The 72089-nt window shown below is 35.4% G+C and overlaps 3 protein-coding genes and 2 pseudogenes across 3 annotated transcripts; 1 reads left to right on the top strand and 4 right to left on the bottom strand.

Annotated features, from left to right (window-relative positions):
* Positions 1-772: 772 nt before the first annotated feature.
* On the bottom strand, positions 773-1684 carry LOC134375030 (olfactory receptor 4A5-like). Its single transcript, XM_063093156.1, has one exon. It carries the CDS (start codon positions 1682-1684, stop codon positions 773-775), a length of 912 nt encoding a protein of 303 aa, XP_062949226.1.
* Positions 1685-29486: 27802 nt separating this feature from the next.
* On the bottom strand, positions 29487-30473 carry LOC134376459 (olfactory receptor 4A5-like). Its single transcript, XM_063095000.1, has one exon. It carries the CDS (start codon positions 30471-30473, stop codon positions 29487-29489), a length of 987 nt encoding a protein of 328 aa, XP_062951070.1.
* A 12121-nt stretch (positions 30474-42594) lies between these two features.
* LOC134374897 (olfactory receptor 4A5-like) lies at positions 42595-44378 on the bottom strand (annotated as a pseudogene).
* A 2355-nt stretch (positions 44379-46733) lies between these two features.
* LOC134377388 (U4 spliceosomal RNA) lies at positions 46734-46865 on the top strand (annotated as a pseudogene).
* A 24030-nt stretch (positions 46866-70895) lies between these two features.
* Positions 70896-71882, bottom strand: LOC134376457 (olfactory receptor 4A16-like). Its single transcript, XM_063094999.1, has one exon. The coding sequence runs from the start codon at positions 71880-71882 to the stop codon at positions 70896-70898; it is 987 nt and encodes a 328-aa protein (XP_062951069.1).
* Between the last annotated feature and the right edge of the window lie 207 nt (positions 71883-72089).

Below are 72089 nucleotides of genomic sequence, written 5' to 3'. Positions count from 1 at the left end.
TGAAAATGCACATGATAACTAGTGAGGAAAAGCATTAAAATATGCTTATTTCTTGAATTAGTATAGTATGGTTTTAAAAACCAAAGTAAACTATCTTTCCTGTAATCAAGAACTAAAATCTGTTTTTATTATCAACTACACCCCCTCTAACAAAATGTTCACTGATGGTAGATTTAACTAAACACCTTATCATGTGTCATCAAAATATCCTGAAATGAATATGCATAGACAGTAGCCTGAGGATTGGAAGGAATGTTAACATAAAATGCATAATGCAGCTGTAGAATGCTGCCATGCTTCTACAATAAAAACCATTACAATTTTAAAAGCCACACTTTCAGACACAGAAATGATTCCAAGTATTTCTCAAATTGCTTTCCCATGAATTGGGGTGACAATAAATTTTCAAAAGTAGCTTGTTTTTCCTCTTTTGAAAAGAATAAACCACTTTCTTCTAAGTTCCATTGAAATATAAACCAAGAAAATTAAGTTACAAGTTGAGGTTAGTTTTACTTTTACTTGTAATAGAACAAATACCTTTACCTTTTATTCATTCTCCAGAATTTCTCTACTAGACTTATTATAAACTAAGTGATAATTTATTCCCCGTTTTTGATGTTTTGATTGCTTTGTATAAATAAAAAGAAGCATCCCTAGAGAATCCATTGAATTGACTAAATCACTCATTCTTAGAATTTACCACCTTTTTTTTTGTTTTAGAACTAGTAACAAACCTGCTCAATGTGGGAAACATTCGTATTCTTCTTAGAATTCACTGTTTCCAGCAGAGTTTTTCCATAGCATTTCTCATCTCTGAATTTCTCAGGGTGTATATTAAAGGATTCAACATGGGAGTGATAACCGTATAAAACACAGTCATGGATTTATCAATGGGAAAGTTGGAAACGGGTCTGACATACATGAAAATACAAGGAACAAAAAAGAGGACAACAACTGTGAGGTGAGAGCTGCAGGTGGACAGGGCTTTGCGCCTCCCTTCCTGACTATAAGTTTGAAGGGAGTTTAGGATGACCCCATAGGAGATTAGTAGAAGGATAAAGACGACCACACAGATTGCTCCACCATTGGCAACCACAGTGAGGCCAATAACAGAGGTGTCAGTGCATGCAAGTTCCAATAATGGGTATATGTCACAGGCAAAGTGGTCAATGACATTGGGGCCACAGAAGGAAAGATTGTACACAGAGGCAAGTTGAGCCACAGAGTGCACAAAACCTCCAAACCAGGCCACCACCAACAGCAGGATGCACACCTGTCGACTCATGATGGTCAAGTAGTGCAGTGGCTTACAGATGGCCACATAGCGATCATAGGCCATCACTACCAGAAGGAATACCTCAGAACCCCCAAATAAGTGCCCTGTGAAGATCTGGCCCATGCAAGCTGGGAAGGAAATAGTCTTTTTAACACAGAGGAAGTCTATAATCAATTTAGGTGAAATGGCAGTGGAATAAACAGCATCCATGAGTGACAGACAAGCAAGGAAGAAGTACATTGGGGAGTCCAAGGAGGGACTGGCAATAACAGTCACCACGATGAGCAGGTTGCCCAACATCGTTACAATGTATATGAGTAAAAACAGGACAAATAATGCTTTTTGTACCTCAGGATTCTGAGTGAGACCCAGGAGGACAAATTCTGTGACATTGTTACTCTGTCCCATTTATTCCTCTGGAAGGCTTGTATCAGAGATGAGAGGTCAGAATAGAAAAACCTGTAATGAAATTGACAATAGAACTGTGAGTACATCCATTATATCACGGAGCACACCTTCATGGCTATTTCTTCCACACTGACTTACACACAAGCATTCTATTAAGCTACTCTTCCAAAGAGCCCAATACATCTTCCCTAGACAACTGTATCTCTCCTCATATAATTTTGTTGGGTACATGATTAAAGGCTTCTGTCTTCAAGTCTTAGATGATATTCTAAACAAAAGAGTAATCGAAGGCCCAACAGTAATTCTCATATTGAATAACTTCTTATTTGAAACGTTACTTCTCGGCACAGAATTCAGCAACGATGAACAGAGAAAAGCTTCCTGCTTTCAAAAAAACTTGGTCTCTGGTTGTGCTATAAACTCTAAATAAGTAAATTAGCAGAGATTCGATCCTTTAAGTTTCTAGTATTTGTGCTGAGTAACTAAAATATGATCTGTGTAGAAACAGAAATAACAGTTCTTCTGAAATTTTCACTCAATATTATGGCATTCCACTATTAAACATTCAGTTCTTCATGTTTCAAAGGATTCTTAGTCTTCATGAATCTCTCAATAAAGTTCAAGAGACTAGAATTTTTACTGTGTGAAATAACTGCAAAATTAGTTAGCACATTTTTCCTGTAGCAATTACTTAGTCTGATTTTCTGACTAAACACCCTTTTTATCAGCAATAATGCTTTAATTCAATTAGCATCATATTGTAATCCTTTGTTACTTGCCACAAAATAAGGAAGCATACAAAACAACAATTTTAAAAATTGCTTTAATTTCAATGCTATGGAATTGGGAAGAACTACTTTCCATTTAATATAATGATTATTTTATAAGAAATGGTGAGTGGAATGGTGGTTTTAAAACATGTCTACAAATTCTTTGACATTTCTCCCATGAAATTCCCTGACCTGAATATGAGCTCAGTATGACCTTAGTAACTGGTTTCTAGCAAATAAAACATGGTGTAGCTGCTCTGTGACTTACAACACAAGGTTAGAAAAAGTGATACAGCTTCCACATGACATTGTCTAGGGAAACTTGTCCTTAGAATTCAGCCACCAGATTGTATGGAAGACCAAGTCACATGTTAAGTCCTTTGTGTAGGTGTTCCAGCTAACGGCCCCAACTAAAGTCTCAGCCAAAAGCCAGCTTTAAATGCTGGACATATGAATGAACAAGCATTTGAAATATTCTAGTTTCCAGCTTCAAGTCACTCCAGCTGATGCCAAGTGGGAAAAAAATGAGCTGACCCCACTGAGCTAGCATAAACTGCAGATTTGTAAATGATGTAAATGCTTGTGGCTAAAGCTTTTTAAGAATTAAAAAGTTTTTAAATGTCTCCATTTTATCCTTGACTACACCATAATTCTTAACTTACATACATTATCCTGATTTTCAGCAAATAAATTTGAACTGAACTGAACTCATGACTATTGCCAAAGACTGCATTATCATCTAGTATTTTTTTCAAAACTCTTGGGGTAAGCTAGGTAACGAGGGAGGAGAAAATAAACACTGAAAAGAAAGGTAGAGGACAATGGGACATCCTTTTATTTCTAATTCTACTTAGCTTGTGAGAGTGCTCAAAAATAGAACTTCAATGCCCAGATTCCAAAAGGAAGCATAATCAAAGAAAAATTCCAAGCTCAATATAAAAAGGCATGGGTTTTCATCATTTTCTAAATGTAATTACAATTCTGTCTCAGTTTAATCATTGGAAAATAAAGGGATTGAAGGGGACAATCTCAGAATCCTTTCCTGTTGAACTATCTGTGAAACTACTAGCACAGAATTACCTTTCTCTATTCTGCTGACATTTTTTCTTCATTGTTCATACATTCATAATTAAGTAACAATTTCCAAGCTTACCATTGTCAATGAAAAATTCTAGCTGATGGTAAATGAAATTTGATTAATACAATGAGCGATAATGACTATAAGTATCTCATTCAGTGTGTAGCAATTTGAATTCCAAGACATCCTCAGAGAAAGAGAACAGCACAGTGGTGAATAACCTGGCCTTGGAGCCACACTGCCTCTATTGCAATCCCAGTTTCACCACTTACTATGTCACTTTAGGCAACTTAATGAACCTATCTGTGTCTTGATTTCATGATTTTTGAATGGGGATACCAATAGTACATACCTCTCAGGGTTGCTGTTTTATTACAACAAAGTAAAGTGCATAGAACACTGCCTGGCCCCTGGTAGAAGTTAAATATTTAAATGATAATGATAGCTATTATTAATGTTCTTTAATGCTTCACTACAAAGATTGTATCAGAACAAATCATCTGGATTTTGTCAACCTGAAAATAGTTATAAACATCATCCATGATAAAAATAAATAGTATACCTATAATATACAAACCCCTTTTGGGGCATAGGATAAAAATGTGTGTCTTAGGAATTATCTGTTTTATTATATAAGAGCAGTAATATTTACCTGTGATGAAATATATTTTGAAGAGAATCAAGCAGAATAATAGGAAAAAAGTTGAATCCATATCATAGAGGGAGCTAAATAGAAGAAAATGAGAGAAAAGAAGAATCAAATCAGTAAAAAGGAAAATTATAGTTAATAAAGAATTATCCACAAGTAAGAAGAATATTAATGTAATAATTCAGTGAAGGAGTATTCTTTACAAAATACTTTCCTGAAAGATTTCCTTTAGTGAGAAAGTACTGGAAGCCCAAACTTCTGAGAGTCTATGGGGTAGACTCTCAGGAGGCCTCTTGTGGATCCATAACAAATAAGTACAGAGCACATCCTAGTAAATAATTTTTAAAAAATTTTTTAAAAAGTAATTTCTCTAAGTCTAAAGATCTGATGGTTACAGACAAACTCAAACAACAGAGAAGAATGGGACAAGTACAAATATAAACCCAACTCCCTGATTATTCATTGCTGAGGAAAATTAGTAAACCTCAATTGCAGAGGAGATGATTTCATTCACTTCGATTTGGCAGCAGGGGAGGATAAGTGCAGCAGAGTTGGAGCTTTCTTTAGAAGCCAGCTGTGATGAACATTGTATACGACTCATTCACATTGCTACTTCCAGCTGAATCAAGAGTTCTGTCATAGTGGAAGCTATAAACTGTAAAGACATACCTGTTGAAGACATGAGGATAAAATAGTCAATATCTAACTCTCTATTCTTCACATCTTAATTTCTGCAAGGTTTTGTGTCCTTACTATCTTTAATTAAATAAAATCCCATAATAACAAAAATACCTTCTAGAGTAAGCAATGACAGTAAATGACAGTAGGCAATGTAACTGAACATGGATTTCTTCATGTATATATACTAGCATGTTTGCTGGGATAACATTAAGATTCCTACATAAAAGCCTGTATCAAGCTTCTAGAACATAATAGTCATTTGTTCCTTTATGCTGTAACATACTTGGCATGATAAATAATTTTAAATTCTCTAATTCAAATACATCTAAATGCAGTTACACATCTTTATTAATGTATCATGAAAAACATAATATCCATAAACTAAGAATATAAATCCATTGGTTTATCTGTTATACATGTAACATGCCACGTGTTCCTCCTGTCATTTGGAAAAATGGAAAATGAACACCTATCACAGTGTACAATAAAACCACATATATTTGTGTACTCTAATTTCTGTGTTGTGCTACCTTAGCTTTTCTGATTCAGATTCCTCCAGTGAAAACAAATGATGTTTAAAACAGCTATATTTCTTGTCAGTTGTTTCAAGAACTCACATCTTAGGTCTTTTCCTTAGCCTGGAAAATTAATGCTTCTTTTACCAAGGGTAACTGTAGATACCTCAGGTATCTATGTGTGATCATACAACACATGATAATGTCTGACCGATCAGTGGATCTAGAAATAGTTTCAAACAGCTACAGTTTCCATATTTCCACATGGGCTGCCCATTATCTCAGTCTTTCATAGTAGTATAGAAGTATCCAAAGGTAGTTGTAAGGTAAGTTGCAAGGTAGTCAAATATTCTCACCTGCTGAGAAAATTTCTTCAGAGAAAAACAAAGATGCTATGTTTGCACGACTATTAAAAATTGATCTAATTACTGAAAAATTGATCTAGCCAAGCCCATTAACTGGTGGCAAAAACAAACAGAAAATCTAAGAGCACTAAAATTAATTACTTGAACTTTTCTCTCCTCACTTGAATTTTTCTCTTCTCAGTCAATTATGGTAAAGCAACCTAAAGGTACTTAACTTTGATTAAGAATTTATGATAACCCTCATGTTCCTTGCTCTGTACCTAATGAAGCAAAAAACAAAACAAACAAACAAACCAAAAAACCAAAAAAAAAAAACAAAAAAAACCCTCTATACCCAACAAAGCAAATGCCGGAATCTAACTTCATGGAAAAGTCAATGACGGAGATTTCTCACAAGTAGAAGCAAAACTCTTCAGTCTTTTTCAGTCATTCAAATAGCATATCCCTAAGAACACTATTTCCTCATTAAAAGCATCTTTGTATTTCACTCCAATCTCAACCCAGGAATTGAGACCTTCCCCAATTTTTTGTAAGCAATGATGGATATAACAAGAAAACATCACACCGAAAGGACGAGATACCAGCTAATGACATACACCAGCCTGGGCAGAAATCTAAGTTTTCAGAAATCTCCTGGGCCATTCTATCTGGAACAAGATTCTTCCATTTATAGGTGCAGACACATCTATGACTTTTTACATCATACTATTTTAAATGAAGAGACGGTAAGGTCATTATTGATTAGTTTATTAGAATATTTGGAAGAAATTCAAATGAACTAATCTCTCCTGAACAATTTTCTGCCTTAGCACAATCCTTAGAGGACAAAGATTTGCATCTTGCCAAGAAAGAGTAGATAAATGCCAAGTAATGTGAAAAGCCTGTAACGTGAAAAGAAAAATTCTAAAGTAAATTGAATTATAATTTATGAGTTTCACATTATAATTATATTTACTTAAGGCACATAATATTTAAACTAGAATGAAGGGGGGAGCAGCCCTAGGTTTCCTTACCCAACCACACCCCTAACAAAGAAGGGCCTTACTCTGGATGTTAGAGAGTCTCTGCCCAAAAAGCCCTAAGGATCAGAGGAAGAGAGCCTTGGAACGTGGGATACGTTCTAATTCTTGGAGAGATAGGTAATCACAGTTCTTCAGTTTTGGTTTGAGTGGAGGCTTTTGATCAAGGCCTGATTCTGGGTCATATGTAACCATAACGATATTTTGTACATTAATTCAATCCCTTAATTTTAGTCCAATATCAGTTGAATAACATTTTCTACAAGAAAGAAATTGTTATTTTCTATCAAGGGAACAGTGTCTCAGGTTTTCCACTGTTATTTTCTTACATTGGTTTGCCGTCAGCTCCATTGATCATCATGATTTCATCAGCATATGTTTAGTTAATACTGAATCTTCTGGGTCACACAGGCCTTGGATAAAGAGTCACATAAACACCTATCTGAAACAGCTAAAGACCTTTATTGTGTAATGAACTCCACCAAAATTTGGCCCTTTTCTTTTCTTTTCCCTTTTTTTCCCCCTGGTGGCTGGCCAGTACACAAATCCAAACCCTGGATCCTGGAATAATAACACTGCACTTGAACCAACTGAGCTAACTGACCAGCCCAGCAGTTTTCAATTTATGTAATAAATAGATTAAACCCAGCAACCCCAAATGTAATGTATATTACCTTTAAGATTTAAGACTATGTTTAAGCACTGTGCCTATCTTATTGATAAGTTGTAAAAGATGCTCATACATCTTTAATTCAGAAGAATTATCTGATATGCTCAAGTCTACTGTGGATTGAATTATGAATCCAGTATGGAGAACTAATATATGCACAAGGCATAATTCTCTATGTCCCTTCCGGCTGAGCTTAGAGAACCACTAATGCTTTCTGTTTATCTGAATGAGGCAAAAGCATTTTCAAAATCATGTAATGCCTACACAACAGCCCAAAATCTGAATTCAGTTTCTCTCATATGAAAAATACATTGAAAATACTAACTGATGTTGATGTTACCTGGCAATATGTTATACTCCATGTTAATTCTCCATAACCCATACCTATTGCCAAACTAGAAAGTTAGAGATATAATATGTATTTATCTTCTATAAAAGCAAAAGTTGCTTGTTTTGCACCAATTTTCAGTATAAGAACAACAAAAGGACCTAGGAAAATATAAAATTCATGTGCTGAAAGCATTAAAAAACTGACAAAGAATGACCAACTGTGGGGTCAATATTTTGAAAGAAAGACTAAGAGCTAAACCCTGCATTTGCAGTCTCTTTTCCCCAAAGATATGGAATAATTTTAAAAGCCATAAATGAAAACTTGAAAAACTGGGTGGAATTTCATATACTTGCTTTACTCTGAGAGACAAAAAATGAAATTGAAGGTCTTTTGAAGAGAAGAGTCCTGTGTAAACATCTAGGCTTTTATTTGAGATCACAAAGGGTTTTACTCTTGGAGTAGGGGTAAATAGACAGTAGAGTGGTCCCCAATGAAACTCAAGCCCAGTTTGAATCACCTAATTTCTTGATTAGCCTACGGTTAGGTTATATAAATTTTTACTTCTTCAATCAAAGCTGCCAGCTAGAAACACAGGAAAACCTCTCTTAAAGAAGAAAACATCATAAAAAGTCTTGAATTGTTTGTGTAACTTTCTGTATACAAAAGCAGTTGGACAGGAGCCTTCACAGAAGATCTGTCTAGAGGCCATACCCACCACACAAAAGAAACTGGATGGATCCCTCACTGTTGGCCTGCCTAGTCTCCCTGTCCACCACCCAAGAAGCAGCTCAGCAGCTCCACCCTTGGCACTGAGGGAAGCACAACTTCACATCACACACCAAGAAGTGGCACATGGAAGGGCCACCAGCAGACCCACCCACACTCAGATAGCTGAGCTAAAGTGCACCCATGCCCCTGGCTCAGAGAAACAGCTCAGCTGTCATGCCCCTGGAAGACCCACCCCTGAGTCTTTGAGCCATCGCACACACACATATCCAAATAAGAAGCAGCTTGTCTGACATGCCCCTGGCAGAGCCATCCTATTCAGACAAGCACCACAGTGACTCTGCCACTGGCAAACCATTCCTGTAGACTCTGACACACCATATGCCCATACCTCCAGACTGAGAATATCCAGCAACCACATCACCAGTAATCCAGATCCTTATATGACTGAAATATATAGTGTATGTGCACAATCCAGCCTATAAAACAACCCAGTGATACCTCACCCAGCAAACTGTACCACTACAAACCTCCCAAGCATATATCACTGAGTCATACACAGACATAGCAAAAGTTGATTATACCTGAAGAAACTACACAGAGTTCACACTACTGGATCCATCCTGAACAAAGCCATTGCACTGAACTCAATTGACACCCTAGAATGCATTTAAAGGTGAAAGTCTTACCACATGCAAGACACTCTATGAAACTCAAGGAGGCAACTGTTACTCCAGATGCACAGATATCAACATAGAAAACTTAGAAATACAGAAAAATGAGCTTATATTACACCATCAAAAAAATACATAATAATAATACTCTAGAAACTGATACCAAAGAATTGGAAATTGCCAGCTTGCCAGAATAGGAATTCAAATTAATTATCTTAAGGAAACTCACTAAGATACAAGCGAATACAGACAAAGTGTTCAACAAAGTCAGAAAAACAATTCACAACTTGAAAGAGAAATCAACAAAAAATATCATTAAGAAAAATCAAACAGAAATCTTGGAATTGAAGAATTCATTGAACGAAATAAAACTACATATCACAGTGTCAACAACAGACTAAATCAAACAGAAGAAAGAATTTCTAATCTTAAAGATAGCAGTTTGAAATAATATAGAAAAACAAAATGAAAGTAAAAAGAATAAGAATAAGAAAAGCTTCCAAGATCTATGGGATACTGTTATGTGAATAAATACTCAAATTATGAGCATTCCAGAAGGAGAAGAAAACAAAAAAGATATTGAAAACTTACATAATGAAATAATAGCTGAAAACCTCCATAGTCTTGGCAAAAATACAAACGTCCAAATCAATTAAGCTCAAAGGCCCCAAAATAGACTCAACCCAAATAGGTCATCTCCAAGACACATTGTAGTAAACTATTCAAAGTTAAAGACAAAGAGAGAATTCTAAAAACAGCAGGAAAAAAACATCAAGTCATTTATAAAGGAATTCTCTTTACACTAATAGCATACATCTCAGCAGAAACCCTATAGGCCAGGAGAGAATGGGAAGATATATTTGATGGACTGAAAGAAACAATAAATTGCCAGCAAGAATACCATCCCCATCAAAGCTATGCTTCAGAAAGGAAAGACCAGCTTTGCAAGAAATACTTAGAGGACTCCTACATTTAGAAGAGAAAGAATAACAACAACCATCACAAAAACACTTTAAAATATAAAACTGACTATTCGAGCAGATACACAAATTAGAAAGAAAAAAGCACAAAACATTATCAATACAGAACCACCAAACTTAAAGGATATGTAATAAGAGAGGAAGAAAGGAACAAAGGGTAGAAAAAACAATCAGAAATCAACCAACAAAATGACAAAAAGACAACAAAAAGCCCTCACATATCAATATCAACCTTGAATGTAAACTGATTAAAGGCCCCAATTAAAAGATATAGACTGACTGAATAGATTTTTTTTTAAATTATCCATATGCTGTCTATAAGAAGCACACCTTACCTACAAAGACATGCATAGACTGAAAGTGAAGAGAAAGAAAAAGATATTCCATGAAAATGGAAAACAAAAGTGAGCAGGAGTAGCTACACCTGTATCAGATAAAACAGACTTTAAATCAAAATCTGTACTAGGATAAAGAAGGACACTATATAATGATAAAATGATCAATATAGCAAGAGGATATAATAGTTATAAATATATATGCACCCAATACTGGAGCACACAGATATATAAAGTACATCTTATTAGATCTAAAGGGAGAGAGAGACATTAACACAATAATAGTTGGGGACTTTAACACCTCACTCTCAGCATTGGACAGATCATCAAGACAGAAAATCAATGAGAAAACATCAGATTTAAATGGCATCATAGACCAGATGGACCTAACAGACATATACATAGTATTTCATCCAACATCTGTGGAATACAAATTCCTTTCAACAGCACATGAAGCATTCTCCACAGCTAACAATACATTAGACCACAAAATAAGTCTCAACAAGTTTTAAAAAATCAAAATCATATCAAGTGTTTTTTTCTTCTAACTAAAATGTAATAAAACTAGAAATCAATATTGAGGAACATGAGAAACTACACAAACACAGAGAAATTAAACAACATGCTTTTGAATGAGCAATCAGTCAAAGAAGAGATTAAGAAGGATATCAAAAAATTTATGGAAACTAATGAAGACAGAAGCACAATATAACAGAAAATATGGGATACAATCAAGGCAATATTAAGAAGAAAGTTTATAGCTATAAATGCCTACATCAAAAAAGCAGAAAGATTTCAAATTAACAGCCTAACAAGTCACCTCAAGGAACTAGAAAAGTAAGAACAAACTAACCTAAAATAAGGATAAGGAAATAAATAATAAAAATCAGATGAGAAATAAGTGAAATTAAGCCTAAAAACACAATACAAAAGAGCAGTCCAACAAAAAGTTGGTTCTTTGAAAAGATAAACAAAATTGACAAACCATCAGCCAGACTAACCATGAAAAAAAAGAGAATGGAGCCAAATAAATAAAATCAGAAATGTAAATGGAGACATTACAGCAGATAGCATCAAAATAGAAAGAATTATCAGAGACTATTATGAACAAGAGCAAGGAAGCAACAACAACAAAAACTACAGGCCAATATCCCTAATGAATACTGATGCAAAAATTCTCAGTAAAATGCTAGCAAACCAAATCCGACAGCACATGAAAAATATTATACACCATGATTGAGTGGTATTTATCCCAGGGATGCAATGATAGTTCAACATATGCAAGTCAATAAATGTAACACATCACATCAATAGAATAAAAGAAACAAACTATATGATCATCTCAATAGATCTCACAAAAGCATTTGATAAATTTCAACATCTCTTCATGATAAAGACTCTCAACAAATTAGGTATGAAAGTAAAGTATCTTAATACACTAAAGAGTATATATGACAAACCCACAACTAACACCATACTGAGAAATGGAACACGACAAAGATGTACCCCCACAAGCATGTGCCATGAAAAAAATGAATTAAAATAAAAAATTTCAAAAATCAAATAAATTAAAACTTCATTATTATGCTTAGTGACCAAATTAATTGAACAAACACTTTATAACATTGTAGTGGACTGACTTATGTACCCCCCAAACTCACTGAAGCTTGAATTGTGTCCCCCAAGTTTATGTATTAGAATCTTAGCCCACACCGTGCCTGTTAAGAGTGTGGGGAATCCTAAGATGGAGGCTTAAAGAGGTGATTGGATTGTAGGACCCTGCAGTAGTAAATGAATTAAAAATTGTGGTCAAGAGTGTGGTTCTGAGGGCTTTAAAAGAAGAGGAGAGTCTGTCTTTCTCTCTCTCTCTGCTCTCTCTGCTTCTACCATATTGCAATGTGAGACCCCTGGTCACTATAACCACCACCAGATGGACTTAGGACTTTCCAGCCTCAGGAACTGTAAGCAATAAATGTTGTTTCTCTTTATAAATCACCCAGATCCAGGTATTTTGTTATAGCAACAAAAAAGGACTAATACAAGCATTTTTAGTCAATGGTACACAAAGCTGGATAATCCAAGAAATTGGCATTGTTTTGCATGTCTTTTTGTTTGTTTGTTTTTGTACCATAATTAATTGTACATATCTGTGTGGTACAGAGTTGAATGTCAATATCTGTGTGCAATATGTGATACTCAAATGAGGGTAATTAATATATTCAACATTATGTTTAGTATATTATTAGAACATTCATCTGACTGCTTTAATATCATTCATGTCTAGGAAGGTAATGGCTTTTACTTTACATCTGACAGCAACATAAACACCCAAGTAGAAATCTCCCAGATAAGGTAAAATATAACTAATCACTTAATCAAAAATGAACAACAAAATACTTTGCTGAGCTGTTCAAGTTATTTGTCCCTAGGGCTACTTGTTCCAAATTAAATTCACTCTAGGAATCAAGCCACAGAGAACTGAGATCTTCTGCATGATCCTACCAGTGCATTCTATACTTTCAGATGATTCTCCTGGACAATCACTTTAAGATAACTAAGTAAAAAATTAGCAGTCTAACAGCAAAGAGCAAGTCACTTGTTAAGAACAAAGACATAAGTTTGCATAAATAAGAATAACTTGTTTTCAGTTAATCAGCATATATTTTAAATTCTCAAATCCAAGAAGACACAGAAGTGAAGAGAAAAGCTTAAGGTTTTGTGTATGTTGCAAAAATTTTTAATGTCTGGTGGACATTTATGTGACACATTTAATGAAAATGGTACAAGATCATTACTAATCTACTTACTAAAATTTCAGTCCAACTCAGATGGAGTAATACCCAAATATCAAATCCAACTCAGAAGTTTCATCCAGAAGAAAAGAATCATTCTTAAAAATTAACACAGAAGGCCAGTGTCCCCCACCCAATTATCCCCAACCTCCCTACCCCTCCACCTCCCCCCCACTTCACTTTGTAGCCCTAGGTATGCTCTCTCCCTCTGGAAGTCCAACACACCACTGTGGTCTTTCTTTCCTTCCTTCTTTCTGTCTTAGCTCCCACTTATGAGTGAGTACATATGGTATTTATCCCTCTGTGCTTTGCTTATTTCACTCAACCTAAGTTTCTCCAGACTTATCCATGTTGCTGCAAATGGGAGAATTTCCTCCTTTTTTATGGCAGAATAATATTCCATGGTGTATATATATCACAGTTTCCTTATCCAATCATCCATCAATGGACATTTAGGTTGGTTCCATGTCTTGGCTACTGTAAACAGAGCTGCAATGACATGGAAGTGCAGGTATCCCTTTGATATGATGATTTCCATTCCTCTGGGTATATACCCAGAAGTGGGACTGCTGGCTTCACATCTTGGGCACAAAGGGTGACAATCATCTTTGTATCTCATGACTCTTCATAACCAATGTAAATAAATAAATAAATGAAGGAATTATGCCATCCTTACCTACTAAGGCTAGGTTCCTGAAGGTTTCTACCAGCATCACATTTCTGTAGAGTTTCCTCTGAGCAGGACTCAGCAAGGCCCACTCCTCCAGGGTGAAGTCCACAACCACATCCTCAAAGACCACTGAGTCCTGAAACAAAACACATACGTGGGCAGGAGGATGGGTGAAACATCACTGGGAACTGGACTCAACTCATGCAAAGTTCACACAGATCCTATGGCCTCCCTGCATTTATTTATGACTCGGTTATCAGACCTCTGCCTCTCTGTCCATACTCTCCTCCTGTCTCATAGGGCTTGTTTGTGGGGTTTTTTTGAAACATAAAAGTTGCATATAAAAAAAGAAACAAAGAAACAAGTAACTAAGACCAAAAATTTAAAAGAGATTATTATAAAGTAGTAAAAGAAAAAGTAACAATAAAATCCAGAAATATTTGACACTGTATATTCAAATGTCTTTTATACAGCGATGGCAGCTCCTTAAATCTAAATCTCTCTGTACAACCTCTAAAAAACCATGCCACACATCAAGTACATAATATCACACATAACTAATACACTCAACACAACTAAGACATTGAGAAAATACTATATACTTCATATTTCCTCTAAGTAGACAAATAAACATCAAGTTCCAGCAGAGATATCTCTGCAGCGTATGGCTCAAACCTGAGAAGGGAGTGAAGGAGCCTGAAGAGACCACAGAGAAGAAGACAGAGCATCAGAAAGCCCAAGGAGATGGAGCAGAGTCCGAATCACCCTCAAAAGAGTATGTCACTCTAATTCAATAATCTTCAAAGGAAAAGGTTCGAGATCTGGTTAATCAGAGCACTGAATACAAAGAAATAATGAGAGTATGTAGAAACTAAGATGGCGTTCTCAAAAGGCATCACTTCTGGGGGAGATGAGGATTAGTAGACGTGGAAGGTACTCTTGGATGATTTGGTGGTAAAGAAATAGAAGGAAGTAAGAAGAGGAAATTTAGGGTCTTGAGGAAACAAAGAAGAATGACAAAATCTAAATATATTCTAATCGTTCATTCCCTGTTGAAAATATTAGTACTGTACTAAAAAAAAAAAAACAGTTAAAGAGAACACTTATAAACTGGAAATCCTGTAAGACACCCAAGACTCAAGTCCTCTTCTATCCATATAGAGGAATTACCTTGGGACTTCAAAAAGAACGAAGACAAAAAGCAGTGTAACTCCATACAAAGCTGTGGTAAGAAGAAATTAGAAAATGAGAACCACAACAATTCAACTCATGTTCTCCTCCAAAACAACCAAGAAGCAAAGAAAACTTCTACCAAATTTGGGGGTTGGGTTTTCAAAGAAATAGTTTCTGATAAAGATTAATATGCAGGTGATTTATTGGCATGTGCCCTAGGGAATAACACCTGTAAAAAAAAAATGATGAAAATTGGATTGGACAGAGAGAGAAACTGACACAAACGCAGTTTCATCAAAGGCCAATACCATATGGAATTCTGATATAGGGATGGCATCAAAGATGTCCACGTCAAGGTAAATAGGTTGGCACATTGTACCCTTAATTCATCCAGTAATTGGGAAAAGGCAAAGATGAGCTATGATGTAGCATGCCTGCCAAATGCATATAAATTTAATCACATAGTATGGAAATTATCAGATTCTGATTGAGAGATATTCTACAAAGCAAATGGGAGATACTCCTCAAAATGGTAATATAATAAAAAAAAAAGCCAGAAAAGTACTGAAGAACTGTCGCAGATTAAAATAAACAAAAAAGAGATAGCAACTAGATTCAACAGATGATCCTGGATTTGACACTGGACCCCCCCCAAAAATCCTACAGAGAACACTATTTTAAGAGTTGGTGTTATTTGGTTATGGACATATGCTGAGTAGTAATGCTTTATATATGTTACTTAATTTAATAATTCTCTGTGACTATGCAGAAAAAAAGTCTTTTTTCATATATGATATACATGTAGATATAGCTAGGAGTAAAGGGACGTCTCTGATGCCTAAAATATCCAAAATGATCCTGCATAAGAACTAGTTTCTTTACTACTACAAATCACAGAAATCAAGACAGTGTGATACAGACCTGAGGTTAGAAAAATGGGTCATTGGAACAGAATTGATTCTGGAAACACATCCGTACATTTATTGTCAATTCATTTTTTATAAGGGTGCCAAGACAAGTAAAAGGGAGAAACAACAGCCTTTTCAAGAAGTGGTGATTGAACAACTGGATATCCACATGTGAAGGAATGAAGCTGGACCCTTACCTCACACTATATACAGAATTAACTTCAAATGGATCAAAAACCTAAATATAAGAGATAAAAACATCAAATGTCTGGATAAAATAGAGTAAATCCTGGTGACTTTGGATTAGGCAATGGTTTCTCAGATATGACACCAAAAGTACAAACAATAAAAGAATAAGTATATAAATAGAACTAAAATTTTCCCCCAAATTAAAAACTGCTGTATTTCAAAGGATTCCATTAAGAAAATGAATACAATCCACAGAATGAGAGAAAATATTTGCTATATATATATATATATATATATATGATAAGGGAGGTCTTACAATTCAAAGATTTACGGGAAAAAAATAGCCCAAATAAAAGGTGATCAAAGGGTTTAAATAGACATTTCCCCATGAAATATATACAAATGACCAACAAGCACATGAAAAGATGCCTAACATCATTATACTTCAGGGAATTTCAAACCAAAAAGTCATAATGAATATCACTTGAGACCCCCTAGGATGTTTAAAATAAAACAGACAGACACTAACAAGTATTTCTGAGGATGTGGAGAAATTGAAATACTCACTGAAGGCAAAATTGTACAATGGTGTAGTCACTTTGAAAAGCAGTTTGGCAGTTTCTCAAAAACTTAAACATAGACACAAAATTTTAGTTGGGAGGCATAAGTTCAAGAGGTTTATTGTGCAACATGTTGACCATAGTTAATAACAACATATTGCATACTTTAAAATGCTGAGAGAGTAGATTTTGTTTTCTCACCACTGAAAAAAGTTACAAGTATGTGAGATAAATGCATATTTAATTAGATTTAGTTAGCCATTTTACAGTATATATATACATACACAAACATCGTGTTGTTAACCATAAATATATTTGTGAAATTAAGAAGTAAACAGAAAGTTAATGTATTATCCAGAAATTCCACTCCCAGGTATATATCCAAGAGAATAGAAAATATATGTTCACACACAAAAAAAACTATAAACAAAAATTTTATTACAACATTATTCACAATTGCCAAAACATGAAAACAACCCAAATGCCCATCAACTGATGAATGGGTAAGTAAAATGTGGCTATCCATACAATAGAATGTTATTCAGCCATAAAAAGGAATGGTGTGTTGATTCATGAAAAAACGTTGATGAACCTTGAAAACACTATGCTAACTGGAAAAAAAAGAAAAAGAACCAGACATAAAGAACATATGTTGTATGATTCTATTTACATGACATATCTAGAATAGGTAAATCCATGTAGAGAAAAAATAGATTAGTGGTTGCCAAGGTCTAGTGAGAGGGGAAAACATAAAGGAACTGCTAATTGCTACCAAGTTTCTTTCTCAGATGAAGAAATGTTCTAGAATTAGACAGTAGGGAAAGCTGCAGAATTTTGCAAACATACTAAAAACCACTGCATTACATACTTTAAAATGTTTAATTTTATGGTGTGCAAATTATATCCTGTAGGGAAAATAGAAACAGTTTAGTCAGGCTTCCTTGCCTCTTATCAGACAGGACATGATTCATCACATTTTAGCACATACGCTGTGAACTTGTTATATAAGAGTACTGCGACAGCACGTGTGCTCTTATGTAATCCTTTGCTTGTTGTCACTGTCATGTACTTGTGATATAAAAAGAAACAACTGCTTGAACTGTGGGGGTCAGCAGAGCAGGGAAAGCCTGCAGAGCTCATGTCTGAGAGATAAAAGATGTCTGTTGTGCCTAAGGCTGCCAGAATCTTCTTTTAACTACATAAATCGTGACCAGCACAAGAAGAGGCAAAGGGATCTGTAATTCCAGCCTGACATATTTCAAATAAGACTTTTGCTTTTATATAGTTTTATTCTCTTCTTTCCTCCTTTGTGCTGTTGTCATACAAATTACACCTTTATGCATTATAAGAGGATTAAAAGAGATTTCTACATGCTGTTTATGCACTTGCCTTTTAAATCAGAGAAGAGTAGAAAAGGGTTAAAAATTAAAAAATAGATTAGACTGTCCTTTATGCTTGCCTGTGTAGTTACCCTACCAGTGCCCTTTATTTCTTCATATGGATTCATGATACTATCTAGTGCCCTTTTATTTCAATGCAGATGACTTCCTTTAGCATCTCTTATAGAGCAAGTTTACTAGCAATCATTTCTCCCAATTTTTGTTTATCTGAGCATATTTTGTTTCCTTCATGTGTGAAGAATGATTTTGCATGACATATAATTTTTAATGACAGTATTTTTTTTCTTTCAGTACTTTGAATAAGATACTTCATTGCTTTCTGACATTCATGGTTTCTGATGAGATATTAAGTGTTAATTTTATTAATACTTCTTTATAGGGAATGAGTTGCTTCTTTTTTTCTGCATTCAAGATTCTCTCTGTGTCTTTGGCCTTCACAGTTTGATTATGATGTATCTAGATGTGTGTCTCTTTTGTTTTGTCCTACTTGGAGTTTGCTTCACTGCTTGCATGTGTAGATCAATGTTTTTCATCAAATTTTGACAGTTTAGTAATTATGCTATTTAAATATTCTTTTCTTCCAGGACCTCTGTCTCCTCTTATTTTTGGACTCTCATTATGTGCACGTTGGTATGTTTGGGGTTGTCTCACAGGTCCCTGTGACTCTTAATTTTTCTGCATTCTTTTTTCTTTCTGTCCTTCAGACTGAATGAACTCAGTGACCTATTTTCAAATTCATGGATTCTTTCTTATAGTTACTGAAACCTGCTGTTCAGCCCTTCAGTGAATTTGTTACTTCAGATATTATACTTTCAACTCTACATTTTCTTTTTGCTCTCATTTTATAATTTGTATCCTTTTATTAGTATAAATCATGTAATTGTTGAGCCATTTTTCTATAGTTCTTTCCTTTAGCTCTTCCACATGGTTGACTTTAGTTCTTTGAATGTTTAAAATAACTAATTTAAAGTCTTTTTCTAATAAGTTCAATGTCTGGAGCAGTTTGTATTGACTTACTTTTTTTTCCAGAATGGGCCATACTGTCTTGCTTTGTGACAATTCTCTTATCTTTCGGATGAAAAAGAGAAATTAAATAACATAATGTGGCAACCCTAGAAATCATATTTAACTCACCACCACCCAAGTTTGTTTAAGTCCCTGTTTGTTATTGTTGCTACTTGTTCTTTTACTGACTCTCCTGAACTAACTTTGTAAAGTCTTCATCCTTGCTCACCTTTTGTGCGCTCCTGAAGTCTTTGCTCAGTTAGCTTAGTCTTCAGCAAATTTGGGGGAAGGGATTTCCTCAATTGCCTTAAACCAGTAAGTTTTCCGGCCTTTTCAAGGGTTTGTGTAGTGTGTTGAGCATGCCTTCAATGTGCCAGCATGCAGTTTGCAACTGTAAAGCTAGGGCTAGGTCTCCCAGATCCCTCGAGTTCATTGTCCAGACTGGATCACAAACCCTCCACATGCAGTTCTACAAGCTAGGTAATAGGAAAAGGTCCTGGGAACTGTGGGTGAAGAATTAATAGGCTTTATTCAGAGCTAGGAGCAACCGCCCTAGTAGCTTCCTGGAGAGTCTTAAGAAGCTTCGTGTGTCAGAGCCGTTAGTCCTTATACTCAAGTTCACAATTAAAAACACCTTCAGGGAACCAGAATCCAACCTCAGGATGCAAGGAGCGGCATTGGAATTGCCCCACTGTCACTGTGTGTTTTCCACACAGTAGATGGACTGGGTGGAGCTGCACATGTGCAATCACATTAGACAACAACAAGGAACACCTGTGCACATGTGCATATTTACCTCACTGTACTAGGCAAGATTCTGAACCTCTGAGGGGCCCTGACCATTTTTCCTATATTTTCTCAACAACATCTCTGCCTTGGCCTTCATTTTCTCATTGTGCAGAGCTTCAAAATTAGAAGTGAAAAATTAGAGCCTTTTAGGTAATTCCCAGGTATTCACCTAGGCCTAGGAATGTACATGGACTTCCAGATTCCCAAAGACACGTTGGAGCTTTTCAAATCCTCTTATGGATGTTTCATTCCACAGTCTTTCCTTTTAAGATTTGTGTTTGGTGTCATGATTGTTTCATTTGTTATCATTACCTCAGGCAGCTGTGATATCAAACAATTGCCTCTATTTTCTTTTTGACAAATGCCTCAGGGAAAAGTCACATTAAAGAAAGCAAGCCCTGAAGGTAGAGTTTATGGGCTGAAAGACACGTCAAGTAATGATCATTCTGTGGGATGGAGCTTTTATGGAAGCTCCAACCCTGTTCTGCACTCTCCAGGGGATGTTAGACTCTGGTATTTATGGCTCCTGTATTTGCAAGGCTACTGTGGCCCAGGTGTGGGGATTATAAAATTTGGCAAGTTAAAATGTCACACAACTCACTGTTGTGAATAATACTCAGCTGTTTTTTCATGAATAAATCATCCCTGGATTGTTGAAAGCCTTTGGTTAATTTACAGACATCTGAAAAAGTTGGTTTTGACAATGTCTGCCAGTATTCTTGTTGTTTCTATGAAAGAATGGATCTTCAGAGGCCCCTGCTCTGTAATTCTGGAAGTGCTTCTCTTGACCATTCAGATTTTGGAAGCAACTTATAACATCTTTGGATATGTGCTACAGTTTATTGGGATACCTGTAAAGGGGCCAATTTTGAGTGAAGTGAGAGTAAGAGAAGACTTTCCAAAAGGTCCTGGTTGTACTATAACCTATCCTAACAAATAGGGCTTATGACCAAACATATCCAGTTGTGCCAAGACTTCTTTACCGCAGAAAATTATATAATATGGGCAACTGACAAGCCCCAGTAGAAGACTCGCAGTGCAGATCCCTAAAACTTATAATGACTCCATACTTTTAAAAAGTATTCTCCCTTTGAAAAAGCAATTGAAAACTTGCTAAGAGGACTTGATGGACACGAAATTCAACCACTGGATTCCAAGAGACTATGAGAACCAAAATGTCCATTGTAAACTAGATATTATTTTATCCAGCAAATTACAAAAATGCATATATAGAACTGCATTCAATGTTTTAAATGGAGATGGTTTACACAGGTACAAAAGGCAAAAGTAATTGGAGGATGGGATTCAAATTCCCATATTAACTGCTCCTTTTGCTTCAACCCCTTTCTCTCTTATATATGCTTAAGACCTCATGAGGAGTCATTTAAGAGAGTTGACAGATTTCTGTAAAGGTAAAAACACAACTTCTGAGGATGAGTTTACATGGTATGCTGACTTCAGGCAGAACATTACTGGATGACAGTCCCATGATGTAGTCTTAAAAGAGAGCAGTGAAGAAAATAGCCCCAGTGGATATTATTTCAGGAGTTACAGCTGGATGTGAGTTTTTCAAAAAGAGATGATGTAAGGTATAGCTCTATCTCATTTATGGCTTGGCCAGATGGTCAGGCACTTGAAAAAAGAACATTTAAAGTTTCATGACAAGAAAGTATGGAAGATAAGTCAGTGGATGCACTTCTCACAGTTTGCACTATCCATGAAGATATTGATGTTCCACATAAATGCCCACCATACATTAATGAAAAGACTTTTGACAGTCATGATGACAAGATGACCCATCTCTGTATGCCAGTCAAGTTTCATCCAAGTCCTCAGTGCTTATTAAGTGGATCCATGTACAAATTGACTCTATTGACAGCTGAATACTGGGCTCGGTAACATGGATTTGTCCTTACCAAGGCTGCTCTGGAAACCTGTGCAGCACAATTCTAAGCTTAATATCAGTAAAGGCATTTGCAGACATCCCAGTGAAGCACTAGTCACCAGGGGACCAGGCAGATATCTGTTGTGAGACTTATTATATTAAACCCAGTCAAACACAAAAAAAGCAATGATTTATTTTCAAAGGAACAAACATATCCTCTTTATAGCATTACTATGCTCATAAAACCTCTTTTGTTCGTTGCTGTGAAAACCCACCCAACATTTCCTATATCCAAGAAATGAATGTTGCAGTAAAGCAATGGGCTCATGATCAAAAGCTTTACTGATCTGACAATTTTTCTCATTAAACAGAACCTTCTGATGTGATAAAATGATGGCTGCTAAAGGGTCACAGTGCTGTCCAGGAGACAAGAGACAACACAGAACAACTCTGGTTTGCCATCCTACATGATATAGTATAGTCTTAAGCCATGAACTACGCTTAAACCAAGACCATCTGTCCTGTAGTCAGAGATGACAAGTCTGTGAACCAAACACAGGAGTCAGAGTGGAGTCACGTCACTATTACACGGCACACACAAAATAACCCACTTGAAGTATTTTTATTCATATCTTTGGAGGTTTGAGCTTGGTGTGTTTGCAATCCCTACTGCCCAGAAAAGAAGTATTAATACCAATGAACTCAGTCAATGTTCCTTTACATTTTAAATAGGTTTGGCTCGCTATGCTGATGAAACAGGAAGAAAGAAGAGATCATTGTGCTTAGCTGAGTACTTGATCCTCATGAATAGAGGGGAATGGGCTGCATGCATACAAAGGAAAGCACGGAAAACTATGTCTGAACCCTCCTAAATAAAACAGGACTATTATAGATATAGATTCTACGGTAATGAAAGTTTAGATAGCCCAACTGGGTAAAATACTTTGACCAGCTGAGGAACTGGCAGAAAGTAAAAAGAATACAAAACAGACAGTTGAAGAGGAAGTTGTGATTACCAGCTTAGGTCACATGACAAACTTTAAAAGCTTCGGCTGAAGCAGAAGTTTATATATATATAAGTATATATACATACACATGTATATGTATATTTGTATATAGGTATATATATGTATGTGTGTATATATATCTGTGTGTGTGTGTGTGTGTGTGTGTGTATAAAGTTTTTTTAGCCCTTTTCCTTTTTCCCCTCCGATACTTCAAATAAGAGCATTGGTGGTTTAAAATTCAATTTGGATATGAGGTGTGAGTATGTATAAGTTGAAATCAATTGATGATATGGAAGCTGAAGGGACTCTGTGTGTTCCTTGTTTGGGAAAAGAGTTTTACTTCATGGCCAAAAGCTAAAAGTGAATAATAGGAGCTAAAATGATAAATTGTTATATTTATACTACATTTGCTCCTATGGATTCAATGCTAAGTTAGGGTTTAGTCTATCCAGTTATTTTCACATGTTTCCTTTTTTTTTTTTTTTTGACCAGTAAGGGGATCACAACCCTCAGCACAGTGTTATCTGCACCACCCTCAGCCAGTGAGCGCACCGGCCATCCATATATAGAATCCGAACCCACAACCTTGGCGCTACCAGCACCACACTCTCCCAACAGCCACGGGGCCAGCCCTTCACATGTTTTCTTATGTCAGGTAACACAATGATATAATGAGGAGAAACATGAAATAAAATATTGGAAACAGAAATCCTCATTTAAGATGATATAATTTTTTATCTAGCAAATCCAAGAAAGTTAACTGATAATACATTATATTAAGAAAGAGAGTTCAGTGAACTGCCTGAATTTTAGATTAAATTTCTTGAATACTAGCCATAATTATTTAGCAAATATAATATGGAGAGAATAACTTTCATTAATAGAACCCAAATTACAAATATAAATGCAAACAAAAAACGTGAAAGACTAATATAATGAAAACAATAAAAGAATTACCAAAAACAATAAAAGAATTACTGAACAATCCTAAAGACTTAAATACATAGATAGATTATGTTTCCAGATTGAATAATTCAATGTGATCAAGTTGTTGATCCTTTTCCAAATTACTTACAATTTAAACACATTGCCATCAAAATTCCAGTAAGTTTCTGAAACCTTCTAAAATTTTTCTAATACTAATGTTATACAATGTTGTTTTAATAAGAGTACTGAGTGGTAGAACTCATATCAGATATCAAAGTCTACTTACATGAATTAAAACAATAGGGTATTTTTAATCATTTAATCAAAGAAGACAGTTTAGAAATAGATACATAAATATTTTCACATTCAATGTAATAAACATGGCCTGTCAGATTAGGAAAGAAGGTTGGATATTTCGTAAATATCTTGAAAACATTCATTTTAGGGCAACAGGAAGCCATTTGAAAAGTAGATATAATTATTTATACATATATACACACAGAAACATACACAAACATACATTATCTCCTTCTCTAAAATTTCCCACATATGTACACGTATATTTTTATACTCCGAACTTTAAATATCAACAAATGTAAGTTAACTTTGAAGAAAATATTTATACATTGTTATATAATCTTGAAATAGAAAAGGCAGAAAACTCTAATGGAACGTGATTGACAAGCATCATTGAAATAAAAGGTATAATCTTTTGACACTGCAAAAACAACATTTAGGAGAAAGTCAAGTTTGGTATTATACTTTTCAAAATCTCTTTTAAGTCAATAAAAAGATTTGGGACATGCCATTGAAATCAGGTAAAATATATGGAAAACTCAATTCATAAAAGAAATACCAATGGCAAAATATATCACTATTAACAAAATGAATGCAAATTATTGATTTACAGTGAGATATAATTTTGCTTACATAATGCAAAGATTACAAATATTGAGAAAAATCTATGCTCAATAAGGCTATGGAAAATAGCAACAAAAATATCTGGGAGAAATTTACTGAAAGATATTTTAAAAAATTATGAAATTTTTCAAAAGTTTAAGAGCATTAGTGAAGACCTAAATGAATGCAAACATGTTATATCATAAGTAGGAAGATTCAATATGACAAAGGTGTCAACTTTTCCCAAATTTACCAGTAGCATAAATGCAATTCCAATAAAAATCAAAACAGGCATTTTTTAATATGACAAGCTGAGTTAATATGTATTTGGAGAAACAAAGGCCCACGGTAGCTGAATCACTTAAAAATAAATGAATAAATAAAAAATCATACAGAGAATAATTTCCTAAGTGAGATACAGAAGAGCTAACTGTCCATATTACAGATGGAGAAATTTGGCTACATTATGAAATTCTTATTCATAAAATTTATTATAAAGCTATCGTAATCAAAATAGCATGGTATTGACACAAAAACAGAAATGTAAACTAAGGCAACAGAATAAAAAGCCCCAAAGCAATCCAGTCACATAGTCAATGGGTTCTCGACAATGGTGCCAAAGGTGCACACAGCAGGGGAGAAAGTGCATCTTCAATAAATGGTGCTGTGACGAGAGGATGTCCACAAGCAGAAGAATGAAATTAAACCCCTATCCCATACCATTTACAAAAACTAACTCAAAATTGATTAAGGACTTAAACGTAACCCCTGAAACTGTAAAACATTTGAAGAAAACACAAGGGAAAAGCTTCATGATATTAGTGTAGGAAATAATTTCTTGGATGTGAATACAAAAGCACAGTTAATAAAAATAAAAAATAGACAATTAGGACTCCATAAAAATGAAAATCTTCTGCACTTCCTAGGAAAAAATCAACAGAGTGAAGACACAACCAGAGAATGGAGAAAATATTTGCAAACCATCCATTTGATAAGGGGCTAATATCCAAAATAAATAAGGAATTCAAATAACTTGATAGTAAGAAAACAAGTAACCAGATCCAAAAATAGGCAAAAGATCTGAATAGACATTTTTCTGAAGAAAACATACGTATGGTCAGCAGGTACATGAAAAGTGCTCAAAATCACTAATTATCAGAGAAATGCAAATTAAAGCCAAAATAAAGTATCACCTCATACCTGTTAGAATGGCTATTATCAAGAAACTGAAAGATAAAATCACTAATTATCAGACACATGCAAATTAAAACCGCATTAAGATATCATCTCATACCTGTTAAAATGGCTGGCTCTTATCAAAAAGGTGTTGGTGTAGACGTGGAGAAAAGGAAACCCTTATACACTGTTGGTAGAAGGTAAATTAGTACAGCCATTATAGAAAACTGTATAGAGGTTCCTCAAAAATCTAAAAATACAACTACTATATGATCCTGCATTCCCACTGCTGGATATGCACTTAAAGATAATGAAATCAGTATGTCAAAGAGAAATCTAAACTCTTATGTTCACTACAGCATTATTTACAATGACCAAGATGCGGGATCAACCAAAGAGTCCATCAATGGATAAATGGATAAAGAAAATGTGGTATATATACACAACTAAATACCGTTCAGTGAAAATAAAGAAATAAATAATTTTAAAAAATGAAAAAGTTAATCTCACAGCACCAGGGGCTGGGGGTGGTAGGCTTGGGAGATGCTGGTCAAAAGATCAAACATTTCAGTTAGGCAGGAGGAATTTGTTCAAGAGATCAATTGTATATATGGTGACTATAGTTAATAACAATGTATTCTATTCTTGAAAGTTCCAAAAAGAGTACATTTTAAGTATTCTTACTAAAAAAAAAGTGTGAGAGAATGCATATGTTAATTAACTCAATTTAGCCAATTCACAATGTATACAAATTCAAAAGAATATGTTGTGCATGATGAACAAATACAATTTTTGTCAATCAATGGATAAATAAATAACATTTTAAAAATAGAATTTAAGAATGGTGATTTTTATTAAATGAAATAATAACATTGTAATAAAGAAGAACCACAAACTGAGAAAAGACTTTGTAATACATATGAACAGTAAAATTTAGTAAACAGGATTCTTAAAGAACTCCAGCAAATTGATAATGGAAAAACAAACAGTAGAAAAACTGTCAAAAGACATAGCTTCACATTTCATAGGATGTTGGAAAAACTGGATGTATACGTGTATTGATATTCAATTCTTTATGCCACAAATATCTTTAATCAATTATTTTTCAATAAAAATTAAACAAGTTTAGCACTGGGGTTACTGCTGTGGAGAGACAGGGGAATGACATAAGGTAGGTACACAGAGATAGTTTCAGTGACATTCATAATATTCTAGTAAAAAGCCCAAAAATTTATGAATAAATTGCACATATTATTGGATACTCATGAAAAATTACAAAACAAAGTTTTTAAATAATAACATTACTAAAATATTTTTCAGTTTGAAAAGTAAATTCATACAAAGCATAGGTGATATTCCATATTAAATTGAAAGCAACTCTTTATCTTCTTCCTGCTCTGTGATGCTACAAGATGGCTGAACTGAGAAAACTAAATTTTGTTTATAACATAGCAAATCATTTTTAAGTCTGTGAGAAAAGAATTTAAGTTGAACACGACTTTTAGGGAAACCCACACTTATGCAAAATTCCACATTTTTTTACTCATATTTTCAGCACCATGAAGACAAAATAAGAAGCTTTACCTATTCTTTGATGAAAAGGTGAAAATGCACATGACAACTAGTGAAGAAAATCAAAGATATGCTTACAGCTTGTATTAGTATGGTGTTCAAAACCAAAGTAAACAATCTTTTCCATAATCAAGAACTAAAATCTGTTTGTATCATCAACCACACCCCATCTAACAAAATTGTTCACTGATAGTGTCTTTAACTAAACAAATTATCATTTGCCATCCAAATATCCTGACCTGAAATGCATAGACATTAACTGGAGAAATGGAAAAAATCATAAGACAAAATGGACAATGCAGCTATAGAAAGCTGCTCTGCTGATGGAATAATAAACATTACAATTTAAAAACCACGCTTTTGAACGTAGAAAAGGATTCTAAGTATAAGACAGATTGCTTTTCCCTGAATTTGTAATTTCTCAAACATAGTTTGTTTTTTCAAACGCAGCTTGTTTTATTTTTGTTTTTAAATTTTCAAATGCAGCTTGTTTTTTCTCTGTTGAAAAGAACAAACCACTTTCTTCTAAGTCCCATTTAAATATAAACTGAGAAAAATAAAGTTACAAGTTGAGCTTAGTTTTACTTTTTACTTATAATAGGACAAATACTTGTGCCTGTTACTCATCCTCAGAATTTCTCTATTAGATTGATTCTAATCTCAAATGATGACTTAATCTACTTTTATGTTATTATTATTAACATATTCATTATTAGAAATCATGATTTTTCATTATGCCTTTTACCAAACCTATCCCTACCCAAACCCCCTCTTTCCCTCCCCTCACCCCCCCATCTCTAGTAAACTTAGGTTTATAATCTCCTTCTGAAAAGTTCAACAAATTGTGGGCCTTTCTTTCTTTCTTTCGTTCTCTTTCTTTCTTTCTTTCTTTCTTTCTTTCTTTCTTTCTTTCTTTCTTTCTTTCTTTCTTTCTTTCTTTCTTTCTTTCTTTCTTTCTTTCTCTTTCTTTCTCTCTCTTTCTTCCTTAGTACCCAGTTATAACAGAGAACATGTAGTGTTTCTCTTTTCTTGTATGGCTTATTTCACTTAACATAATTTTCTCCAGACTCATCCATGTTGCTGGAAATGGCAGAATTTCGTTCTTTTTTATGGCTGAGTAGTATTCCATTGGGTATATGTACCACATTTTCTTTATCCAGTCTCTGTTGAAGGGCACTTAAGTTGGACCCATATTTTGGCTATTATAAAGAAAGCTGTGATAAACATGGGAGTGCAGGTGCCACTTTGACATGATGACTTTTGTTCCTTTGGATATATACCGAGTAGTGGGATGGCTGGATCATATGGTAGTTCTATCTGTAGTTGTCTGACGAACCTCCATACTATTTTTCATAGTGGCTGTTCTAATTTACAGTCTCACCAACAGCATAGAAGAGTGGCCCTCTCCCCACATTCTCACCAGCATTTGTTATTCATGGTCTTTTTAATAATGGCCAATCTAACTGGGATGAGATGATATCTCAATGTGGTTTTCATTTACATTTCTCTGATGACAAATGATGCTGAGTATTTTTTAATGTACCTGTTGGCCACATGTATTTCTTCCTTTGAAAAATGTCTATTCTTTTTTGCCTATTTTTAATTGGATTCTTTGGTTTTTTACCATATAGTTGTCTGAGTTCTTGTATATTCTAGATATTAAACCATTGTCAGATGTATAGCTTGCACATATTTTCTCCCATCCCATAGGTTGTCTTTCTGCTCTGTTGATTGTTTCCTGTAAGTGCAGAAGATATTTAGTTATATATAATTCCATTTGTTTATTTTTTCTTTTGTCGCTTGTGCTTTTGGGGTCTTATTCATGAAATCTTTGCCCAGTCCTACTTCCTGGAGTGTTACTCATATGTTTTTCTTTAGTAATTTTATTTTTTCTGGTCTTATATTCGATATTTAATACATTTTCACTTGATTTGAGTAAATGGTAAGAGGTACAGATCCAGTTTTATTTTTCTGCATATGGATGTTGGTTTTGTATAAATACAGAAAAGCTCCCCTAGAGAATATATTGAATTGACTAAATTATTCATTATTAGAATTACCACCTCCTTGCTGCTTTAGAACTGGTAACAAACATGTTCAGTGCGGGAAACATTCTTATTCTGTTTATAGCCAAATTTCTATACCAGAGTTTTTTAATGGCATTTTTCATCTCTGAATTTCTCAGGGTGTATATTAAAGGATTCAACATGGGAGGGATTACCGTATAAATAATAGCAATGGATTTGTCAATGGGAAAGGTGGAGACAGGTCTCACATACATGAAAATACAAGGAACAAAAAAGAGGACAACCACTGTGAGGTGAGAGCTGCAGGTGGACAGGGCTTTGCGCCTCCCTTCCTGGCTGTAAGTTTGAAGGGAGCTTAAGATGACACCATAGGAGATTATTAGAAGGACAAAGATGACCAGACAGATTGCTCCACCATTGGCCACCACAGTGAGGCCAATAACAGAGGTGTCAGTGCACGCAAGTTCCAATAATGGATACATGTCACAGCCGGAGTTGTCAATGACATTGGGGCCACAGAAAGGAAGATTGCACACAAAGACAAGTTGAACTGTAGAGTGAACTAACCCTCCAACCCAGGCCACCACCAACAGCAGGATGCACACCTGTCGACTCATGATGGTCAAGTAGTGCAGTGGCTTACAGATGGCCACGTAGCGATCATAGGCCATCACCACCAGAAGGAAGACCTCAGCACCTCCAAATAGGTGTTCTATGAAGAGCTGCCCCATGCAAGCTCGGAAGGAAATAGTCTTTTTATCACTGAGTAAATCTGTAATCAATTTGGGTGAAACGGCAGTGGAATAAACAGCATCCATGAGTGACAGACAGGCAAGGAAGAAGTACATTGGGGAGCCCAAGGAGGGGCTGGCAATAACAGTCACCACAATGAGCAGGTTGCCCACCATCGTCACAACATATATGAGTAAGAACAGGACAAATAATGCTTTTTGCACCTCAGGATCCTGAGAGAGGCCCAGGAGGACAAATTCTGTGACATTATTATGCTGTCCCATTTATTCTTCTCTAAGGCATATATTAGAGATGAGAGCTCAGGAGGACAGGACCTATAATGAAATTGACAACAGAGCTATGAATACGTCCATTATATCATGAAGTACATCTTCATTGTTATATCTTCCACAGTGCTTCACACACAATAAACATTTATTAAATATCTATCAAGCTCCTCTTCCAAAGAGCCCAATATATCTTCCTTGACAAATCTATTTCTCTTCAGAAAATTCTTGTTGGGCCTGCAGGTAAAAGGTTCTATCTGTAAGTCTTAGAGAATATTCTAAAGGGAAGAGTAGCCAAAGGCCACACATTGAATAACTACCGATTTAAACTATGTGACTTCTTGGCACAGAAGTGAGCAATGACAAATAGGGCAAGGGTTTGTGCTTTCACAAAAACTTACTCTCTGGGCTTAGAGATAAACTCTCAAAAAATAAATTGGCATAAAGTCAGTCCTTTCAGTTTTTAGCATGTGCTGAGTAACTGTTATGATCTCTGTAGACTCAGAAATAACAGCTCTTCTGAAATTTCTCATTCAATATGATGAAACTCCACTATTAGACATTCAATTCTTTATGTTTCAAAGGATGTTCCATCTTCATTAATCTCTCATTAAATTTGAAGCAACAGAAATTTGAACTGTGTCAAATAACTTCAGAATTATTCAGCACATTTTTCCCTGCAACAATTACTGGGTCTGATTTTCTGTCAACTTTTTAAGGGACTATAATTCTCTCCATTTTATCCTTGCCTATGCCTAAAACACAATACTGAACACACAAACATACACTATCCTGATTTTCAGCAAATAATTTTGAACTGAAATGAACTAACTCATCACTACCACCAGTCACTGCATTATCATTTAGTATTTTTTTCAAAACTCTTAAGATGACTTAGGTAATAAAAGGAGAGAAAATAGACACTGAAAAGAGAAGAAGACAGTGTGACATGTTTTATTTATGATGCTATTTCAGCAATGACAGTAATTCAAAATAGAACTTCAGTTCTTAGTTTCCAAAAAGCAACATACTCACATAGGAATTCCAAGCTCAATGTAAAAAGGCATGGGTTTGAGGCATTTTCTAAATATAATTACAAGTCTGTCTCAGTTCGATCATTGGAAAACAAAGGGACTGATGTGGACAATCTCAGAATCCTTTCCTGTTGAACTATCTATGATACTATTAGTGCAGAACTACCTTATTCTATTCTGCTGACATTTTTTTTCATTTTCACACTTTTAAAATTAAATAATTTCCAAGATTATCACGTTACTTGAAAAATGCTAGCCAGTGGTAAGTGAAATTTGATCATTACAAAGAGCAATAATGACTAAATTTTCACGTTTGATGTGAAGTGACTTAATCCAAGATGTCCTTTGGGAAAGAGCACAGCACAGTGATGAATACTGTGGCCTCTGGAGCCACAGTGCCGCTGTTCCAGTCCCAGCTTCATCACTTGCTGTGTGACCTTGGACAGCTTAATAAAACTATATGTGCCTCCATTTCATCATTTTTAGAATGGAGTTACCAATATTGCTTACCTCTTAGGGTTGTTATTTTATTACAACAAGGTAAAGTGCCTAAAACACTGCCAGACACCTGGCCAAAGGGTGAATATCTGAATGCTAATGACGCTATTATCAGTGTTCAGTAATACTACACTGTGAACACTGGATCAGAACAAATCATCTGGATGTTTATCAACCTCATGAGAATCATAGACATAGTCCAGGATAAAAATGAACAGTGTACCTATAATTCACAGACCCCTTTCTGTGCTTAGTCTAAAATTATGTGTCTTAGGAATTATCTATTTTATTATATGTAAGTAGTAATATTTACTTACGATGAAATTTATTTTTATGAGAAGCAAGCAGAATAACAGAAAAGAAGTTGAATCCATATCAGAGAGGAAGCTAAATAGTAGGAAATGAGAAAAAGAAAAATCAAATCAGGAAACAGAGAATGTATAGTTAATAAATGAATATACACAAGTGAGAAGAATATTAATGCAATAATTCAGTGAAGCTAGTATTCTTTATAAAATCTTCTCCAAAAAGATTTCTTTTAGTTAGAAGTTACTGTAAGCCCAACTTCCTGAAGGTCTATGAAGTGTACCCTCAGGATGCTTCTGAGGGAGCAGTAACAAATAATTACAGAGAACATCTTAATAATGAAAATTTTTTTAAAAAAATTTTTTTAATGCTTTCTTAAAGTCTGTAGATCTGGTGGTTAAACATAAACTCAAACAACAGAGAAGAATGAGACAAGTACAGACAAAAAAACGATTTTCTGATTACTCTCTACTGATGAAAATTGCAAAATTACTAAACCTCAAATGTACACGAGATGATTTCATTCACTTAGATTTGGCAGCAGGAGAGCACACTTGTAGAAGAGTTGGAGTTTTCTTTAGAAGCCAGCTGTGAGGAACCAGCTGCGTGGCTCTTTCGGATTACTACTTGTGGCTTATTCAAGAGATCTGTCATATAGAAGCTATAGACTGGAAAAGACATACCTATTGAAGAGCATAAGAGGAGAAAGTAGTCAATATCTAATTCTCATTTCTCTTTTCCACACCTTACATTCTGCAGGGTTTACTGCCCTTACTACCTTTAATCATCAATGATACATTTTACCAGGATAAAATGTATCTTCTATTAGAAAGTTTAATTATTTACTTATAAAGAAATAAAGTTTGTAAACTATCCTCAATAGTTTACATCTTCAAAGATGTGTGATACCTTTAAAAACTAAAAGATACTATCACTAAGCTTTCAACTTAAACCACTAAGTTAACACTTTTCTAGAAAAAAAAATTCCTAAGAACATGACGTTTTAAAAGATAAAATTCTATAGTAACAAAAATACCCTCTACAGTACTTTACAATTATAGTTTTAAAAAACTCTCTACATCATAGTAGACAAGGTACATCCCTAAGAATGGGTTTCTTTATGTGTATATACTAGAATGTTTATTAGGATAATTTTAAGATTCATACACAAAAGCTCATATCAAGCTTCTAGAACAAAGTAGGCATTTCTTCCTTTACACTGTAACATGCTTGGTATAATATGCAATCTCAAATTCTCTAAATGAAATACATCTAAAAGTAATTACACTTCTTTATCAATATACCATGTAAAATATAATATGCCCTAAACTAAGTTTATAAATCCATTGGTTTATTTGTTATACAGGTAACATGCCACATATTCCTCCTCTTATTTGGCAAAATGAAAAATAAACACCTATCAGATTCTTTACTAAAACCAAATATACTTCATATATTCTGATTAATTTCTTTGTTATGCTAGCTTAATTTTCCCAATTCAGATTCTTCCAATTAAATCAAAAGATATTTAAGGCAGCTATATTTCAATATATTTATGGAACTTTCAATGTGTATTTCTTGTCAGTTGTTTCAAGAACTCACATCTTGTGTCTTGTCCTTGGTCCAGAAAATCCATGCTTCTTCACTCAAGGTAACTGTAGATACCTCCTGTATCCATGTGTGATCACTGAACACATGATAATATATGACCGATCAGTAGCTCTAGAAATAGTTCCCAGTGGCTATAGTGTCCATATTTCCACATAGGCCTCCCATAAGCTCAGTCTTTCAGAGAAGTGAGGTATCCAAAGTGGATTACTAAAATACAAAAAAATAAATATAAATAAATAAATAAATAAACAAATATACTGTGAGGCAATTGAATTTTCTCACCTGCTAAGAAAATTTCTTCATAGAAAAGCAAAGACGCTATGTTTGCCTGACTATGTGAAAAGTGACCTAATTAGTGAAAATTGACCTGGCCAGGCCCATTATTTAGAAGCAGAAATAAATGAACAGAAAACAAAACAAAACTGAAATTATTTATTTGAATTTTTCTCTTCTCATTACAGTGAAACAAACAAAAAGCACTTTACTTTGAAATTTTTTATAACATTCCTGTGCCTAGCTATTAAGCTCTGCACCTACAAGTCAAATGCAAGATATTAACTTCATGGAAAAGTCAATGATGGAGCTCTCTCACAGGTAGATGCAGAACACTTCAGTCTTTCAGTCATTCAAATAGCATAACCTTAAGACCACGTCATCATTAAAAGAATATTCCTATATCTCCCCAATGTAAACTCAGGAAATTGAGAGCTTCAACAAGTTTCTGCAGGCAATGATAGATATAACAAGAAAACATCACACCCAGAGGACTAGATACCAATTAAAGACATACTCCAGCTTGGGCAGTAATTTGAGTTTTCAGAAACCTCTTGGGTCATTCTATCTGTGCGATAACTCTTCAATTTTATGTGTAGACAGAGTCTGTGACTATTTGCATCATCACTCTTTTATGTGAAAGAGACTGTAAGATCATTATAGATTAGTTTATTAGTATATTTGGAACAAATTCAAATGAACTTATCTCTCCCAAACAGTTTTCTGCCCTAGAACAATCCCTCAAGAAAAATGACTTGGGTCTTGCCAGGAAAGAGTAGCTAAATGCCAAGGACTGTGAAAAGCCTATGCTGTAAAAAGAAGCATTCTAAAGTAAATTAATACATTATGAGTTTTACATTATATAATATTTATGTAAGGCAAATAATATTTAGAATGCTGTTTAATTTCCATGTGTTTGTATAGTTTCCAGAGTTTCATTTGTTATTAATTTCTAGTTTTAATCCATTGTGGTCTGAGAAAATACATGGGATAATTCCAATTTTTTTGAATTTATTGAGACTTGATTTGTGACCTAATATGTGATCTATCCTGGAGAATGATCCATGTGCTGATGAGAAGAATGAATATTCTGAGGTTGTTGGATGGAAGGCAAATAATATTTAAACTAGAATGAAAGGGGAAGCAACCACACCCCTTGCAAATGAGGGTGTTATTCTGGCTGTTAGAGAGTCTCTGCCCAATATGCAGAAATCCTTGGACCTGGGAGATCATTGATGTTCTAATTTTTGAAAAGATTGGTAATTAGGTTGAAGTGGAGACTTTTAATCAAGGCCTGAATCTGGGTCATATGTAACTATAATGATTGTTAGTCCATTAATTCAACCATATAATTTTAGTCCAATATCAATTCAGTAACAGTTTCTACAAGGAAGAAATTCTTGTTTTCTACCAAGGGAACAGTGTCTAAGGGCTTCTCCTGTTAGTTCCTTAACTTGACTTGCCATCAGCTCCATTAAGCATCTTTATCTCGTCAGCACGTGTTTAGTTAAATACTGAATCTTCTGTCATATGTGCCTTAAATGAAGAGTCACATAAATACTTATCTGAACCAGCTAAAGGGTTTTATTGTGTATTGAGATCCACTAAAATTGGCAGCTACCCAGCCAACCCAGCAGTTTTCAATTTATTTAATAAGCAGATTAAGTCCAACAAACTGTAAAATATGTGTTACTTCTAGGATTTAAACAGTAGTTCTAAGCACTGTGCGTCTCTTATTCATAAGCGGTAAAAATGCATAAACGTCTTTAATTCAGAACTACTTGATGTGATCAAAGCTACTGTCAATTAAATTATGACTCCAAGATGCAGAACTAATATATGCATAAGGCATAATTCTCTGTCCCTTCCAGCTGAGTTCAAAGAACTACTAATGCTTTCTGCTTACATGAATGAGGCAAACGCATTTGCTAGATCAGATGATGCCTACACAACAGCCAAGAATCCAAATTTATTGCTTTCATTAAAAAAATGCATTGAAAATGTTAACTAATGAAGATGTTGCCTCAAAGTATACCACAGCCTACAGGAATTCTCTATAATCCATACATATTGCCAAACTAGAAAGCTAGAGACATAATATATATTTATCTTCTATAAAAGCAAAAATAGCTTATTTTGCATCAAATCTCCAAATGAGAATTTTAAAAGACCTAGAAAAATCTAAAATTCATGTGCTTGAAAGCATTAAAAAACTGAGAAGGAATGACAAGCCCCAGACTTTTGGGGCTAATATTTTGAAAAAAATGCCTGAGAGCTAAATCCTGCATTTGGGGTCTCTTTTCTCTAAAGGTATGGGATAATTGTTAAAGCCACAAATGAAAGACTGAAAAGCTGTGTGCAAGTTTCTATAGATGCTTTACCTTGAGGGACAACAAATGACATTGAAGGTTTACCACAAAAAAGAGTCCCTCAGTCACAAAGTGTTACTCTTCTCTCTCTGTAACAGAGACACAATAGATTACTCAAAGAAACATGAATGCAATGAGAAGCCCAAAGGGACTGCACCTCAGCAAGTCCTCTGTTAGAAGGAGAAACTGGGTACAGCCCCAATTCAAAGTTAGCTTCTGTTTTTATTGTAAAGACAAGGAGGTTGCACAAGAAAAATCAATTGATTCAATCATTTCAAAAGAACACAAAGACATGGACAATGTGACAAAAGTTATCAAAATCTAAGTATAGCTTAAACAATAGAAACTAGTAACATCGTTTAAATTAAGAACATGACATTCCAAAGTACAATTCATGAAAAGCTAAGTTGATCAAACTGTGATCCTTATCTAATCTATAATATAATCTCTCCCTAAATGATTGAAGCAAGTATTACATTCTTATGATTAAATCTAAGTATAATTGTCTCTAAAGTTCTCACCCAACAGCTTGCCCTTAGCAAACATATTTCACATTTTTCCCCACAGCAATTCTTTCAACATCTTTTAGCACCCATCAGTATGTTAAATAATCAAAGTACATAATTCCATCCCTAAACAGTGATTAGAATTGATAGGCTTTTGCCCCCTAGCTGTAGGCCGTTGCCTCCTAACTAAAGACATTTGTCCCATACATGCATTACCTACATACAAACCCTATACTAAAAATCAACTGAGAATCAACATATAATTGATTAGAGTTAATTAGATGGGATTCTGCCTGCTAGATGTAGGCTGTTGCCTCCTAGCTAAGGACTTTTGTCCCATACATGCGTTACCTAAAAACCCTATATAATAACCAAATAAGAATAAAGATTTCTAACCCTCTGTAACAAAGGGCTTTCCTCTTGGAGTAGGGGTGAATACACAATAAAGTAGAGTTCAAAGAAATTCAAGTCCAGCTTGAAGCATCTAATTTCTTGATGGATTTAAGGTCATCTGGAATTTTTACCTCTTCAGTCAAAATGGCTAGCTAGAAACAAAGGAAATCCTCTCTTGAAGAAGAAAGCAACATTAAAAGTCTTGAATTGTTTCTACAAGTTTTCATGTACAAAAGAACCGGGATGGGCCCATTCACTGCAGACCTGTCTAGTAACCCAGACAACTGCTCAGACCATCAGGATGGGCCTTTCCACAGCAGACCTGCCTTGCAGCCCTGACCATCTCTCAAAAGCACCTTGCAGGGCTACTTCACTACAGACCTGCCTAATGGCCTTGTCAACAGTCTGAGAAGGGGCTGAATGGGCTCATCAATGCAGCCCTGCCTATTGACCCCACCTATCACCAAAGAAGTGACTAGACAAGCCCCCTCACTGCAGGCCTGCTGAGTGGTTCTGCGTACCACCCGAGAAGGTATATGTTCACATCAAAAAAATAAAAATAAAGCTATAAACAAAAGTTTATTGTAGCATTATTCACCATTGCTGAAAGATGAAACAACCCAAATGCCCATCAACTTATAAATAGGTGAACAAAATTAGGCATATCCATACAATATAATGTAATTCAGATTAGGGAGGAAGATCGTATTTTTTTGTAAATGTCTTTAAAACACTGGTTTTTGTACAATAGGAAATGATTTGAAAAGTAGGTTTAATTCTTTATACACATGTACACACAGAAACACACATACACATATGAACATATATTATCTCTTTCTCTAACACCTCCCACACACATGCATGCATATATGCATACTTAAAGCTTTAAATGTGAACAAATGTAAGTTAACCTGAAGAAAATATTAATAAGTTGTTATATAATTTTGAAGTACAAAAAGCAGAAACTCAGAGTATCATTCAGAAACACCATTGAAATAAATTGTATAAAATTATGACTCTACAAAAACAACATCTATGAAAAAATGTTTTTATTATAATTTATAAAATCTCTTTTAAGTCAATAGAAATATTTTGACTATGTCAATGAAATTAGGTAATGTGTATGAAAAATCAGGTCATAAAATTACCAATGGCAAAATATCTCACTATTAATAAAATGAATGCAAACTGTTGATTTATAGTGAGATATAATTTTACTTAAATAATGTACAGACTACAAATAGTGACAAAAATCTATGTTCAGTAACTTTAGGGGAGAGAGCAACAAAAATATTTTGGAAGAAATGTATACAAAGATATTTAAAGATTTTATGGAATTTTTCAAGAGTTTCAGAGAATTAATGAAGACTTAAATATATGCAAACATGTTATATTGATGAATAGGAAGATTCAATACTACAAAAATGTCAATTCTTTCCAAATTTACCAATAACATCAATGCAATTCCAATAAAAATCTCAACAGCTTTGTTTTAATATCAAAAGCAAATTAAGAGTTATGGTAAGAAACAATAGCTGAATTACTAAAAACAAAAATAACAAACATATAATGATTTCTTAAGAAAGATGTAGAAGTCCTAACCATACATATAAAAGACTGAGAGATTTGACTACATTACGAATGTCCTATTCTTAAAATATACTGTAAAGGTATCATAATCCAAACAGCATGATACTGGCATAAAAGCAAACATAGACCAATGAACAGAATAGAGAGCCCATTAAGTAATTCACTCAAACAGTCAACGGATTCTTGACAAAGGTGCCAAAGGTGCACGCAATGGGGAAAGAACAGTGTCTTCAACAAATACTGTTGGGACAACTGGATATCTACATGCAGGAGAATAAAATTAGATCTCACACCATATATAAAAATAAACTCAAAATAGATTAAATACTTTAATGTGACACCTGAAACTGTAAAACTATTAGAAGAAAACTTGGGGGGAAATCTCTATGACATCAGTCATGGCAATAAACTTTTTGTAAATGGAACCAACAGCACAGTTAATAAGAAACAAAAACTGACTGATGGGAGTACAGCGAACTAAAAAGATTTTGCTTTACTAAGGAAACAATCAACAGAATGAAACACAATCTAGAGAATGTAAGAAAATATTTGCAAACCATACATCTCACAAGGGGCTAATATGCAAAATAAATAAGGAGCTCAACAACTAGGTAGTAAAAAAACAAATAACCTGATCAAAAAATAAGCAAAAGATATGAATAGATTTTTTTCTGAAGAATACATACTAATGGCCAATAGGTGTATGAAAATAATCAAAATCACTAATCATCAAAGAGATGCAAATTAAAACCACAATTAGATATCACTTCATACTTGTTAGAATGGCTATTATTCAAAAGATGAATGATAACAAATGTTGCTGAAGATGTGGAGAAGAGAGAACCCTTGACACTGCTGGTGGAATATAAATTACTACAGCCATTATACAAAACTGTATGGAAGTTCCTCAAAAAATTAAAAATAGTACTAACATATGAACCAGCAAATCCCACTACTGGGTATATAGCCACAGGAAATGAAATTAGTGTTGAAGAGATATATGAACTCTTATGGTGACTGCAGCATTATTCACAATAGCCAAGAAAATAGAATCAACCTAAGGGTCCATCATTCGATGAGTGGAAAAGGAAAATGTGGTGTATATACACAACGGAATGCTATTCAGGCATAAATAAGGAAATTTGTCATTTATGAAAACAAGTATGATCCTGGAGGACATCATATTAAGTAAATTAAGCTAGACACAGGAAGACAAATACTATATGACGTCCCTTATACATGAATGTTAAAAAGTTGAACTCATAGAAGTAGAGAGTATAATGGTGGTAACCAGGGTCTCTGGGTGGGAGGTATTGGGAAGATGTTGGCCAAAGGACAAAAAATTTCAGTTATCCAAGTAGAATAATTTCAAGAGATCTATTGTATATATGGTGACTATGGTGACTGCAGTTAATAACTATGTTTTGTATTCTTGAAAGTTCCTAAGAGAGTAGATTTTTAACTATTCTCACCACAAACAAGTCTGAGATAATGCCTATGTTAGTTAATTTAATTTAGCCATTCCACAATATATAGATATTTCAAAACAATATGTCATACATGATGAATATTTGCAATTTTTGTCAATTAAAAAAGAAATGAATAAGATTTTTAAAATTTAAATATACAATAAAAAAGGAAGGTGATATTTATCAAATGAAATAAGTGTGAAAAAGGAAAACCACATACTGAGAAAAGACTTTGCAATACATAAAATCAATAAAAAATTAGTACACATGATTCCTAAAGAACCTCAACAAACTAATCATAATGGAAAAAACAACCAGTAGAAAAACTGATAAAAGAGATATACATTTCATAAAATATTGAAAAAAAAAGAATATTGAATAAACATATGAGTATATGCTCAATTTTGTTAGCAATAAAAATTGCAAATGAAAACCACAGTGAAGTCACCGTCTTAAACATATTACATTAGCAAAAATATCAAACATCTCATATTACCAGCTATTGGTAAGTATATACTATAATGGAACTGTTATGCACTGCTGGCAAATTACAATACAGCATTGGGAGGAAATGCACTCATCTGTAAAGGTGAACAGGTAAACATCTTACTTAATGCAAAAGAATTTCTCTCAGGATGTTCACAGCAGCATTATGTGCAATATGAAACACTAGGAACAACCCAAATGGCCACTGATTGAATGAGAAAACAAACTGTGGTGTATTGCCATATGGAATAATATACAGCAGGGGAACTGATGTGATGAAAGTGACAAGCACCATCATGATTACAGCACAGAAATTTACCAGTGTAAATAAAAGTAAAATTCAGAGAACTATGCACTATACAATTTTGAGAAAGGGAAGCAATAAGAAAAACTAAACAATATATTTTAAAGATATACACATATGTAGTTAACCTGTTTTTAACTATGATTAACAAAAAGTTTAGCACTGGGATTACCTCTGGAGAGAAAAAAAGGAATGCTACAACAAATATTTTAAATGGGAAAGTTCTAAAACATTTTTTCAGTTAAAAAAATAAACTCAAAGTGCATGCATGATGGCAATACAGTGAAAGCAATACGATCTTTTTGCTGGTTTGTGATGTTTAAAGACAACTGCAAACTGAGAAAAACTTGTTTTTTTTACATAAAATAAAATTGAAAAAATTTTGTTTATACCACAACAATTCATTTCTACGTCTGTAAGTCAAGTATTTAAGTTGAATACAACTTTCAGGGAACACAATATCTAACCAAAATTGTACATTTCTTTACCCAACAGAAAGACAAAATAAGCTTTACCTATTCTTTGATGAAATAGCAAAAATGTACATGAAAACTGATGAGTAAAATAATAAAAATATGCTTATAACTTGTACTAGTATGATGCTCAAATCCAAAAATACGTATCTTTCCTTCCACCGAAAATTAGAATCTGTTTGTATCATCAACCACAAAATTGTTCACTCATAGTGTCCTTAACTAAACACATTATCATGTGTCATCCAGATATCCTGAACTGAAAATGCATAGACATTAACCTTATGAACGGAAGTGATCTTAAGACAAAATGCATAATGAATCTGTACAAAGCTTCTGTGCTGGTACAATGATGAACACTACAGCTTAAAAACACTATTTAGGTCTCAGAAATGTGTTATATGGATTAATCAAATTGCTTTCTCCTGAATTTGTGTGATAGAAAATTTTCAGAAGTAGCTTGTTTTTTTTTTTTTTTTTTTTTTTTTGGAAAAGAATAAACCACTTTCTTCTAAGTCCCATTTAAATATACATCAAGAAAAATAAAGTTATGAGGTGAGCTTAATTTTATTTTTAATTGTAGTAGGACAAATACCTGTGCCTTTTACTTATCCTCCAGAATTTCTCTATTTGATTGATCCTTATCTTAAATGATAATTTATTCTCCTTTTTTAATAGCTGTGTATAAATAAAGACACAAATCCCTAGAGAATTCATTGAATCACTAAGTCATCCATTGTTTGAATTTACTGCCTCTTTGTTGTTTTAGAACTTGTACCTAACATGCTCAGTGAGGGTCACATTCTTTATGTGTCCATACGACACTTTCTACACCAGAGTTTTTCCATAGCATTTTTCATCTCTGAATTTCTCAGGGTGTATATTAAAGGATTCAACAGGGGAGTGATTACCGTATAAACCACAGTCATGGATTTATCAATGGGAAAGGTGGAGACAGGTCTAACATACATGAAAATACAAGGAACAAAAAAGAGGACAACCACTGTGAGGTGAGAGCTGCAGGTGGACAGGGCTTTGCATCTCCCTTCCGGACTGTAAGTGCGAAGGGAGCTTATGATGACCCCATAGGAGATTAGGAGAAGGATAAAGATGACCAGACAGATTGCTCCACCATTGGCCACCACAGTGAGGCCAATAACAGAGGTGTCAGTGCATGCAATTTCCAATAATGGGTACATGTCACAGATAAAGTGGTCAATGACATTGGGGCCACAGAAGGGAAGATTGTATACAGAGGCAAGTTGAACCGTGGAGTGAACTAAACCTCCAATCCAGGACACCACCAACAGCAGGATGCACACCTGTCGACTCATGATGGTCAAGTAGTGCAGTGGCTTACAGATGGCCACATAGCGATCATAGGCCATCACCAGCAGAAGGAAAACCTCAGCACCCCCAAATAAGTGTTCTATGAAGAGCTGGCCCATGCAAGCTGGGAAGGAAATAGTCTTTTTATCACTGAGTAAATCTGTAATCAATTTGGGTGAAATGGCAGTGGAATAAACAGCATCCATGAGTGACAGACAGGCAAGGAAAAAGTACATTGGGGAGCCCAAGGAGGGACTGGCAATAACCGTCACCACAATGAGCAGGTTGCCCACCATCGTCCCAACATATATGAGTAAGAACAGGACAAATAATGCTCTTTGCACCTCATGATTCTGCGAGAGGCCCATCAGGAATAATTCTGTGACATTGTTACTCTGTCCCATTTGTTCTTCTATAAGGCTGGTATCAGAGATGAGAGCTCAGGAGAATAGGACCTGTAATGAAACTGACAACAGAACTATGAGCACCTCCATTATATCATGAAGCTTATCTTCATTGTTGTATCTTCTACAGTGCTTTACACACAATAAACATTTAGTAAATATCTATTGACCTCCTTTCCAAAGAACCCAATAAGCCTTCCCGTGACAACTCTATTTCTCGTCAGATAATTTTGGCTGGGCCTACTGGTATAATATTCTATCTGTAAGTCTTAAGGGATGTTCTAAAGAGAAGAGTATTCAAAGGCCACACATTGAATAACTCCTGATTTAAAATATATGGCTCTTTGGCTCTGTAGTCAGCAATTACACACAAGGAAAATATTACTGTCCTCAAGAAACTTACTCTCTGGTTATAGTAAAACACTAAGTAAATAAGTGGGCACAGAGTTAGTACTTTGAGTTTGTAATAATTGTGGTGAGTAACTTTACAATATGATCTGGGTAGCACCAAAAATAATAGCTCTTCTGATATATCACACTCATTACTATGGCATTCCACTATTATATGTCTCAAAAGATGTTCAGTCTATATAAATTGCTCATTAAATTTCAAGGGACTGGACTGTGAACTTATCTAATAACTACAAAATTATTTAGCACATTGCTCCTGATAGCAATTAGTTGGCTGAACTCTCTGATTCACAGCTTTTTAATGATCTATAATTCTCTCCATTTTATCTTTGACTATAGCACAATGTATAGCTAAGGCTAGGTCTCACAGACCCATTGAGCCCATTCACAAACCCCTCACATGCGGGTCCACAAGCTAGGTAACAGGAAAAGGTCCTTGGAGCCATGGTTGAAGAAAGAATAATCTTTATTTCTAGATGCAAGCTCTGCCAACCAGCAGTTCAGAGGTACTGCCTCACACACTCTGAAGAACACAGAAGAATAGCAACAAGCTAAAAATACACAAGTGTACATGTGTACTAACACCAACCCCACACAACTTGTTTACAAAGAATGTGCTGCACCACCCCCAACCAGACCTGAGGCAAGGGGGCCTGACTAAACTACTCTATTTTCCTCACACACAATTCTTAGCTCACTTATATACACTGTCTTGATTTTCAGCAAATAATTTTGAACTGAACTGAATTAACTCCTGACTGTCACCACCTTCTGCTTTATTTTCTAGAATTTTTTTCAAAACTCTTTCGGTGAGATAAGTAATAAAGGAGGAGGAAATAGACACTAAAAAGAGAGGTAGAAGACAGTGGGGCATGGTTTTATTTATAATGCTATTTAGGTAATGACAGTGCTCAAAAATAAAACTTCAGTTTCCAGATTGCAAAAAAACATATTCAAGGAAAATTTACAAGCTCAATGTAAAAAGGCATGGTTTCAGTCACTTTATAAATATAACTACAAGTCTGTCTCATTTTGATAACTGGAAAATAAAGGGATTGAAGTAGATAATCTCAGAATCCTTTCCTGCTAAACTATCTATGATACTATTAGTGCAGACCTACCTTATTCTATTGTGCTAACATTTCCTCTTTCATTTTTCATGCTTTTATGCTTAGATAATGATTTCCAAGCTTGTCACTGTTATTGAAAAACACTAGCCAGTGGTAAATGAAATTAGATCATTTCAGTGAGCAAATTTAACTAAATTTTCAAATTCACTGTGGAGCTACTTAAAAATCGAAGACGTCCTTGGAGAAAGAGCAGAACACAGTGGTGAATACTGTGACCTCTGGAGCCACACTGCCTCTGTTGCAATCCCAGCTTCACCACTTGCTAGGTGACTTTGGGCAAATTAATAAACCTGTATGTGCCTCAGTTTCACCATTTTTAGATTTGAGCTACAAATACTGCTTACCTCTAAGTGCTGCTGTTTTATTATGACAAAGAAAAGTGCCTAGCACACTGCCAGACACCGGGTAAAGGCTCAATATGAAATAAATAATAATGGTAGCTATTATCAGTGTTCTTTAATATTCACTATGAACATTACATCACAACAAGTCATCTGGATCTTTGTCAACATGATAAGAATTTTAGACATAGTCCAGGCTACAAGTAAATATACCTACAATTCACAAACCCCTTTTGGGGCACATGGTAAAATTATGTTTTAGGAATTATCTATTTTACCATATATGAGTGGTAATATTTACCTATGACGAAATGTATTTTGATGAGTATCAAGCAGAACAATAGGAAAAAAGTTGAATCCGCATCACAGAAGAAACTAAATAGTAGAAAATAAAAGAAAAAAAGAATCAAATCAGGCAACAGAAAAATTACATTTATAAATGAATATCCACAAGTAATAAGAATATTAACGTAAAAATTCAAAGAGGCTAGAATTCTTTACAAAATCTTCTCCATAAGTGTTTCCTTTTGTGAGAAAGGACTGGAAGCATAACCTCCTGAGGGTCTGTGCGGTAGACACTTAGGAGTCTTCCTGGGGACCCATAATAAATAAATACAGAGCACATCCCAGTAAAGAATTTTTTTTTAATTTTTAAAAATTATTTCTGAAAGGTTCTAGATTTGATGGTTAAGTACAAACTCAAATAACAGAGAATAATGGGACAAGAACAGATACAAACCTAACTTTCTGATTATTCACTACTGAGTAAAATTACAGAATTACTAAACCTCAAATGTAGATGGCGTTTTGGCAGCCAGAGAAGACGTTTACAGAAGAGTTGGAGCTTTCTTTAGAAGCCAGCTGTAATGAGCATTCTGCATGTCTCATCCACACTGCTGCCTCCAGTTGAGTCAAGAGTTCTGCCATTGCTGAAGCTATAGACTGATAAAGGTGACCAGTTGAAGAACATAGGCATATAGACTAATCTATGTCTATTTCTTTTTTTAACACCTTACTTTCTACAAGGTTTGGTGCCCTTAATCCCCTTAATGATCAGTAGTGTACTTCACTAAATAAATATTTTATTGGAAAGTTTAATTATTTATTTCTACAAAATAAGGTATGCAAACTAGCATCTATATTGTATCATCAAATATTTGATATCTATAAAAACTAAAAAGCAGTATTACTAGTCTTTCAACTTAAACCATAAATGACACTTTTCTAGGAAAAAACATACTTTCTTAAGAATGCAGCTTTTTTTAAAGATAAAATTCCTTTACACTATAACACACCTGGTATGAAATGCAATTTTAAATTCTCTAATTCAAGCTTTGCGCAGTGGCAGTATCGTAGCCAATGAGGTTTATCTGAGGCGCGATTATTGCTAATTGAAATTCTCTAATTCAAATACATCTAAAGTAGTCACACATCTTTATTAACATGTCATGTTAAATGTAATATACCATAAACTAAGATTATAAATCCTTTAGTTTATTTCTTATACCTGTAACATACCGCATGTTCCTCCTGTTATTTGGAAAAATGGAAAATAAGCATCTATTAGGTTATATACTAAAACCAAAAATAGTTTGTATGTTCTGATTATTTTCTGTGTTGTACTACCTTAGTTTTCCAAACTCAGATTCCCCCAATAAAAGCATATGACATTTAAGACAGCTATATTTCACTATATTAAAGGACTTTTTAATGAGTATTTTTTTTCAGCTGTTTCAAAACTCACATCTTGGGTCTTGTACTTCATCCAGAAAACCAATGCTTCTTTCACTGAAGGTAACTGTAAATATGTCACGTATCCACCTGTGATCACAGAACATACAATAAAGTATGAGTTGTCAGTGGATCTAGAAATAGTTCCAAGTGGCTACATTTCCATATTTTCACACAGGCTTCCCATCATCTCCGTCTTTCAGAGGAGTGTAAAAAAATCAAAAGCAAATGCCTATAATATAAAAAACATTTAGATATAATGTAAGGTACTTGAATATTATCACCTGCTAAACAGTTTGTTCACAGAAAAACAAAGATGCTATGTGTGCATGTCTATGTAAATTCAGACCTAATTAGTAAAAATTAACCTAGCCAAATCCATTATTTGGTGGCACATAAACAAACTGAAAATTTTTAAATACTGAAATTATGTACTTGGATTTTTCTCTTTTCAGTCCATATGGTGAAACAATCAAAAAGTATTTTACTTTGAGAATTTAGGAAAACATTTATGTCCCTAGTTATTAAGCTCCCCACCTGACAAGTCGAATGCCGGAATTTAACTTCATTGAAAAGACGGTGACAGTTTTCCCACGTGTAGAAGCAGAACTTTCCAGTCTCTTAGTCATTCAAACAGCATGTCCCTAAGACCACTCCTTTCCTTATTAAAAGCATGTTCCTATTTCCCTCAGTCTCCACACAGGAAATTAAAACTTTCCACCAATTTCTACAAGCAATGATGGATATAACAAGAAAACCACACACCTAGAGGACTAGATACTAATTGAAGACATACATTAGCTGGGACAGAAATTTGAGTTTTCAGAAATCTTTTAGGCCATTATACCTGGAACATAAGTCTTCCATTTATAGGTACAGACACAATCTATGACCTTTTGCATCATCCCTATTTTAAATGAAAGAGACTGTATGGTCATTATAGATTAGTTTATTAGAATATTTGGAACAAATTCAAATGAACTAATCTCTCCTGAACTGTTTTCTGCCCTAGAACAATCCCTAGAGGAAAATACTTAGGTCTTGCCAAAAAAGAGTAGATAAATGCCAAGTAATATGAAAAGACTGTAACATGAAAGGCAAAATTCTAAAGTAAATTAAATAACAAAATATGATTTTCACATTATAAAATATTTATGTAAGGCAAATAATATTTAAGCTAGAATGACAGTGGAAGCAGCCTGTAGTTCATTTTCCTAACCACACCTCTAGCAAAGGAGGCTTTACTCTGGCTATTAGACAGTCTCTGCCCAAGAAACCCTGAGGCTCAAAAGCAACATGGGAACCTGGGAGAATTTTGAAGTTGCCATTCTAATTCTTGGAAAGTTAGGTAATCATAGTTCTGCACTTTTCATTGGAGTGGAGGCTTTCAATCAAGACCTGAGTCTGGGACAGATGTAACCATAATGATCTTTAGTCCATTAATTCAATCTCTTAATTCCAATCCAATATCAATTGAAGAACAGTTTCTACAAGAAAGAAATTGTTATTTTCCAAAGAATGAATAGTGTCCGAGGGCTTCCACTGCTATTTCCTTAACTTGGCTTGCCATTAGCTCTACAGAATATCATGATGTCATTGGCATATTATGAGCTAAATACTGAATCTTCCATGTCATAAGGGCCTTAGGTAAAGAGTCACATAAATAATTATCTGAACCAGCTAAAGATCTCTATTGTGTAATGGGCTCAACTAAGAATATTTCATTCAACAACTATAGAATATACGTTCTTCTCATCCACATGGAACATTCTCCAGGATAGATCTATAGTAGGTCACAAACCAAGTCTCAATAAATTTTTAAAAATTAAAATCATTTCAAATATCTTTTCAGAAAAGAACAGATTAAAGCTAGAAATTAATAACAAGTGAAACTCAAGACATTATACAAATCAATGGCCATTAAACAACAGACAAATGAACAACTGTGGGTCCAAGAAGAAATTAAACAGGAAATCAAAAATTTTCTAGAAAACAACAAAAATAAAGGCACATCATAACAAAACCTGTGGGATATTGCAAAGCAGTACTGAAAAAGAAGTTCATTGAAATTAATGATTATATCAAAAAATAGAAGGATTTCAAATAATCAACCAAATGCTACACCTCAAGAACTAGGAAAACTAGAACAATCCAATCCAAAGTTAATAGATGGAAAGAAATAATAAAAATAAGATCAAAATTAAATGATATAGAGACCCCCAAAATGATACAATAGATCAATGAAACAAAAATATGGGGGTTTTTTGAGGAGAAGATTTTTTAAAAAGGTGAGCCAGTAGCTAAATTAACAAAAATAAAGTAGACAGAACACCCAAATAGCAAAAATCAGAAATGAAAAGGGAGACATTACAGCCAATATCACAGAAATACAAAGAATCATTACAGACTATTACAAACAACCATATGCCAGCAAATTTGAAAACCTGGAGAAAATGGACACATACAAACTACAAGACTGAACCAAGAAGACATAAAAAACCTGAACAGACCAATAACAAGCAATGAAATTGAAACAGTAACCATCAGTTTCCCAACAATGAAAAGCCCAGAATCAGATGGCTTTACTGCTGAATTCTGTCAAACACTTAAAGAGGAATTAATACCATTCTCTTCAAACTAATCCAAAGAATTGAAACAGAGGACACTCTCCCAAACTCATTTTATGAGGTCAGCATCACCTTGATACTAAAACCAGACAAAAATACAATCAAAAAAGTAAACTACAGACCAATATCTCTAATGAATATAGACACAAAAATCCTCAACAAAATACTAGCAATCAGAATACAGCAACACATAAAAAAAATTACACACCATGATCAAGTGGAATTCATTCCAGGGAGACAAGGATGGTTCAACATATGTAAGTTAATAAATGATACACCACAACAGCAAAATCGAGGACAAAAGCAATAAGATTATCTCAACAGATTCAGAAAAAGCATTCAAAAAAATTCAACATCTTATTCATGATAATGGCTCTCAGAAAATTATGTATAGAAGGAAGTACCTCAGCACAATAAAGGCCATATAATATAACAAACCCATCACCAATATCATCCTGAATAGGAAAAAAATCAGAAAGCCTTTCCCTTAGGAACAGGAACAAGTCAAGGATACCCACTCTCACCACTCCTATTTAACAAACTGCTGGAAGTACTAGCCAGAGCAATCAGGCAAGAGGAAGAAATAAAGGGCATCCAGACTGGAAAAGATGAAACCAAACTGCCCATTTCTGCAAAGGACATGATCCTATATATAGAAAAACCTGAAGACTCTACCAAAATATTCTTAGAGCTAATTAATAATTTCAGTAATGTTGCAGGATGTGAAATCAACATCCTAAAATCAGTTGTTTGTATTCTCCAATAATGAACTAACAGAAAGAGAAGTCAAGAAAGTAAGCTCAATTACAATAGTCACCAGAAAAATAAAATATCTAGGAATCAATTTAATCAAGGAGGTATATGATCACTACAATGAGAACTACAAATCACTACCAAAAGAAATTAAAGAGGACACAGAAAGATGGTAAAACATGCCATGCTTTTGGATTGGAATAGTTAACATTGTGAAAATATCCATACTACCCAAAGCAATCTACAGATTCAATGCAAATCCCATCAAAATACCAATGATATTCTTCACAGAAATAGAAAAAAAACAATTCTAACATTCATATGGAATAACAAAAGACCCCAAATAGACAAGCATTCTGAGCAAAAAAAAAAAAAAAAAAAGAGCCAGAGGCACAACACTCCCTGACTTCAAATTACATTACACAGCTATAGTAATCAAAAAAGCATGGTACTGGCATAAAAATAGACATATGGGCCAATGGAACAGAACAGAGAACACAGAAATCAACCCAGGTACTTACATACTATTGATCTTTGACAAAGGCAACAGGAACATACCTTGGGAAAAAGACTGCCTCTTCAATAAATGGTGCTGGGAAAACGGGATATCCATATGTGGAAGAATGAAACTAGACCCATACCTCTCACCATATACCAAAATCAACTCCAAATGGATCAAAGACTTAAATATAAGACCTGAAACTATAAAACTACTGAAGGAAAACATAGGGGAAACACTTCAGGAAGTAGAACTGGGCAAAGACTTTATGAATAAGACCCCAAAAGCACAGCAACAAAAGAAAAAATAAATAACTGGGATTATATCAAACTAAAAAGCTTCTGCACAGCAAAGGAAACAATCAAGAGAGTGAAAAGATAATGCACAAAATGAGAGAAAATATTTGCAAACTATGCAACTGGCAAGGGATTAATAAAGAGAATATACAAGGAACTCAAACAAGCACACAATAAAAAAAAACCAATTAAAAACAGGCAAAGGAGCTGAATAGACATTTTTCAAAGGAAGAAATACAAATGGCCAACAGGTGCATGAAAAAATGCTCAACATCACTAATAATCAGGAAAATGCAAATCAAAACCACATTGAGATATCATTTCACTGGCTAAAATCAAAAAGACTGAGAACAAATGCTGACAAGGATACAGAGAAAGGGGAACATTTCTACACTGTTGGTGGGTCTTTGAATTAGTACAGCCACTATGGAAAACAGTATAGAGGTTTCTCATACAACTACAGATAGATCTACCTTACAATCCAGCGATCCCACATCTGGGTATATACCCAAAGGAATGGAAATCATCATGTTGAAGGAATATCTGCACTTCCGTGTTTATTGCAGCTCTATTTACAATAGCCAAGACTTGGAGTCATCCTAAATGTCCACTGATAGATGACAGGAAAAAGAAAATGTGGTATACATACTCAATAAAATACTACTGTGCCATTAAAAGGAGTGAAATTCTGACCTTTGCAGCAACATGGATGAACTTAGAGAAAACTATGTTAAGTGAAATAGGCCAGGCACAGAAAGAAAAATACCACATTTCCTCACTCATAAGTGGGAGCTAAAAGAAAGGAAGGAAGGTAGGGAGAGAGAAAGAGAGAAGGAGAGAAGGAGAGGAGAGAAAGGAAAAAATCACAATAATACATTAACTTTCAATAAAGAAGGAGAGAACAGAACTGTGGTTATTAGTGGTGGGAAAGGGAGAGGAAGAGGGAAGTTGGTGAGAGACTAGTTAAGAGTCACAAAGATTGATTACATTTCATAAACATGAGTATACTAATTATCCTGGTTTGATCACCTCATGTTGTACACATGTATTGATATTCTATTCTGTACCCCACAAATATATATAATCATTTATCTCTCAGTAAAAAACTGTCAAAAGAAAAAATGAAAATAGATATTCAAACAAACAAACAAAAGCCCAAGCCTTTGTCAACTGAATGTAGATGGTCTGGCCGAGAGCTAGTTTTGCTCTCAACAGTCTCAGGTTGACATCTGCTGCAGAAGACACTGCCAGAAAGGCTCTTGAACTGAGACTTCCTTGCAAGAAAGACGTCAACCTTTCCCAGGAGACTAGACGTCCAACCAAACTCACCGACCTCTCTGTGCATTGACGAGTTTGTTAACTCAGACTGTTGCATTCTATCTGCCTCGATACCCTCACTTAATTGTATTGCTATTAGTACTTCCAATAATAAGTGAATTCAGTGCTGCATAGCTTGAGCCTGTGTGCTTGCAGCTCCGACTACCGAGGGAACAGGTTATGACCAACGGAATTGCCCCCTAGGGGAACTCTATAGTAGCCCGTGGCTGATATTAATGATCCTTGCATTAATAAAAGTCTAACATTGTGGAAAGACACAAACGTGTTTGACCTTGGTTGCTTGTAACCTCCATTTGCTCATGACACAGTATATTCAACATTATACAATGTAACCATTTTTTGTGGCCCTTTACCAGTTTCTTGCTAACCTCTCCTCCCCCTCACCCTTTCCCACCTCTGGTAACCTCAGTTCTGTTCTCTCCTTTTGAAAGTTCAACATATTACTGTGATTATTCTTTCTTTCTTTCTTTCTTTCTTTCTTTCTTTCTTTCTCTCTCTCTCTCTCTCTCTCTCTCTCTCTCTCTCTCTCTCTCTCTCTCTCTCTCTCTCTCTCTCTCTCTCTTTCATTCTTTCTTTCATTTGATTCTTCTTTATACTTGCTCAAATCTGCTATTGGGCCCCTTAGTGAATTTTTTTTATTTCATATATTGTACTTTCTCCTCTGTATTTTTTGCTCTTTTTTATAATTTGTATCATTTCATTACTATAAATCATCTACTGTTTGAGTCATTATTCTATAGTCCTTTCCTTTAGCTCTTCTACCCATGGTTACCTTTAGTTCTTTGAATATGTTTAAAATAACTAATTTAAAGTATTTATCTAGTATGTCCAATGTCTGGGACACCATTTGTACTGACTTATTTTTTCCCATGTATGGGCCATACTGTCTTGCTTCTTGACATGTCTCTTACATTTTGATAAAGAACAGAAATTTAAATAATATGATGTGGTAATGCTGGGAATTATATTCAACCTACCACCACCACCCAAGACTGGTTGTAGATCCTGTTTTTCATTGTTGTTACTTGTTCTTTTATTGACTTTCCTGAACTAATTTTTCTAGTCTGCATCATTTGTAATGCGTGCTCCTGGAGTCTTTGCTCAGCTAGCTCAGTCATCAGCTAATTTTTGGATAAGAATTTCCTTAACTGCCTGGACCCAATAAGTTTCCCAGTCTTTTTTAGGGCTTTTGTGTGTTTGTTGAGGCATGCTTTCAAACTTCCAGCAAACAATTTATACTTCTACCTCCTCCTTTTTCTCACTGTGAAGAACCTAGAGGATAGTCAGGAGTAAAAAGTAGGAGCCTTCTTAGGTTATTTCTGTGTACTCACAGAAGCCTGGACATGTACATGGCTTTCTTGATCCCCAGAGACATGTTGGAGCTTTCCAATTCCCTTTATGGGTACCTTATTCCACAGATTTTCCTTTTAAGATTTTTGTGCAGCTTCATATTTGTCTTCTGTATTCTTATCTCAGGCAGGTGTAATATTAAACAATTGCTGCTGATTTTTTTTTTTAAATGCCCCATGGAAAAGGATCTCCCTGAATGAGCTCTGATTCACATTAAATAAAGACAGTCTCTGTTGGTAGGGGTTATAGAATGAAAGATGGGCCAAATAATGACAATTCTCTGAGATGGAGAATTTGGGGAACCTCCAAACCCGTTCTGCCACCTCTAGTGGATGTCAGACTGCTGGTTTCTATGGCTACTATATTTGCTAGACTACTGTGATGCAGGTGACGGTGTTAGATAATACAGTTAAAATGCCACAAAACTCACTTTTGTTAATAAAATTCAGCTCTTTTTTCTTAAATAAACAGTCTTTGGATTGTTGATAGCCTTTGGTTAATTTGAACAGATCTGCAAAATTTGGTTTTGACAGTTTCTGCCAGTGTTCTCATTGCTTTTATGAAAAAATGAATTTTCAGAGGCTCTTACTTCACCATTTGGAACTGCTTCTCTTGATCTCTTATATTTTGGAATCAACATATAATGTATTTGGACATGTGCCACTGTTTATTGGATTACCTATAAAGTGGTCACTTTTGATGAACTCAAAGTAAGAGAAGACTCTACAGAAGTTCCTGGGTATACTATATTCTTTCCTGACAAGTGGGTCTTATAACCATGCAGGATTGTGCTGGGATATTTTTGTGGCAGAAAGTGGTATAATATGGACATCTGGCAAGCCCCAGTAGGAGATTCACAGTGCAGATCCCTAGAATGTTTAATGACCCCATATACTCTTCTATTGACAAATAATCTCTCTTTGGCAAACCAATCCAAGACTTGCTAAGAGGACTTGATAAAATCTAAGTTCAACCATTGAATTCCAAGAGACTATGAGAACCAAAATATCCATTGTAAAAAAGGTATTATATATATATAGAGAGAGAGGGGGAGAGAGAGAGGAGAGAGAGAGATAGTATTCATCCATTTCTGTGGCTTAGAACAAAATACTTGGAAATGGGTAATTTGTAAGAAAACAAAATTTATTGCTTACAGTTTTGGAGGCTGGAAATCCAGAGGGAACACATCTGGTAAAGGCTTTACTGGTGGCAACAATGGTGCAGAGTTCTCACATGGCAGAATGGCAGAGCAGAGAGATAAAGACTCCAAAATGCTCACCTTTTACAGCCCACAGAATCACGCCTGTGACAACCATTATTAATCCATTCACTATGGCATGGTCCTCACAATCTAATCACCTCTTCAAAACCTCACCTTCAATTATTGTAATAGGATTTCCCACCCTCTTTACAGTCACAGTAGGGATGAAGTTTCTAATACATGAAACTTGGGAGACACAATTCAATCCATATCAAGAACTGAGTTCCACTTTTTGAATAGAAATGTTTTACATAAGTCTATGAACATGCAGGTACAGAACATGGAAGTAATTGGAACATCGGGCTCAAATTCTCATATTAACTGCTCCTTTTGTTTCATACCTTCCTCTCATTTATGCCTAGGGCCTCATGAGGAGTAATCTAAGGGAATTAACAGATTTCTATAAAGGTGAAAACATGACTTCTTTGGATGAGTTTACATGGTATGCTGGCTTCCAGCAGAACATTATTACATCACAGTCCCACAAGGGTAGTCTTAGAAGGGAGAAGTGAAGGAAATAGCCCCAGTGGACATTATTTCAGGAGTTACAGCTGGATGTGAATTTTTCAAAGAAGAGATGGCCTGATATATAGATATACCTCATTTATGGCTTGGCCAGATGGTCAGAAACTTGAAAAAAAGAAGATTTAAAGTTTCATGACAAAAAGGTATGGAAGATAAGTCAGTGAATACACTTCTCACAGCAGGCACTATCCATGAAGCTACTGATGTTCCACATATGTGCCCACCAGACATTAATGAAAAGACTTCTCTGATAATCAAGTTGACAAGATGACCCATCTTTCAAGTTCATCCAAGTCTTCAGTGTTTATTAAATGGATCCATGTACAAACTTGCTCTATTAACAGTTGAATATTGGGCTCAGTAACATGGATTTGTTCTCACCAAGGCTGCTCTGGCAACTTCGGCCACATAATGATAACCTAATATCAGTGAAGGCCTTTGCAGACAACCCAATTAAGCACCAGTCACCAGGGACCAGTCAGATATCTGATATCAGACTTATTATGTTAGACCCAATCAAACAGAGAAAAAGGCAATGATTTGTTCAAAGGAATAGACATATTCTGTTTATAGCACTACTGTACATGAATTCATAAAATCCCTTTTGTTCCTTACCATGAAATCCAACCCAACATTGCCTCTAACCAAGAACCCTATATTGCACTAAAGCAATGTCTCGTGGTCAAAACTCCACTGATCTCACAACTTTCTCCATTATCCAGAAGCATCTGACATGATAAAACGATGGCTGCTAAAAGGTCACAGTGCTACCTGGGAGACAAGAGACAATGCGGAACAACACTGGTCTCCCACCATACAGGATTTAATATAGTCTTAAGCCATGAGCTGTACCTAAATCAAGATCATCTCTCCTGTAGTCAGAGTCGACAAGTCCGTGAACCTAATGCAGAGGTCAGAGTGGCCCCTGTCACTATTACACAGAATACACAAATTAAGCCAGTTGGGGTATTTTTTATTCATGCCCTTGGAAGTTTAGAATGCTTAAAAGCCCTAGTGCCCAAAGAATGAACATTTCTACCAATGAACACAGTCATTGTTCTTTTATATTTTAAATGGAAACTGTCCCATAATTACATTTGGCTCCCTACACTGATGAAACAGGAAGAAAGAGATCACTGCCCTGAGCTAAGTAAATGATCCTAATTAACACAGGGGAATTGGGTTACAGCACACAAAGGAAGGCATGGTAAACTATGTCTGAATCCTCCTCTTACCCCTATATCCAGTAGAGGACTGTAGGGCTGGATCACAGACCATTCTGCTCCGTCCTGTGCAGGTCCTGAGTCGGGTAAGCAAAAAAAAAAAAGAGTAGCCACCTGCAAAGGGGACATGCTTAATTCTTCAGACATGAGTTCTGCTGACCAGCGGTTCAGAGCTGCTGCCTTCCATACCAAAGTACACAATAGTGGCAACGAGCCATAGGGGTACACGGGCACACATGGGCACTAACCCTGCTCTTACGTAACTTGTTTACAACGGATGTGCTGAATCATACCCAGCCAGATGCGAGGCTAGAGGGCCCGACCAAACCAACTCCACTTTCCTCACAACGACAACGAGAAATTAAGGCAAACTAACAAAACAGAACCACTATAAATTTGAATTCTATGGTAATGAAAGTTTATATAACCCAACTTGGTAAAATACTCCAACCTTTTGAGGAACTAGCAGAAAGTAAAAGCAATAGCTTCCTTGTAGCTGGAACCACCCTCTTCCAGTAATTCACTACAATGAAGACAAAGGGGAAAAGGAGAGGTGCCTGGTACATGTTCTTTAAACCTTTTAGAAAACATGAAATTGTTGCTTTGGCCACATACATTCGAATCTACAAGAAAGGTAATATTATTGTAAACATCAAGGGAATGGGTACTGTTCAAAAAGGAATGCCCCACAAATGTTACCCTGGTAACTGAAAGAGTCTACAATGCTACCAGCATGCTGTCGGCATTGTTGTAAACAAGGGCAAGATTCTTGCCAAGAGAATTAACATGCGTATTGAGCATATAAGCACTCTAAGAGCTGAGAGAGCTTCCTGAAATGTGTGAAGGAAAAAGAAGGAAGCAAAAGAGAAAGGAACCTGAGTTCAACTGAAGTGCCAGCCTGCTCCCCGCAGAGAAGGACACTTTGTGAGAACTAATAGCAAAGAGCCTGAGCTGTTGGAACCTATTCCATATGAATTCATGGCATAATGGGTGAAAAAAATATAAAATAAGAGACCAAGACCTTTGCACTGTAAAAAAAGAAAAAGAAAATAAAAGAAAGTGGAAGGAATATAAAATGGATGTTTTAAGAGGAAGTTATGATTATTAATTTGGGTCACATGACAAGCTTTTACACTTGGCCTGAAATAGGTGTTTTTCATATATATATATATATATGTTTCCTTAGTCCTTTCCCTTTTTTCCCCCTGATACTTCCCGTAAGAGTGTTGGTGGTTTATATTTCAACTTAGACTTGAGGTGGAGGTATGTATAAGTTGAAATCAATTGATAATCTGGAATGTGAAGGGACTTCGTGTGTTCCTGTTGGGGAAAAGCCAAAAGTGGATGGTAGGAGCAAATGATAGATGGCTATAGCTATAACGCATTTACTCATAAAGATTTAATGCTAATCTTTCCATTTTATTCTGGATTCTAGGAAGCTGACCCTACAGAGCATCCACCAAGCAAATTTGTCCTTTAGCTGTTGGTTAGGACAGGCCAATAGGAGGATATAACAGGAGATTGGAGAGTGAAAAGAAAAGACATCAAGATATTTATTCCCCTGGCATTTTCTCCCAAGGACCATGATTTGGAAATGGCTGTGTCTCTCTAATCAAACTATAGCTCCCATAAAGCGATCCCTTCATTATCAGCTACAGCTAATACCATAGCACACGAAAAAAATCTCCTCCTCTTGCCGCTTCAGATCCAGAGACAGTCATGACCCCACTGTTGCAAGTTCTGGGTACTTCACCAGTTTGTTTAATAACCCTGCAAACTCTTCATTAACAGTTTTCAGTTGTTCCTTTGAAGTGTGGTGTATGTTTTTGTTGAGACACTGATATACAGGTGGGTAAGACAATTGTTAATGAACATGTTTTTATAGGGAAATGCCACAGGCATACCCACTGAAGCTAAGAATAAGTCAAGGTTTTCTCTATTCATTTATTATCCATGTTTTGTTATATCAAGTAATACAACAACATAATAAGGAGAGATATGAAATAAAATATTGGAAAGAAAATATTGAAAAGGAAAGTCCTTGTTTAAGATGATATCTATTTTTATCTAGCATATCCAAAAGAGTTAACTGAAAATCAGTTGTATTTTACAATAGAGTTCAGTACAGTGATTGAATTGAAGATTAACTTTCTTGAATACTGGCCACGATTATTTATAAATATAATGTGAAAAGAATATCTTTCATTAATATAACCCAATTACAAAATATAAATGCAAACAAAAATGTAAAAATCTTATATGATGAAAACAAAAAATGAATTACCAAGATCTCAAAGACCTAAATAGAGAGAATTTTCATGCTTCCTGATAGAATACGTCAATGTGATTAAGATGTCAGTTCTTTTGCAAATTAATTACACATTTAATACATCACTAGTCAAAATCCTAATAGTGTTCTGAAATCTTCTGAAATTATTCTAATACTAATCTTGGAAAATGTTGATTTAATGAAAGTATTGAGTTATAGGCTTTATATCAGATATCAAAGTCTACTTACAGGTATACAACATCTTGCAATGTGAGATCCCTGGGTCACTGTCACCACTACCAATGGACTTTTGGACTTCCCAGCCTCAAAAACTATGGTGGTGGCAGCGGCAGCTAGCACGGAGTAGCTGAGGTGGAAAAGGCAGCCACTGGGCCTCAGGCAGCCGAGAAACTTGTGGACCTTTCTCTTGCCATCTCTTAAGGGAGGACTGCTGCTGGTGGCTGGTCGTGGAGGGTGACCGCCACTTTGCCCTCGGCAGGTGAGGCTGCCTCAATTACAGGCAACAGCTTTGAAGTGTGGAGCAGGAAAAGAACTGTTTCTTAGCTGCAAAAGCGAGTCTCAAAACAGGGAACACGGCACCAGGGCTGCTGTGGATGCAGACAGGATCCCGGAGGCCGGGGCCATGCTGAAGGAGGCCAGCTGCCCTATTCAGGATTCGAGGTTTCAGGCCGGCATTAAAGAAGATTCCTGGGAGCGCCCACGCCGCGACTGAACAGCCCGAGGCGGCAGTGGCCGAGAACGGGAAAGGCGACAAACCAGAGACAGAGAGTGAGCTCCCGACCTGGCACAACCCTGTGAGTGACCCCTGGACCAGTCCTGTGGGCGGCAGACACCCACCCGGCTCCGCCTGCATCACCAGGCCACTCAACGTCCCAGGGCTGCCTCCATTTTCACGGGTCCGGGCAGCTCCGCCTGGCTCAGCTGCCACTGAGCCCTCCCACTTGCTTGCCCCGGGGCGGGGCTTTCCGGAGCCTGCGGACCGGCCTCCCCTCCCACTCCCTCCGCGGTTCTCTGGCGGGTTGGTGGCGTGGGGCGTCCCCAGCCAGTGTTGGGAGGGCAAGGAAGTACCGGCTGGCCGACTGTCACTCCACTGCACCCTGGACTCTGGCCCCCTGTAAACTTCCTGTTACTGGGAGGCAGATACCATCTCTGCGGCCACCAGCTCGGAAAAAAAGCCTAACCAATTTCTGGTTGGGAATAGGGTGGTATGAGAGATCCCAGGTCGCTTGAACCTGCCAGAGAGCTGGCTGCAGGCGGGCGCTAGACTCGGTTTATACCGGGGGGATACAAAGGTGAACAAGTCCCGAGAAAGATCTACAAACTGCTACAAAGGCACCCAGAGTGACCGGTTGTCTGTGCCTAGCAGAAACCTGGTAGACTTCCTGGGCGAGGCGGTGCCGAGCAGGGTCTTGAAGGCCCAGCTGATAGACGAGGGGTGCAGAAGACACGCCCCAGGCCAGCACAGTGCGCACCCAGTGGGGAGACGTGCGGCCAGGGAGGTGGAGACTCGACAGAAACCACACACCTGGTGGGGTCGCCACTGCACGATCCAACAGCCTGGGCCAGAGCACACGGAACAGGGAGAAGTCCTGCACAGGAAGTGAAAGCTCAACAGCGATCACACACCCTGTGGTACGTGATCCACCAGCCCAGCAGAGTCCAAGCTGACCAGAAAGGTGGCTCCCCGGAGAACCCCAAGACCCGAGGCAACCACACACACAAGGCATTAGAGGCCAACTGAGCAGCCACGGAGGTAGCCATACAAAATTGGCAACCACAGCAACATCCTAGTTATTCATTAGTCTCAAACCGGTGGACTGTGAAACCCCCTGCCACAATGAATAAACATCAAAAAAAAGATACCAGAAATACAAAAAATCAAGAAAGTACACCACCAAAAGTTAATAAATCTCAAACTCTAGATCCTATAGAACAAGAAGCCCTTGAAATGACTGACAAGGAATTTCGAGTGATAATTCTAAGGAAACTGAATAAGATACAAGAAAACACAGCTAGATATCATGATGAAATAAGGAAAAGTATACAGGATCTGAAAGAGGAAATGTACAAGGAAATCAATGTCCTGAAAAAAAATGTAGCAGAACTTGCTGAACTGAAGAAGTTATTCAACGAAATAAAAAACACAATGGAGAGTTTAACCAGCAGGCTTGTCGAACTTGAAGAGAGAACCTCTGAACTTGGGGATGGGCTGTTTGAAATAACACAAGCAGACAAAAAGAAAGAAAAAAGAATCAAGGACATGGAAGAAAATCTGAGAGAGATATCAGACAACCTTAAACGCTCAAATATCCGAGTCATGGGTATTCCAGAAGGGGAGGAAAATGGAGATTCCATTGAAAACATATTCAAAAAATAGTGGCAGAAAACTGCCCAGGTATAGGAAAAGTCACAGATCTTCAGATCCAGGAAGCTCAACAATCGCCAAACATATTCAACCCAAAAAGGCCTTCTCCAAGACATGTTATAGTCAAATTGGCAAAACTCAGAAACAAAGAGAGAATCTTAAAAGCTGCAAGAGAGAAGCATCAAATCACCTATAAGGGAGCCCCAATCAGGTTAACATCAGACTTTTCATCACAAACCCTAAAAGCTAGAAAGGAATGGGATGATATTTTCAAAATACTAAAAGACAAAGATTGCCAGCCAAGAATACTCTACCCTGCAAGGCTATCCTTCCGAAATGAAGGGCAAATAGTATATTTCTCAGACAAACAAAAGCTGCGGGAGTTCACTACCACAAGACCACCCTTACAAGAAATCCACAAGGGAGTACTGGGTTTGGCTCCTGAAAAATAACTACCACTGCCATAAAAACCCAAGAAAAATCAATACCCACTAGTATAATAAAAATGGCATTCATGAAGAGAAAACAAGCAAACAAAAATGCTATCTACAACCTAAGGAACCAACAAACACAGAAACCAAACAGTAAATCAGAAAGCAAGGAACAAAAGACACCTAAGACAACCAAACAGTAAATCAGAAAGCAAGGAAGAAAAGACACCTAAGACAACCAAACAACCAATAAAATGCTAGGAATAAATCAACACCTTTCAATAACAACTCTTAATGTAAAAGGCTTAAATTCCCCAATCAAAAGACACAGACTGGCTGACTGGATCAAAAAGGAGGACCCAACCATATGCTGCCTACAAGAGACCCACCATACCCATAAAGATTCACACAGACTAAGAGTGAAAGGATGGAAAAAGATTTACCATGCAAACAGAAAAGAAAAACGAGCTGGAGTAGCTATTCTTATATCTGACAAAATAGACTTTAAATTAAAGGGACACTACTTAATGATAAAAGGACTGATCCATCAAGAAGACATAACAATCATAAATATGTACGCACCCAATGTTGGAGCAGCCAGATTTATAAAACAAACTCTATTAGACCTAAAGAAGGACATAGACACTAATACCATAATAGCAGGGGACCTGAACACCCCACTGTCGATATTAGACAGATCATCTAGGCAAAGAATCAGTAGAGAAACACAAGATCTAAACAAGACTCTAGACCAATTGGAATTGGCAGATATCTACAGAACATTCCACCCAACAACCTCAGAATATTCATTCTTCTCATCAGCACATGGATCATTCTCCAGGATAGATCACATATTAGGTCACAAATCAAGTCTCAATAAATTCAAAAAAATTGGAATTATCCCATGTATCTTCTCAGACCACAATGGATTAAAACTAGAAATTAATAACAAATGAAACTCTGGAAATTATACAAACACATGGAAATTAAACAGCATTCTACTTAATGACATGTGGGTCCAAGAAGAAATCAAGCAGGAAATCAAAAAATTTATTGAAACGAATGAAAACAATGATACATCATACCAAAACCTGTGGGATACTGCAAAAGCAGCATTGAGGGGGAAATTTATTGCATTAAACGCTCACTTCAGAAGAACGGAAAGATGGCAAGTGAACAACCTAACACTTCACCTTAAAGAACTAGAAAAACAAGAACAATCCAAACCCAAAGTTACCAGATGGAAAGAAATCATTAAGATCTGAGTAGAACTGAATGAAATTGAAAACCAAAAAACAATTCAAAAGATCAACGAATCAAAAAGTTGGTTTTTTGAAAAGATAAATAAAATCGACAAAACATTAGCATGGCTAACAAAAAAAAGAAGAGAGAAGACTCAAATAAAAAAATTAGAAATGAAAAAGGCGATATTACAACTGATTCATCTGAAATACAAGGATTCATTCAAGACTACTATAAACAACTATACGCCAACAAATTTGAAAATCTGGAGGAAATGGATAAATTTCTGGACACAAACAAGCTCCCAAAACTGAACCATGAAGACGAAGAAAATTTGAACAGACCAATAACAATAAAGGAGATTGAAGCTGTTATCAGAAGGCTCCCAACAAAGAAAAGCCCAGGACCTGATGGATTCACAGCAGAATTTTACCAAACATTCAAAGAGGAATTGACACCGATTCTTTACAAACTATTCCAAAAGATTGAAACGGACGCAAATCTCCCAAACTCATTCTATGAAGCAAACATCATCCTGATACCAAAACCATGTAAAGATATAACCAAAAAAGAAAACTACAGGCCGATATCCTTGATGAATATAGATGCAAAAATCCTCACTAAAATACTAGCAAACAGAATACAGCAACACATACGAAAAATTATTCATCACGATCAAGTGGGATTCATCCCAGGGATGCAAGGTTGGTTCAACATACGCAAATCAATAAATGTGATACACCATATTAATAAACTCAGACACAAGGACCATATGATCATCTCTATAGATGCTGAAAAAGCATTTGATAAAGTTCAGCACTCATTCTTGACAAAGACCCTCTATAAGTTAGGTATAGAGGGAAAGTATCTCAACATAATCAAAGCCATATATGCCAAACCCACTGCCAATATCATCCTGAATGGGGAAATGCTGAAAGCTTTTCCTTTAAGAACAGGCACTAGACAAGGATGCCCACTCTCACCACTCCTATTCAACATAGTGTTGGAAGTACTAGCCAGAGCAATCAGAGAAGAGAAGGAAATAAAGGGCATCCAGATTGGAAAAGATGAAGTCAAACTGTCCCTGTTTGCAGATGACATGATCCTATATATCAAACAGCCTAAAACCTCTAGAAAAAACTGCTGGAATTGATAAATTATTTCAGCACAGTAGCAGGATACAAAATCAACACACAAAAATCAGTAGCATTTCTTTTCTCTAATAGTGAACATGCAGAAGGAGAAATCAAGAAAGCCTGCCCATTTACAATAGCCAACAAGAAAATAAAATACTTAGGAATTGGGTTAACCAAGGAGGTGAAAAATCTCTATAATGAGAACTACAAACCACTGCTGAGAGAAATTAGAGAGGATACAAGGAGATGGAAAGATATTCCATGCTCTTGGATTGGAGAATCAACATAGTGAAAATGTCCATACTACCCAAAGTGATATACAAATTCAATGCAATCCCCATCAAAATTCCAAAGACATTTTTCTCAGAAATGGAAAAAACTATCCAGTCATTTATATGGAACAATAAAAGACCTTGCATAGCCAAAGCAATGCTGAGCAAAAAAAATAAAACTGGAGGCATAACACTACCTGACTTTAAGCTATACTACAAAGCTATAATAACCAAAACAGTATGGTACTGGCATAAAAACAGGCACACTGACCAATGGAATAGAATAGTGAATCCAGAAATCAACCCACACACTTACTGCCATCTGATCTTTGACAAAGGCACCAAGCCTATTCACTGGGGAAGGGACTGCCTCTTCAGCAAATGGTGCTGGGATAACTGGATATCCATATGCAGGAGAATGAAACTAGATCCATACCTCTCACCATATACTAAAATCAACTCAAAATGGATTAAGGATTTAAATATACACCCTGAAACAATAAAACTTCTTAAAGAAAACATAGGAGAAACACTTCAAGAACCGGGACTGGACACAGACTTCATGAACACAACCCCAAAAGCACGGGCAACCAAAGGAAAAACAAACAAATGGGATTATGTCAAACTAAAAAGCTTCTGCACAGCAAAAGAAACAATTAATAGAGTTAAAAGACAACCAACAGAGTGGGAGAAAATATTTGCAAAATATACATCTGACAATGGATTAATATCCAGAATATACAAGGAACTCAAACAACTTTACAAGAAGAAAACAAGCAACCCAATTAAAAAATGGGCAAAAGAGCTAAGCAGGCATTTCTCTAAGGAAGATATACAAAGGGCCAACAGACATATGAAAAAATGCTCAACATCACTCAGCATCCGGGAAATGCAAATCAAAACCACACTGAGATACCACATAACCCCAGTTAGGATGGCTAAAATCCAAAAGACTCTGAACGATAAATGCTGGCGAGGTTGCCGAGAAAAAGGAACTCTCATACATTGTTGGTGGGACTGCAAAATGGTGCAGCCTCTATGGAAAATGGTATGGAGGTTCCTTAAACAATTACAAATAGATCTACCATACGACCCAGCCATCCCACTGTTGGGAATATACCCAGAGGAATGGAAATCATCAAGTCGAAGGTATACCTGTTCCCCAATGTTCATCGCAGCACTCTTTACAATAGCCAAGAGTTGGAACCAGCCCAAATGCCCATCATCAGATGAGTGGATACGGAAAATGTGGTACATCTACACAATGGAATACTACTCAGCTATAAAAACGAATGAAATACTGCCATTTGCAACAACATGGATGGACCTCGAGAGAATTATATTAAGTGAAACAAGTCAGGCACAGAAAGAGAAATACCACATGTTCTCACTTATTGGTGGGAGCTAAAAATTAATATATAAATTCACACACACTCACACACACACACACACACACACAAACCCGGGGGGGGGGCGGGAAGAAGATATAACAACCACAATTACTTGAAGTTGATACAACAAGCAAACAGAAAGGACATTGTTGGGGGGAGGGGGGAGGGAGAAGCGAGGGAGGTTTTGGTGATGGGGAGCAATAATCAGCCACAATGTATATCGACAAAATAAAATTTTTTTTAAAAAAAAGTCTACTTACAAAAACTAAAATAAGGGGGTATTTTAGAAATGATCACTTAATCAAAAGAGAGAGTTTAGAAATAGATACATAAATATTTGAACATTAAATGTAGTAAACATGGCATGTCAAGTTAGGGAAGAAGGTTGCATTTTTTGGTAAATGTGTTGAAAAATTGGCTTTAGAGCAACAGGAAACCATTTTAAAAGTAGATTTAATTTTTTATCCGTATACACAGATGCACACATACAAACACATTATCTCTTTTTCTAAAACTTCCCACAAATATACATGAATATATGTATATTCAAAACCTTAAATGTGAAAATATATGTTAACTAGAAGAAAATATTTACAATTCTTATATAATCTTGAAAGAGAAAAGGCAGAAATTGATGAAAAAGGATTGACAAACCACTGAAATAAAAAGTATAAGCCTTTAATACTACAAACCAACATCTAGGAAAAAAGTTTTGTAGTGTAATTTATAAAATCTCTTTTGAGTCATGAAAATATTTTTAATATGTCAATGAAATTAGGTGAAATGCATGAAATATCAATTCATAAAAGAAGTACCAAGTCCAAATACCTCATTATTAACAAAATGAATGGGAATTATTGATTTATAGTGAGATAACTTTACTTACAAAATGTGATGATTATAAATATTGATAAAAATCAATATTCTGTAAGGCTATGGGAAAGAGCAAAAAAATATGTAGGTGAAGTGTATGGAAAGATATAAAAAAGTTATGGAGTTTTTTTTTAAGTTTAAGACCATTAATGCAGACATTATTCATGATTAAGAAGTTTCAATATTATGAATATGTCAATTTTTCCAATTATTGATAGCATCGCTGCAATTCCAATAAAAATTTCAAAAGTTTTTTTTAACATCACAAGATAAATTAAAATGTATATGGAGAAACAAAGGCATAGCTGAATCACACAAAACAAATCATATGGAGAATGGTTTCTTAAGTAAAATATAGAAGTGCTAACCATAAACATATTAAAAACTGAGAAACTTGACTATCTCATTGAGATGTTCCTATTCTTAAAACATACTAAAAAGCTATAATAATCAAAACAGCATGATACTGGCCAAAAAAAAAAAAAAACAGACACATAGGCCAATGGAACAGAGTAAAAATCCCACAATGCAATCCTTTCATACAGTCAATGAATTATTGGCAAAAATGCCAAAAGTGCAAGACTGAAATATAATACCTGAAGCTGTAAAACTATTAGAAGAAAACATAGGAGAAAAGCTTCATGACATTGGTCTAGGCAATAATTTTGGGATATGAACCCAAAAGCACAGGTAACAAAAATCAAAAATAGATAAATAGGATTGCATCAAACTAAAAAACCTTCTGGACTTCCAAGAAAATAAGCAAGAGTGAAGATGCAACATAGAGAATGTGAAAAAATATCTACAAACCATACATCTCATAGGGGGTTAATATGAAAAATAAATAAAGAACTCAAACAACTCAATAGTAAGAAAACAAATAACCCAATCAAAAAATGGGCAAAAGATATGAATAGACTTTTTCTAAAGAAGACATACAAATGGCCAACAGGTATATGAAAAATGCTCAAAATTACTGATCGTCAGAGAAATGCAAATGCACAATAAGATATCTTATCACAGTAGGATATCGTGTGAGGTGATATCACCTCACAGCTGTCAGAATGGCTATTATCAAAAAAGAAAAAGATACCAAGTGTTGTTGAGGATGTGGAGAAAAGGGAACTCTTGCACACTGTTGATGGAATGTACATTAGTACAGCCATTATAGAAAACTATATGGAGGTCCCTTAAATTTTTTTTAAATAGAACTACCATGTGATTCAGCAATCCCACTATTAGATATATACCCAAGAGAAATGAAATCAGTGTGTTGAAGATATATCTGAACTCTTATGTTCATTTCAATATTATTCACAATAGTCAAGATATGGAATCAACCTAAGTGTCCATCCTCAGATGAATGAACAAAGAAAATGTGGCATATATGCACAGTGGAATACTATTCAGGCATAAAAAAAGGAAGTCCTGTCACTTGTGAAAATATGCATGAACCTGAAGGGCATCACATTAAGTTAAATAAGTCAGACACAGAAACTCAAAACCACTGGAACTCATACACAAATCTAAAAAAGTTGAACTCATAGCAGTAGAGAGTACAACGGTGGTTACCAGAACCTGTGGGAAAGGGGTGTTGGGGAGATGTTGGTCAAATGATAAAAATTTTCAGTTAATCTGGACGAATAAGCTCAAGAGATCTATTGTATATATGGTGAATATAGATAATAACAATGTACTAACTTGAAAGTTCCTCAGAGAGTAAATTTCAAATATCATTACCCAAAAAATGTGTGAGATAATATATATGTTAATTAGCTCAATTTAACCATTCCACAATGTATATATACTTCAAAACAATATATAGCACATGATCAAAATATATCATTTTTATCAATTAAAAAATAAATTAAGAAGGATTTAAAATTTAAAAATAAAATTTTAAAAATGAAGTTGATATTTATCAAATGAAATAATAGCAGTGTAAGAAAGAAAAACTACAAACTGAAAAAAGACTTTGCAATACATATAAACAGTAAAGAATTAGTGCACAGGATTTCTAAAGAACTCCAACAAAATAATAATGATGAAAATCAACCAGTAGAAAAATTGGCAAGACATAGACACCTATTTTACAGAATATTGGAAAAAATGAATGTCCAATAAACATGAGTGTATACTCAACTATATAGCAATAAAGATTGCAAATTTAAACGATCATGAAATCACACTCTTATATCTGTTACAATAGCAAAAGTAACAAACATCTCACAGTATCATATGTTGGTAAGAATGTAGAGTAATGGAACTGTTATACACTGTTGTTAGGAGTGTCACTTACAACACACCATGCGGTGAAAAATGCAACCATCTGTGAAGGTGAACATGTTAAACAACCCCCTGCTTAACACAAAAGAATTTCTTTAAGGATGTTTAGAGCAGCACTATGTCCAATAAAAAACACTGGGAACAAGCCAAATGGCCACTGATTGAATGGACAGCTAAACCGTGGCATATTCACATACAGATTAATGTACAGCAGAAGTGACATGCAGCAACATGCTTAAATCTTAGAAAGTTACCATTGTGAATAAAAGTAAAATTCAGACAACTATACACTATGTAATTTTAAGAAAGGTAAGGTAAGGAATAAGAAAATCTAAACAATATATTTTAAGGATGAATACCTACATAGTTAAGCTGTTTTTAACTACATTTAACAAGAAGTTTAACGTTGGAATTACCTCTGGGGAGAAACAAAGGAATGGCATCAGGGAGATACACACAGATGGTTTCAATGATGCTGACAGTACTCTAGATAAAAAGCTACAAATTTTATAAATAAATTGCACATATTATTGGATATGCATGAATATTACATAATAAAGTTTTTAAATAGTAAAAGTTCTAAAATAAGTTTTTCAATTAGAAAAGTAAAATCAATGCATACATAAGGGACCATATTACAATGAACTAATTCTATCATTTATCTGGTTTGTGATGTTGGAAGATGGCTGAAAACTGAGAAAAAAACTGGTTTTTTACATAAAATAGAAAAACAAAATTTTATTTATAATACAACACATAATTTTTAAGTCTACAAGTAGTGCATTTAAGTTGAATATAACTTTTACAGAACACAATGCTTTATGCAAAATGGCATATTTCTTTACCCATATCTTCAGCACCATGAAGTCAAAATAAGCTTTACCTATTCTTTGAAGAATTGTGAAAATGCACATGATAACTGTGCAATAGTGAGGAAAATCATAAAAATATGTTTATATCTTGAATTAGTATGGTTTTCAAAACCAAATTAAAGTATCTTTCCTACAATCAAGAACTAGAATCTGTTTGTATTATCAACCATATCCCACCGAAAATAAATTCAGATAGTGTCTTTAACTAAACAATTTATCATCGGCCATCCAAATAGCTTGAACTGAAAATGTACAGACATTAACATAAGGAACAGAAATAATCTTAAGACAGAATGCATAATGCAGCTTTAGAAAGCTGTTCTGCTGATACAATAATGAATACTACAATTTAAAAACCACTCTTTGATTCCAGACATTTGAGGTAAGTATTAGCCAGATTGCTTTCTCATGAATTTGGGATACAGAAAATTTTCTGAAGTAGCTTGCTTTGATTTTGTTTTTTGTTTTCTCTTTTGAAAAGGATAAATCACTCTCTTCCAAGTCCCATTTAAATATAAACCAAGAAAAAAGTTATAAAGCAAGCTTACTTTTATTTTTACTTGTAATAGGACATATACCAGTGCCTTTTATTTGTCCTGCAGAATGTCTCTATTAGATTGATTCTAATCTCAAATGATAATTTATTCTACTTTTTTTCTGATAGTTTTGTATAAATAGAGAAACACCCCTAGAGAATTCATTGAATTGACTAAATTGTGCATTGTTAGAATTTAATGCCTCTTTGTTCCTTTAGAACTAGCAACAAACATGTTCAGTGTTGGAGACATTCTTCCTCTATCTCTAGTAAACTTTTCACACCAGAGTTTTCCCATAGCGTTTTTCATCTCTGAATTTCTCAGGGTGTATATTAAAGGATTCAGCATGGGAGTGATAACCGTATAAAACACAGTCATGGATTTATCAATGGGAAAATTGGAAACAGGTCTAACATACATGAAAATACAAGGAACAAAAAAGAGGACAACCACTGTGAGGTGAGAGCTGCAGGTGGACAGGGCTTTGCGCCTCCCTTCCTGACTGTAAGTTTGAAGGGAGTTTAGGATGACTCCATAGGAGATTAGCAGAAGGATAAAGACAACCACACAGATTGTTCCACCATTGGCTACCACAGTGAGGCCAATAACGGAGGTGTCAGTGCACGCAAGTTCCAATAATGGGTACATGTCACAGGCAAAGTGGTCCATGACATTGGGGCCACAGAAAGGGAGATTGTACACAAAGACAAGTTGAACCATAGAGTGCACAAAACCTCCAACCCAGGCCACCACCAACAGCAGGATGCACACCTGTGGATTCATGATGGTCAAGTAGTGCAGTGGCTTACAGATGGCCACGTAGCGATCATAGGCCATCACCACCAGAAGGAAGACCTCAGAACCACCCAGTAAGTGTTCTATGAATAGCTGGCCCATGCAAGCTGGGAAGGAAATAGTCTTTTGATCACAGAGGAAGTCTATAATCAATTTGGGTGAAATGGCAGTAGAATAAACAGCATCCACGAGTGACAGACAGGCAAGGAAGAAGTACATTGGGGAGCCCAGGGAGGGACTGGCAATAACAGTCACCACAATGAGCAGGTTGCCCAGCATTGTCACAACGTATATGAGTAAAAACAGGACAAATAATGCCTTTTGCACCTCTGGGTCCTGAGAGAGTCCCAGGAGGACAAATTCTGTGACATTGTTTCTCAGTCCCATTTATTCTTCTATAACACTTGTATCAGAGATGAGAGCTCAGGAGAACAGGACCTGTAATTTAAGTGAACAGAAGTATGAATACATCCTTGATGCCATGGGGCACATTTTCATTGTTTTATGTTCTACACTGCTTTATACACAACGAACATTTAGTAGTATCTATTGAACTCCTCTTCCAAAGAGCTCAATAGACCTTCCCTTGACAAA

Source organism: Cynocephalus volans, chromosome 4 (assembly GCF_027409185.1).
Source record: "Cynocephalus volans isolate mCynVol1 chromosome 4, mCynVol1.pri, whole genome shotgun sequence".
In the NCBI taxonomy this organism is placed as follows: Eukaryota; Metazoa; Chordata; class Mammalia; order Dermoptera; family Cynocephalidae; genus Cynocephalus; species Cynocephalus volans.
The sequence above is the reverse complement of the archived record's forward strand: the minus strand, read 5'-3'. Positions and strand labels throughout refer to the sequence as shown.

Excerpts from the sequence above, each read along its gene's own strand:
- LOC134375030 (XM_063093156.1), bottom strand. The coding sequence starts at position 1,684 with ATGGGACAGAGTAACAATGTCACAGAATTTGTCCTCCTGGGTCTCACT.
- LOC134376459 (XM_063095000.1), bottom strand. The coding sequence starts at position 30,473 with ATGGGACAGCATAATAATGTCACAGAATTTGTCCTCCTGGGCCTCTCT.
- LOC134376457 (XM_063094999.1), bottom strand. The coding sequence starts at position 71,882 with ATGGGACTGAGAAACAATGTCACAGAATTTGTCCTCCTGGGACTCTCT.